The sequence below is a fragment of the Rattus rattus genome, chromosome 7 (genome assembly GCF_011064425.1).
Source record: "Rattus rattus isolate New Zealand chromosome 7, Rrattus_CSIRO_v1, whole genome shotgun sequence".
In the NCBI taxonomy this organism is placed as follows: Eukaryota; Metazoa; Chordata; class Mammalia; order Rodentia; family Muridae; genus Rattus; species Rattus rattus.
Window position 1 is genome coordinate 13002953 of NC_046160.1, and position 72089 is coordinate 13075041.

Consider the following 72089-nt stretch of genomic DNA (forward strand, 5'->3'; position numbering starts at 1 on the left):
GTCTCTATAATGGTTATAAGAAGCTCTATTTAATGCTAGAATCCGTCTAGGTACTCACTAGCTGTTTGTCTCTGACTCGAGTCACTCAAAGGTAAGTTCCCAGTATCCCTGAGCCAGTGACCCCACCTACAAAGTACAGCCGTGACTAATTGTTAAGATATCACTAACTGATTTTTTTCTTCTGTAATTTGCTTATGCAGATACCCACGAATTGTTTTGGGTCACCAAACCAAATCAGGCAGAATAAACCAGTTCTTGCTTGCTTATTAGAGACGGGGAGTCTTCTTGCCGTTTTCCTTCTTTAAAAGTCTTTCCCACACCTGTCCACAACAATCTCAAATTTGTTTCAGAGATTGTTCATCCTGCTAACAGCTAGTCAATAAAAATGTAATTATATTTGGACTGAGCCTGTGGTCTTTTACCAGGGGTCACAAACTCCGTAATAAAAGAATATCTTAAATTTCTGATCCTTTTTTTCTCGAGCTCCTGTCTGCTGGGATTACATGGTCTGTGCAATACTCCAGGATTTAATCTGGGGCTTCCTGCACACTAGACTAACTCTCTACCAACTTCCCTACATCCCCAGCCCACATATTCTCCTTTTTCCTGACCCAAATAAAGAGCTCAATTTAGAACAGTAAGCACCTCGTCATGGTTACACTACGAGTCAGGCGACAGGCGTCATTAAGTGAACATCAGTCATTAACTGTGCTCATGTTCCTGTTCTGTGCAATGTAGTAGCCACTTGTATCTGTGCTCTCGGTCACTTGATGTGTGGCTAGCATGATCCGGTCATTGACTATCAAGTTTTGTTCTCATCAATTTAAATAGCAAACGTGACTGTTAGCTGTGATATTGGACCACACAGGTTAAGGCCAATAGCTCACTGGTGTTACTAAAACATATCTGTTTTCAAGAGAGTGGCCGATTGCATTGTGGTTTGTGGATGAGGAAAGTATTCAGGCAGCAGGGAGGAGAAAATTGCAATAAAAGAAACAATTACATAATCCTGATTAAAATCTGTCCTGTTGGGGCTGCAAAGGTGGCTCAGTGGTTAAGAACTGGCTGCTTTGCAGAGGACCCCAGTTCAATTCTCAGCACCCACATGACAGCTCACACTTCTCTGTAACGCCAGTTCTAGGCATTCTGACACCCTCATATAGACATACATTCAGGCAAAGCACCAACGAACAAAACACCCAAAATAAATTATATATATATATATATATTTGAAATATATATATATGAAATCATTCCTGTTTGATTCACATGTTTCTTTACTTATTCAGAATATAGAGACATTGCCCAGTCAGGAGAAACAAAGACAGCAAGAATCAAAATGGGAAGCTATGAAAACCTTAGGTTATCCCCCATTCCTTTTTTCTTTTAAAGGCAGGGTTTTGCTATGAAGCTTAGGATGGCCTTGAGCCCTTGATCTCCCTGTGCTTGGGTTCAAGGCATCTGCTATCATTCCTGGCTATAAAATTATCTTTTTAACATGTAAAATACTCCCAAATGACATGTCAAAGAGAAAAGTAGAAGTGACTCAAATGCTAGTTCTAAGTTAAGGGAAGTATCTACACCTAGGGCCTGAATTTTATCATCTGGCATATGACTGAGCAGCTCTAAGGTCAACTTCATTTTATCATTTATTCATTTATTACAAAGTTTCCCCTCTCGTGAGACAGTCTCATATGTAGTAGAGACTGATCCTACTCTGGATCCTTTTGGGTCAGATTTCCGTGTGCTGGCATTATAGAAACTCACCACCATGGACCAGATTATTATATTTTATTTTTGGTATTTGAGTTAGTCCTGACTTTCTTGTCATTTCTGGCTACCATGCACTGTGTAATTTTTTTTAAACCTCATGTAGTTCAAATCATGTATCACATAACTCATGGTTTAGTATCATGGTTTAGTATTATTTAGTATCCTCTCAAATCTTTTTCAGAAGATAGGGATGATGTTAGTTAGTTAGTTAGTTTTTTGAGACAGTTTCTCCTTCTAGCCCAGTTTGTCCTGAAATTCACTCTGTATTTCATTCAGACTGACCTCAAACTCAGAGACCCACCTGCCTCTCCCTCCTGAGTGCTGAGATTAGAGGCTTACTGTTCCTCTCTGGATGTCTTATCTACAACAAGCTGGAACAATGCTCATAGGTTAAACAACTGTCTGATACCACATAACATTTTCTTGAAAAATATCACCATTTTCTGATCCCTATATCATTTGAAGTAGGGCTACAAATTGTGGGGTTTTCATACTTAATTTTCAACATTGTTATTTCACTACTACACAAAACTCTCATTTTATGCCTGAACTCCTGTAAAACTTAAATAAGCCTTCATGCACACTTTACTATGGTTTCCAGAAGATTGGAGCTGTAGAGATATTTTAGGTCAAGGCTCCATATTTTACATAAAATCCAGCTCTTCAGAAACAATCCGCCTATTTCTGCAAAATACTGTTAAATCCTTTACAGAGTTCTATTTCTGGGACCCTTCTGCTAGTTTGACAAAAAATCACCTAGAACAAGAATTGTAAGCTTGTTTCTTCTACTCTACCAGACATTGGTTAGTTAGGATGGAAAGTCACTGTTCAGGAAGAATGCACCATACAGGAAGTGCCTGAGGCAATATTAACTCCAAGTGTAGTCAAGTGTAACCACAATGGTATATGCTTTCGAGAGTTCTGCACATCTGTTTGGGGGCTCCAGCTGTCTCTAAAGTATTTGGACTCTCTACTTTTTTTGTTTGTTTGTTTGATTTAAAGGAGTCAAATGGGGATAGCGGTGCACACATTTAATGCCAGGACTCAGGAAGCAGAGATAAATGGACCTCTGAGATCAAGGATTGCCTTGTTGGTCTACAGCACTGGCTCTCAACCTTCCTAATGCTGAGACCCTTCCTCATGTTGTGATGACCCTCCCCCACCATAACATTATTTTCATCCATAGCTGTAATTTTGCTACTGTTATGAATCATAAGTATCTGATATACAGGATGTCTGATATCCCACCCCTGTGAAAGAGGGTCATTTGACCTTCAAAGTGGTTGAGACACATAAGTTGAGAACTGTTGGTCTATATTGTGAGTTCAAGCCATGCAGGCCTATAATATGAAACCCTCTCTCAAAGAAAATACATATGATCAGGCAGGAGCTATAACTCCTAGATTCAAGAGAGGATATTTAATAATAACAAACCATGAGTTATATGATCCATGATTTGAACTATATGAGATTAAAAAATTATACAGTGCTTGGTAGCCAGAAATGACAAGGAAGTCAGGACTAACTCCTTCCTCAAGGCCATGAATGTCTGGAATCACTTATGTGTTAGGCTTTTGGCCACTTTTCCAGGCCTCTAATTAGACTAGCTATTGTTGAGGAGGGTAGGCAGTAACTAAGAGTTTCCACTGCTACAACTCCATGGGGATACAGCAGCAATGCTAGACTTCTCCGGGTAGGGCAGGTCTGGGGAAACAAATAGTCCTTCCTAGCACATCCCCAAATGTTGCTTACACTTTTAAATCTCATTGCTACCTATGTAAACAATAAGACATTCTAGGTGGTAAGGATACCAGAAAGCTAGGAGCTTGTTCTTGCGTTCTCATTTGTTTTGTATACATTTTGTGACAGGGACTTGCTGCATGTATAGTAGCAAAGTCTCCCAAATGAGGGGATTACAGGAGGGCACTGCAGAGCACAGCCAACTTTGGACAATTTGACCTTGCTCTTTAAACCTTACAATCAGTTGATGCAGTACACCCCTGAGCAATATAAGCACGCATGTGTGTATTTATATAATAATTCTCACGAAATAATAATGACCACCACCTATGTGCCATTCCATGTGCTAACCACTGAAAGGGTCATGCTGATAAATTCTGTCACAAACTATCAGAGGTATTATTTCTCACTCCATTCTGTAACTAAGCATTTTCGGAAAAGCTTAAGACAAAAGTGCTGCTCTAGAGGTTCAGTTAAGAACATGGCTCTTAGCTGGGCAGTAGTGGTGGTGCATGCCTTTATTCCCAACACTTAGGAGGCAGAGGCAGGCGGACCTTTCTGAGTTGGAGGCCAGCCTGGTTTACATAGTGAGTTCCAGGATAGCCAAGGCTACACAGAAAAACTTTGTCTCAAAAAAAGAAAATCAAGAACAAAACAACAACAACAAATGAACCTGGTTCTTGCTCTAGGAATGGAACCCAAGGAGTCAGATTCCAGAGCCAGGCTATTCCTGAATGAAAACGATTTAATGACTGTTACTACAATGGACGTGTAGACCTAATTTATAGTTGCTTATCTTGATAGCAATTCATTCTCCAATTTCTACCAACAGTATAATTCTGGGAAGTGTGAGTAGATTATAGATTAACCATTTTAATTTGTATAAGGAAATTTAATTCACCCCAACAGTGAATCGGAATTGGAATACTCTGGTTTACTATAATTTTTAAAGGTAACTTATATTTAGTATGAGAGTTGCATTTAAATTTGGTCTATGATCCATAATTTGAAATTCAGGGCTTGGGAAATTGAAAATGTTTTAACAAGTATTTGGAAACTTTGCATAAGTCCCAATAAACTTGTAGTTGGATGTGAATATAGTTTGTTAAAGTCGCCTTTTGTATGAAAATGGCAGGTTAACAGGCAGAGCAAGGAAGATTGTGAGTTTGAGGTCAGCACCGTGTATTTAAACAGCCAAACTCTCTAAAACAAACACATTCTATCTTGTTTTGTTTGAAACAGGGTCTTTCTTCAAAGCCCTGGCTGTCCTGGAATGTAGACCAGGTTGGCCTTGAACTCAAAATCTACCTGCCACTGACTTCTGAGTGCTAGGATTAAGGCATGCACAACTATCTTAAAGAAAAACAATATGAAAAATTAATTCCCTAATTCTACATTTCTATCTTTAATTAAAAAAATATTTTGGTGCTGGGCATTCAACCCGAGGGCCTGACACACTTCCAATGAACTATATTTGTAGCTCTCCCATAAAAATATGTTGGGAACTATCCACTTCAACAGAAGACGTTTTTCCTGGCAAACAAGCTATAATTAATCCTTCTTTCTTGGACTTCGATGCTAAAACTACTGTAAAAAGGACAGAGAACCAGGACTAGTAGTGATTGCTTTAATCCCAGGATCAGAGAGAGGCAGAGACTGCCAGAGGACCCCTGAACTACATACAAAGTTACAGGCCTGTTAGGGTTCCACAGTGATACCTGGTCTCCAAAATAAATACGTACATATTTACATACATACATACATACATAAGGACAGGAAAACTAAAGATAACTGGGCTGTTACTTTTTTTTAGATGTATTCATTTATGTTATGTGTGTTATGGATGTGTGGTGTGTTGGCCTTCTTGCTCGGATAGAACGGTAACCTGCGACTTGGAAGATCAAGAACCACACAGCTCTGAGAGGAAGCCTCCTCAGCAGTGACATTGCAGCTCTCAGGGGAGGGTAGCCACAGCTGAGCTGAGGCGCTCAGGAGTCCCAGCCCCACTCCACTTTTTTGCTTCTTCCCTTCTTCTCTCCACTGTTTCTTGGCCTCTTTTGATGAAAGCTTCATAGCCGGAAGCACATCTCATAAAAGAGATTTATTGGAGGGATGAATCCAGCGGGGAGGAGGGAGGAGTCCAGATGTGGCTGCCCTCTGCTCCTGGGAGAAGACAGTAAGCGATTGGACAAGAGACAGGCATAGAGAAGATGTCTGAGGAGGTGGAGATTTCCAGAGTAAGGATTGGTAGGATTTCAAGTCTGGAGCTTGAGGAGACCAGGGATTGGTGGGTTTTCCTGCTCAGGGATTGGTGGCTTTTTTCATTTCCTTTGTTTTAACTGCTGCCATCATTTTGATAGGTGCCGCCATTTTGACAGTTCTCGCAGAATACTGCTCAGGAACTACATGGTGCCTATGAAGGTGCCAGAAGAGAGCATCAGATTTTCTAGGAAAAGCACACAGAGCTCCTAACTGCTGAGCCATCTCTCCAGCCCTAAACCCTAGGCTTTTTAGATCTTAGCTTTTGAAACTCCAGTACCTGAACTTTCTAGCAGAATAATTTTTGCATTGTGAATTTCTATGGGACATCTGACTCTAAAGAAACACTTTTGGACAAAACGGGGGCAATGTTTCTCTTACTGTCGGTACGCTTGCTCTCGCTTAAGTCGTTTCCTTATCTGTTCCCCAGCTCTGCAATTCCTTCTTTATACTTCTTCAGTACACTTTGGTCTTAATTTTAAAATCAAATTTCTAATTTTCAGTTCTGCCAGCGGCCACACACACACACACACACACACACACACACACACACACACACACACACACACAGTTTGTACAGTGTGCAGAAACACTTGGATTCTTTGGGATTCTAAAATGACAAGTGGTGCGAAGTATAAAGGAGAAAACAACATATGTTAAAAGCACGATCAGTGGAGAATACACACATCTTTCTGGGGGAAGAAATGCCTTTGGGGGGAAAAACAGGCTAGAGGAGGAAACCACCCACAGCTGGGAAAGGAAGAGGCACATTTAAAACAGGTGCACAGAACTAATCTTAGTTTTCCAAGGATTAAAGTAACGGCAAGAAACATTATACCGTTATCAAGGGAGGACCACTCAGTAAGTTGGTCACTGAAATCCATTTGGGGGTGAGTTGGGTTAAGGTGTACTGTACTGGAACTGGATTACAAAAATGAACAGAGTCCCTGCCTTAAGCATGCCCAGGTTTTTGTTTTTTGTTTTTGTTTTTAACAACACCTTCAGATATTAAAAGGCCTTTCGCAATAGAAGTAACTAAAACCTTAAAACAGTCCTTAGGTTTCACAGAGGAAGTGAGTTGTAGGCTGGAAACCAACAGAATTGTGATAGTTTCCTATTTTGGAAAAATGAATGAAATGGATCACTCAGAACAGAGAAAAAAGGGGGTTTTAGATGAAGATTGAGAACGTGTAACTGCAGCAGGGACTTGGCTATGTATGTCTGCAGCAAAAGGTCCGGTTTGCAAATAACCTATACTGTGCGCGTGCCTGTGTGAATCATCTCGTTGACTCGCCGCGTTCAGTAATAGCTAACGGTTCTTCAATATTTAGTGGCGCAGAGTCCACGCATTTTGATGAAATTTTTGTTACACGCACTCTTGGGGCTGTGTTGGGTAGGTAGGTGTGCGGAGCTTCTCGAGGTTTCCTTCATCTTTTTAAAAGAAGAAAAGCATTCAAATTAGCGGGAAGGCGGTTAACACCCACAGTCCCGATTCTGCCGAACGCACCGCCGCTCGCCAGATTCACCAGGTCTCTCGGCTGCGGTCAGGGCCTAACAGCGTTAACTGCCGCGGGGCTGCAACCGCTGCGGAGTCGCGCGCAGCGGGCGTTGCACGGTCCGGACTGGAGCCAGGCGAGGGTCCAGGCTGGATTTTGACCAGCAGTTCCTTCAGCCAATTGGAAGCCAGATCGACTTTCCACCTACCAATAGGAGGAGAAAGTTCAGCTAGGGGGCGGGAACTCTTGGGCTTGAGGATTCGATCCCGCCCCGCAGCAGTCAAGGCGGGTGGAGGCTCCGCCTGAGCGGCGGGGAGCGGATTAGGGAGGAGGGAAGACCGGAAGCCACGGCCACGGCCCCGGCCCCATCCTTAGTTTCGCGTTCCCCCCGGAGCTAGGAGCCGCGAAGCTGGCGGAGGGAGAGGCTGGAGGCTGGCTGGGAGATAAAGGGAAGCGTCCCCTCAGCCCGCGCTCCCTTCTCAGTCACGGGCTCCTGGAGCGCGCCGCGGAGGACGCCGACGCCTCTCAGACCCGCGCTGAGGAGGCGCAGCCCGCGGCGGGGACTGCTCGGCGACATCTGAGGCCCATATCCCGCGCCGTCTCCACCGCCGCCATGTCCTCCACCTCCTCCTCCCCCAAGGAGGAGACGTACGAGGAGGACCGGGAGTTCGAAAGCCAGGCCAAGCGCCTCAAGACGGAGGAGGGAGAGATCGTCTACTCGGCTGAGGAGAGCGAGAATCGCCAGGAAGCGACGCCTCAGGCGGGGAGCGATAGCGACAGCGGCGGCGGCGACGGAGGCAGCGGCGGCGGCGGCGGCGACGGCGAGGAAGGCGACGGTGGAGAAGAAGGCGACGGCGAAGAAGGCGACGAAGGCGACGGCGATGAGAGAGGGAGCGGCGGCGACGAAGGCGGCAGCGGCGGCGGCCCTCGGAGCATGCCCCCGTCCACGGTAACAAAGCGCGGCGCCGCGTCCCTCCGGCAGGGCCCGGTGGCGGGGTTCGGCCTGGCTGCCCGTCTGCCCGCCCGCTCGCTCGCCCGCCGCCGGCTCGCCCGCCTCTCCTATTCTGCTGCGTGCACACCGAGCGTGCGGTTGGGGACTCGGGCTTATCACTTATTTATTGCACACATTTCCCGAATCCTGACGGCGAGTGCGGGCTTGGGCTTCGGGTGCCGGGCCTCAGGGAGTCCGCAGCCGGGCCCTGAACTTGGGGAGGGCTTTGGGGTGGGGGCGGCGGCGGCGGGTGTCGCTTCCGCTCCGGGAGGCTGTGCCGCGCGCCCTCGGCGGGATCAGCTCTTTGTTAGTTGAACAACTCTGGCTCGGAGGCGGTGCTGGGACCCGGCCTCCTCGTCCCGCAGCATCCTCACGCGGCGCACCATAACGGGAAGGCTTTCATGGCCTCATCTCTTTGAAAGCAGCGATTGAATGACGAATTACACCCCCGTGCCCTCCCTAGACTCCAGTTCCCTTGCTATTTTAACTCTTTCTTTCCATCGAAAAGTCTTTGTGGGCATGGAGTTCAGGCTGGGCGATGGCTCAAGATAGTCTTCACTAACAAAATGTCACAGAAATGTGTGGGCAAGTGATAGAGTGTGTCCCTGCTGTCGGATAGAAGGTTTTCAGATGACGAGTTCTTCATTGATTGTGTACGTCCAAGTTTGTCCCCACAGAAGGAAATGAATTCAGAACTGTAAGTCACACATTCCTTGAATCCTTTTATCAGAAATGTTAACTGGAGACTCTAGGAATGTGGACAGCGCAACCCACAGCTTCAGCTCCTGGAGGCTTTAAGGAAACAAAGAGATCCAAGAGATCCGAACGGTTTTGACCCTTTTAATCAGAGGCAGCTTATCTTTCAAAAGTTTGAATTTTTATTGGTCTAGCTTAAATTAAAAAAAAAAATTAGTTATTCGTGTTGGGTACATAACAAGTGCCCGTGGCAGCTTCCTAAGTTTCTTAGGATTCCTTAGAGGTAGAGTTACAGGTAGTTAAGTTGTGAGTCACCTGACCCGGTGCTGGGAGCCAAACTCTGGCCTTTTATGCAAGAGCACTGTGAGCTCTTCAGCCCTTTGAAGAAAAAAAAATGACATTCATTTGTGTTATGTGTGTTGGAGCATGCAGGCGAGTATGGAGGTCAAAGGACGGCTTCCATCATGTGAGTCCTGGGACCTCAGTCATTCACCACAGATATTCACCACTGAGCCATCTCAACTGGCCCAGTGGATTTTTGTGTAAAAATTCTGATAATTAGAAAAATAAAATGTGATGGGGAAATTTGACCACATTTTAAAGAAGGAATCTTTTTTTCTTTCTATAACTTTACGGACAACTTGTTGGCCTTTTGGTCGAGATCAAGCCAAGGTTCCATGCAGTTATTTGGATTTTTCTGTCAGGCTTTTGAGATCAGGAGGAGATGATGACTTTCTTATGGAGTCTTAAGATCATAATCAAGTATTGTAAGACTTAGAAATAGGAATGTTGTAAGACATGTTTTGCCAAAAGCCTTGGTTGTTTGTACAATACTATGAAATGTCTTTTAAGTGTCTCGGAAAGATACTTTAAAAAGTTGTCAGAAGAGACAGATGGCTCCGTGGGGAAGAGTGCTCGCTAATATGCCTGGAAACCTACAGTTTCAGTTGCCAGCACCCACAGGGTAGATGTTATCCTCTCACTTGTATATGAATAAGTAGTTGTGCACACACACATGTGTTCACACACACACACACACGCAAGATAAAAATTTTGTTCCAAAAACATCGTTTTGAATGCTAGTAAGTAATGAGTAACACAAGTCAAGCAGTGGAAGTGGCATTGGACAGGGGGTTGAGGTTGATCAGGAGTCTCATCTTAGCATACAGTTTTTGTGACCTCTAGAAAGTCAGACAACCGATACCCTTGAGTTTTCTTAGTCTGTAAAATATCAAAGTTGAACTGCACAGGCTTCCCTTGCTTGAAGCTGAAGTTAACTAATTAATGCAGCTTTTAAGGGACAAGATAGGAACTAATGTATGTAGTTATAAATTCAAATTGTTCATTTCTCTGTGGTTAAGGCGAGCTGTTTCATTTAACTGTGTAACTGGAGCTAGGGCTGTAGCTTGATGTTGGTGATGGTGCACTTGACTAGCGTGCGAAACTGTTTCTGACCCTATCAACACTTCTCCAATAAATTAATTTGTAAATTTAACACTAGAATTGATAGACTAATGTGAAGTTTAATGAAGACTTTATTTTCCATTTTCAAAACTTTTAAAAGGACTTATATATATTTTATGTGCATTGGTACTTTTGCCTGCTTGTATGCCTGTGTGAGGATGTCAGATCTCTTGAAGCTCCATTACAGACAGTTGTGAGCTGCTGTGTGGGTGATGGGAGTTGAACCTGGGTCCTCTGGAAGAGTAGCTAGTGCTCTTAACTGCTGAGCCCTCCTTTTCAAAAACTCTTCCTTGTAATTTTTCAGTACTGTTTTGAAATCATTGCAGCTATGAAACATGTTTGTAATTAAGGTAGAGAGTGTAGTACTTCATCATGTTGAAATACGGTTTTCATTTAACTGAAGAGTTTAGCCCAGCTTAACTGGTCCTTAGCCTATAGAAGAAACAATGTGGTCAAACTGTTAAGAGTAAATGCAGATTAGGTACAGTTATGAACTATCTTTTTAACTAATTGGAAATTAGTGAGGTAAAAAGATTTACAGGATTCATACTGTTTTGATTTCTGATGATTTAATAACTAAGTTTAAAGAGGAACCTGAATAAGAGGAACAGTTAAAGTGGTCTCAATGTTTGAAGAAATATGAAGGCCGGGTTGGGGGTGTACCTGTAATTCCAGTGCATAGAAGCACTACTGTGGAGCTCACTCACCAAGACTTGGGAAAAGGAAGGAGGGGAGGGGAGAAAGGGAGGTGGTAGAATTGAGATTGGTTGATTTGAAGATTATTTACTTTACACTGTACACTGTAGCTGTCAGACACACCAGAAGAAGGCATCAGATCCCATTACAACAGATGGTTGTGAGCCACCATGTGGTTGCTGGGAATTGGAACTCAGGACCTCTGGAAGAGCAGTAAGTGCTCTTAACCACTGAGCCATCTCTCCAGCCCCTAAAATTTACTTTTGAGACAGGACCTCACTGTACAGCTTTGACTGACCTGGGCCTTACTAGAGATCCACCTTCCTCTGCCTATTGTGTGCTGGGATTAAAGACGTGTGCCTGCACTGTGTATGTGCCTAGTTCCTGTGGAGATCAGAAGAAGGCCACTGAGCCCCTGGAACTGGAGTTACAGATGGTCGTGAGCCACCATATGGTACTGGAAACTAAACCTGGGTCCTCTTCAGAAGCAGCAATGCTTCAAAGCCATCTTTCTGGTCCCCTTGAGTAGCATTCTTAGATTTAGCAGACATAATCTTCATTAGTCTCTATAACTTTCTAATTTTAAGAAAGAAACTAGACCTTCACATGTTATGGCTTCACTTACCAAAACAATTTATTTACCAAAAGTAAATTAAGATGGGGTGTCATTTTGAAGATCAAGTTTTTCAAGTATTCCACTAGTGAGTAAATAGGCAAATCAAAAATTGAGTGATAGCCAGGCAGTGATAGATAGGCCAGCTCCTCAGGAGGTTAAAAATCTGGAGAACAGCTGGAGCCTAGGAGATCAAGACAAGACTGGGCAATATGGTGGGCAAAACGGTGTCTGAAAACAAAGCCAGTGGCACATGTCTGTAATCCCAGCAGTTCTGATACTTCTAAATGGACGGAAGCTGGAGCTTAGCCTGGGCTACAGACCCATCTCAGAAAACCAAGAAAGGTCAGGGGTGCCATAGCAGTTGGGAAGAGGCAAGATAATCAGTAAAAGGCTAGCCTTAGCTGCATTATGAGTTTGAAGTTAGCCTTGGCTCCATGTTACTGCCAAAATAACAGTGAGCACATTGCCCAAATAGAAGCCCCCAAAGGAAAGAAAGTGCCCAAACAGCCAAAAACCATAAAGGTTAGGTAATTTGTTAATAAGATAAATATTTAGAGTTTTCAAATTTTAATGAGTAGACTTGCAAGGTAGTGAAACAGTAAAATGGACCAAGATTTTCAAGACTAGCCATATCGAACAGTTTGATTGACTTGTGAGAATTTGTCTTTGAGACTGCCCTTGAGTGGCTATTGATTAGCATGGGTATGACCAGAGCAGCCTTGAACTGTTAGTAGGGACCCACTGAGCTTCCCTTATAGTTTGACCCAATTTGTCCAAAGAAGGGATTGAAAATTGTTTTTTAAAAAATGTGTATGTTGCATTTACTCAGTATATACACTTGGAATATTATTTTGAGGTCGAGAAATAATAGAAAACAACAGCCTAGCTATAGAAATGAAAAGACTGCTGTAAGAGAAAAGATTTAAAAATGATTCCTTAAGCTGGAGAACACATGCTAAACGTATTAATAGGTACATAGCCTGGCCTCGAACCATGGATGCTGGTGATGTGAGTGATGGGATTGGGGGTGTTTGCTACCACATCAGTTTAGTTGGGATATAGGTAGGGATTATCAATACTCACTTACCTACTAGTTTAAAAATCAGGAAGTAGGATAATGATGTAAGACTCAGCAGTAGACTGCTTGCCTAGCATGAAAGATGCCTGCCTGCCTGCCTGCCTGCCTGCCTGCCTGCCTGCCTGCCTGCCTGCCTGCCTGCCTGCCTGCCTACCTGCCTGCCTACCTGATTTTAGGTAGGTAAAAGAGGCTCTGTGCTGCAGAAAAGTTCAGATTTCTTGTCACAGCTATATGACAAATAGAGAAAATGGTGATTTAAGAAGAGTGTTAATGGTTGGGATCTAGCTAAATTTGTGCTTGCCTTGTGTGTGTGAAATGGTGGGTTTGATTTCCTATGCTGCATAAACGATATTTTGATGCATACCTATAATCTTAGCTTGAAGATCAGAAGTTTTAAGGTCATCTTTTGCTACATAGCAAGTTTGAAGCTAGCCTTAGATGCATGAGAGCTTTTCTTTAAAAAGTTACTATTTGGGGGTAGAATGGAGGATAGAAAACCTAAGCCTTGGAATGATAGAAATACAGTTTGAAAAGATGAATTGTCAGCTTTTCAGTTGGAAATAACTGGAATTTTAATTGTTTTAAAGTGAATGGTAGGAAGTTTTCATGTTAAAGATGGGTGTGGCAGAGTAGTATACTCCCCAGAAATAAAGTTAATGAGTTTTAGGCTAGCCAGGGCTATGTAGTAAGACCCTGTCCCAAACAGAAGTATGTATGGGTATGTAATTAAAGTTAGAAATACCAAGGTAGATAATCATAGATTGAGTGGGAATAAAGAAGTACAAGGAGTATGAGGGGTTTTTTGCCTTGAGGTTGAGAAAAATCACCTTTCCCCCAAACACTATATTTAGTATTTTCTAGCTTCTCTTTTATCAATTCTTTTAAAAATTTTTCCTTGACACAATAAGAGTACATTCGTGTGTTGCAGAGTTGTGATTTGTATATAATACATAGACCAAGTCAGCATTAACATTTTCATGTCCCTCAGCTTTCAGGGAATGACTTCACTGTACATAGTCAGTGATCTCTTACGAGAGATTTTCAAATGTTGCTCTGTAATTCATTTTTGTGAGAAAAATCAATTTGAAAACTAGCCATTTTTTTGCACTGTATTCATCATAGTTATTATTCATGATGGACAATTCTTAGAAAGAAACTGGCAAAGTTAAAGGCCTCTTCAAAAGTTATGCCAAGGGGTTGGGGATTTAGCTCAGTGGTAGAGCGCTTGCCTAGCAAGCGCGAGGCCCTGGATTCGGTCCTCAGCTCTGGGGGAAAAAAAAAAAAAGTTATGCCAAGATAAAGTAAGAGGGAGGAGACTCTAGAGACAAAACTGAATTCAGAAGGTGAATTTTATAATAGACTAAAAAGTGCAGTTGGAAGGGATATGATAGGTAGTTGGAGAAATATGAAAACAGACACTTAGGTTTACCTCAGCCACTTATTTTTGTCTTATGAAGATGATAAAGGTTATGTAAAAAATCATTATTAGGAATGTTGAGCTAATTAGGGAGGAACTATTGTGATGCCCACAACCCTATTTCTTGTAGTTTAAGGGGAAAAATGTCTATTTATCTAGATATAAAATGCAGGGATAGAAACCCCCCAAGGGGGTACAAACAATATTGAGTGTGAGATAGCTGTAAATTTATTCATTATATATTATGTAAGACAAAAATCACTCATGAGCCTACCACTTACTTCAGTAAGTAAAATATTGCCTGTTACTGTATCTCCCTTCCTGGCTTGAACATTTTTTAAAGAAATGTATTTTGTGCATACGATTCCCTCCTTCCGCTATTATATGGGTCTTAGGGATTGAACTTTGGTGTCAGGTGTGGTGGCAAGTGCCTGTGCCTTTTACCCACGGAGCTGACCTGCTGGTCTCGAGCATTCTTTTTTAGAAATGAAAATTTCAGAGACAGGCATATCCCAGAGTTTGAGACCAACCTGGTCTATACAGAGAAACCGTGCCTTGAAAAACCAAGGTTTGGAGAGAGAGAGAGAGAGAGAGAAGAGAGAGAGAGAGAGAGAGAGAGAGAGAGAGAGAGAGAGCGTGTGTGTGTGTGTGTGTGTGTGTGTGTGTGTGTGTGTGTGTGTGTGTGTGTGTGTGTTTAGGAGCTTACTAGAAATAAAAATTTCTAATCAAATATTCAATTTGTCTTCAGGTCCTTCTGCTAACTTGTCACTTTTTCTTTTTTAAATGTGTGTATTTGCTTTATAATGTAGAGTTGAATTTACTGCAAGATGTAGTTTAGACTTTTAAAATTAACAGGAAATTGTTTTCTCTTCCCTAGGAGGGAGGTGGAAGTCATCATAAAGTTTCTGTTTCTCCTGTTGTTCATGTTCGAGGGCTCTGTGAATCCGTTGTGGAAGCTGACCTTGTGGAGGCACTGGAGAAATTTGGGACAATATGGTAAGGAGAATGGAGACTTCATAGACATTGAAAATAATATGGGAGGGCACGCCGAGCCTTGCTTGATTGCTCGCTTTGAGGCTTTGAGTTGATCGTTTGTATTGTTTGCCTGTGCGTATGCTTTGCTATGAAAAAGAACCTCTTACCTCTTTTCTTTTTTTTTTTTTGGAAAGGGAGCACTTCCTCTCAAAGGAGGGCCAGCTTGGAACTTGTATTCATCCTATCTCAGCCTGTTGAGTGCTAGAATTACGGGTGTCTGCCGTCTTTGGAACCTTTTTTTTTTTTTTAAGTTTTTACATTTTACTTATAGTGTGTGGAGGTAAGAGGACAATTTGAGGGAGTCAAGTCTCTGCACTGCGTGATTTACTCAGTGAGAGGTCTTGCCAGCCCCCCTTTGGAAACTTCTAAGCTTGTTATTACCCTTTGTGTTCTGGTGCTAGAGGTTGAATTCACTCTGCTGCTGAGCCTTAAGCTTGTTTTAACCTTCCTGGGGTGATTTGTGATTTGTAGGTGCCAGCCATTCAACAAGTTAGTAGGTAAAAATTTTCATGGTATTGAGATATTGACTCCTCATGCCCTTTTGGTTTTTTGTTTGGTCTTTCTCATTAATTCTTTTTAAAGATTAAAAAAAAATTTTTCACCAGGCTGTATAAGTATATATTGAAATGTCTGTGCCGTTTAAATTCTCCTCTTCCTGTCTTCATACAAAGTCACTGTCTAGTAACTCTTGAGTTTGCTTCTAGTTAGTGTCTTATTTTGGGTAGAGAGAACTCTTTGTTTTTAAGAGATGGGGTTTGTATATATCCCTGGTTGCCCTGGAACTTGCTATGTAGACCAGGATGGCTGAAACTCACAGAACTCCATCTGCCTCTGCCTTCTGAATGGGAGCAAAAGTATGTGCCACTGCGCCTAGCTAGAAAGCAGATTTATTATGACCAAATCTATAATAGGCCATGCTCTTAATTGCAGGGCCATTTCACCACCCCTTTTATAAAATAACAAACCTGATTCTAGGGTTTATATATTTTTTTTTTTAATTTTTTTTTTTAAAGATTTTTATTTATTGTATATGAGTACACTGTAGCTGTCTTCAGACACACCAGAAGAGGGCATCAGATCCATTACAGATGGTTGTGAGCCACCATGTGGTTGCTGGGATTTGAACTCAGGACCTCAGGAAGAGCAGTCGGTGCTCTTAACCGCTGAGCCATCTCTCCAGCTCCTATATTTTTTTCATATAAAAAAAACTTAAAAACTTGATTGAGGAATTTACTTCTATAAGAAATATTTAGAGTTGTACTTATAGTTGCTATAGTTTTAAATTCAAGACCTGTTTCACTGTTTAATTTTTAGTGATATAGGTGGGGATAGCCAACCAACCTCCTAGGTCAACATATACTCTTAATAGCCTGCTCTGTGCCAGGTTCCGTTTCTATCCTCTTAGGATATAAAATTGGGCGTGGCAGGTTCTGAAGAAAATAGAGTAATCTTCCGGAGTGAGTGAGATCCTATAGTATGCCAGGCTGCTTGCCAGGCAGTTTGCGTGTGGTAACCCTATTACTCTGAAGTTTTATAAATGAAGAAGGTAGCAGTTTACCGAATTATGAATTGATGTGTAGGTTATTGTTTTGTTACTGTTTGTTGTATTATTTGTTACTGTTTGTCAGTTTCTAACAAGCTGTAGGTCCTGGATATCTATCTGTTATCTATCTGTTGAGCAGAGTGGTATGACTGCCTGGCTTGATGTGTTTGCTTTTTGATATGATTAAACCATGTTGATTGTATTTTAAGACAGTTGAAAGTTCTTATTCCTGTCAGTTGGGAATATGTTGTTTCTCCTGTTACAGTTGTAAAACATGCACTGTGTGTGATTTTTCTTTTTCTTTTTCTTTTGGACAGAGTTGTATAATATAGCCCTGGTTGGCTAGGAACTCACTGTGTAGACCAGGCCAACCTCAGATCCACAGAGATATTCCTGGCTTTGCCTCTTGAGTGCTGGGACCTCTCCATTTATCATTCATTTTGTCAATTAAAATGTATTCCTCTTAAATATATTTTCAAAAGTAAATTAACATCCTCCTGTTCATAGTTAAACCATGATTATTGTATTCTTCCATTGTGTTTTCATGGACTTTTAAAAGTATTTGGGGGTAAATTACTTATATGAACTTTGGTCAATCTATGGTTGCTCCTAGTTATCTGTTTTTAATAAAATAATATAGAAATAATTTTTAGTTACTGTTTGTGGGTGTTTCTGCTATTTTCTTTTTTGAGACTGGCTTTGAACTTGAAGTCCCCTTCTGCCTCACTTCAGAGAGCTGAGATTACAGCTGTTCCTCCATACCCAGCTGTTCCTGCTGTTTAAGTATGGGTTTTTCTTGCTGGCTTTGGAGTTTTTGTTTCTGTGTCTTGATGTTTTCTATTGTTTTGCTGGAGAGGTATCAGTGATTGATAATGGGATTGGGTTTGAGTAGGACATGAGATGAATACGCTTTCATTTGAGGGGATTAACGTCTGCTTTTATGTGACTGAGAATAAATGATGTTGTATTTTGATATTTCTTCCTTTTCAGCTATGTGATGATGATGCCATTTAAACGACAGGCTCTAGTGGAGTTTGAAAATATAGATAGTGCCAAAGAGTGTGTGACATTTGCTGCAGATGTGCCTGTGTACATTGCTGGCCAGCAGGCTTTCTTCAACTACTCTACAAGTAAAAGAATCACTCGGCCAGGAAACACTGACGATCCTTCAGGGGGCAACAAAGTCCTCTTGCTCTCTATTCAGAATCCTCTTTATCCAATTACAGTGGTATGTATGTCAGTAAAACAGACTTCCTCTATAACAACTAACGTGTAGTTTTCTTATCTGCTAGCTAGTTTTTGTTTCTGTTGTTTTCCTTTGTTTTGAGACACATTTTCATTATGTGGCCCTGGCTGGCCTTAAACGTGCTATGTAGACCAGTTTGGTCTGGAACTTACAGATATCTGCCTGCCTTGGCTTCCCAAGTGCTAGAATTTAAGATGTGCAACAACATGCTTAGATTTTCTTTTTCAATATTTTTATTTTTTGTGTATGAGTGTTTTGCCTGCATGTACGTCTGTTCACCACGTGTGTAGTTCCTTAGAGGCCATAAGGGAGCATCATAAATCCCCCTGGAACTGGAGTTACAGATGGTTGGTTGCTAGCTGTTGTGTTGCTGGAACTCTAATCAGGGTCTGAGCTACCTCTAGCCCAGTGGTTCTCAACCTTTCACATGGTCACATATCAGATATTTACATTATGATTCTTAACAGAAGCAAAATTACAGATAGGAGCAGCAATGAAATAATTTTATGGTTGGGAGTCAAGACAGCATGAGGAACTGTGCTAAAGGGTCACATTAGGAAAGTTGAGAACTGCTCCTCTAGCCTCACTCTTTGCCCTTTAAAAAAGTGGTTAACAGCTGGGTATGGTGGGACATGCCTCTGATTCTAGCACCCAGGAGGCAAAACTGAGGCTATCTTGGTCAGCATGACTAGTTAGAACTATATGAGATCCTTTTTAAAACCAGTTTAGTAATTAAGAGAAATGATGTCTTGTAAAGTTTTACTTTTTAGATAAAACAAAATTAAATATAATTTTAATGTTTTTCTAAATGTAAAAAATGAATACTTTTTTTTTTCTTCATAGGATGTTCTATATACTGTATGCAACCCTGTTGGAAAAGTACAGCGTATTGTTATATTCAAGAGAAATGGGATACAAGCAATGGTTGAATATCCTTTATTTGTAAATGTGTTATTGATGTATAGAAGTGTTTGTAATTCATAATGATATTTTTTTCTTCTTGAGCATTTTTTTTTAAAGATTTGTTTATTAAAGTATACTGTCCTGTCTTCAGACAGAACCAGAAGAAGGCATTAGATCTCTTACAGACGGATGTGAGTCACCATGTGGTTGCTGGGAATTGAACTCAGGTCCTCTGGAAGAGCAGTCAGGGCTCTCTTCAGCCCCTTCTTGAACATTTTAGGCACATGTTTTATTTTATCTTAGAGCATCTTAAGTTTTGTTTGTTTTCTTACTTTGAAATAGGGTCTTGTGTAACTTTGACTGGCCATCATCAGTTCAGAGATGGGCCATTTTTGAGTGTTGGAATTAAAGGTGTGCATCACCACACCCTGCTTAAAAGATGGAATTGCAGTACTTAAAGGGAATTTTACTGTTTTGGTAACTTTGTACCATAAAATAGTCCCCCAAGATACTGAGGGTTGAACCCACGGGCTCTACATGCTAGTCCAAGTACTCTGACAACTGTGTTACTTCCTTGGACCTGTTCTTTAAGAGTAAAGTAATTTTGTGCTTCATAGTTATAGATTGACCTTCTCTAGGGAGATAGAACTTATTCCATTCTCTACTGTACAGACCTTCTAGTTATTTGGAAGGATTTATGTGGGTAACATTAATCATGTTAAATTTTCTTTGTTATTCTCACTCTTTAAAATAAATCTTTATTAAATAAAGATTTACTTAGAAATTTTATTTAGAAAAACATTCCCAGAAACATAGTTAGTTTGGTTATCTTTTAGTTTCTTGGGAATGAAGCATAACTAAATTTAGGAATCCTTCAGCCACATTTCCTTAATGAAGCCTTACATTTGAGTCGGTCCTTTGTGCCCAGAAAGCTAAAGCAGCACTCAATGGAGCTGATATATATGCCGGATGTTGCACACTAAAAATTGAATATGCAAGGGTAAGTATTTCTTTTCAACACTCTACCAAAGAAATATTTATACTTGGGTATTCAATTTAAACATACTTATCTTCACTTTCAACAGCCAACTCGTCTAAATGTTATTAGGAATGACAATGACAGTTGGGACTACACTAAACCTTATTTGGGAAGACGAGGTAGGTATTTTACGAATTTTAGAATGTACTGAGATCTGCTGAGAAACTTACAAGCATTTGCATTCTTTTTTTTCTGAGATGAGCTAGTTAATTAAAATGGAAATCTTGTTGCTGAATGCTTTTGTTACAAAATCCCGTGTAATGCTGGAAATTAACCTTGGACATTAGTGCCCCCTACTGGTACCTGCTGAGCTTATTTATATTTAGTTCAACAAGGAGCCCTCACATACAGGCACGCCCGCAGTTCAAGGACTTGCATTTCTCCAAGCAGCTCTCTCTCTTTGGAGGAGAGGAAACTGATTCAGAATATTCCTTACAAACTGCAAACTTGCACACTGCTTCTCTATGGAAGGACTTTTCCCCCAAGCTGGACGAGGCATTAAGAAGGATAGAGGACTCCGGCAGGCTGACTCTACACTTCATCATGCACAACATCGGCATCAGCAAAAGCCCTCTGAAAAACTCAGACTTGCAATTCACCTTGACTGCATACTACATGCATCATCACCCCAAGTTTTTAAAGGACGACATTTAACAGTACTTCAGACTTGCATGGGACGAACACCATGATAGACTGTGCCCATTTATTCAAGTTGTATGTATACTGATCGGATTTCCCTTAAGGTTTCAGCTGTAGACGTTTTTATGAAAACTAGACTTTATGCAATGTTGTTAAAGTTCACTGCCCATTGATGTAACTGTTTTCAGCTTAGATTTTAAATTGTTAATTGGTTTTTAACCAGGGGTCAGTTTATCTGCAGACCTTGGGAGTTGGTAATGCTTAAGCAATGCACACAAACATTAAAGATATGTGGATTAGAAAGGTGTGCATTTGTCTGGGGAGAAACAGGTCAGTGATGTAAAGCATGTGCTTAGCATGCATACACCCCTGTGTTTGATCCTTAGCACAAAAAATACACATTTGTCTCATTTAAGTTTACTTTGTTATTGTTTTTGGTTTTTCCTAATTATGAACATGAACAAAGGTTTTAACAAAATGAAAAGGTGTATTATATGTAAAAGATGTTTTTCTGTGTGGTTTGACTTTTGTAAGTGGTTGTTTATAAGTTGTCACATTTTGTAACAAGGGTTTTTTTACTTATGTTAATTTGTGTAACGAGAAAATTTGACATTTCAAATATAGGTGAAAATGACGTGTCCTTTTCAAGATAGATAATTTCTAAACTTGGTAAATCTGAATATTAAAAGCATTTCGTTTGAAATGCATTTCCACCAATAGCCTATAAATGCTAAATTTCACAAGCATAGATTTCACTGATAATTTGTTAAGTAACTGGTAATTTTGGAATATACAAATTAAAATGTCAATCTTGTAAAAACAAGGGGGCTTCAGTATTGGCTACATTTCAACTACAATATTAACAGTGAACTACATATTAGAAAAACTCAAGATGAATGTGTCTATAAAGTTAGCTAGAAAATACCATCCAAAATATCTTGAGCAGTAGGTACTCTATGGTACATGTACTTAAGCCAAAGGAAAGAGAGTAAAACACAGTGTGATCCTTTGAATGTTCAGATACTAAGATTGACTTGTTTTGCTCTCAGGTCCAGGAAATCATTTCATCCTATGCATGGAATTAATTATAAATAGGTTTGTTTTATGAAATGTAGCTTTGTTAGACACCCCCCTCCCCCCCAGTTTTTGATACTTATGGAAATTTGCTTGGTCTGTGTTTGATACAGTTGAATCCAATACTGGAAACCAAATCCTTAAGAACTCAAACAAGAGGACAAATGGTTGATGAGAAATCTCTTACTTCTGACCACTAACAGTTACTGAAAACAAACACCATAAACTTGCTTGGTCTGACTTAACCTGTCTACCTACCTTTCCATCCTTCCTTCCTTTTCTTTTTTTCTTTCTTAGTGGGGTGGACTTCAAGACAGGATTTCTCTGTGTAGCCCTGACTGTCTTGGAACTCATTCTGTAGACCAGGGTAGCTTGCCTTCAGAATGCAGGATTAAATGCTGGCCATTGCATCCAGCAAAACATTAATACATTTTAACATTGTGTATTCTTTTAAAAGGTCTGAATTTTCACAGAGCCAGCTTTTTTTTTTTGGTATGGAATTCTAGTTAGATAATCTATTTAGAAATGTATAAAGTAGATATTTGATGAATAAAAAATAATTAAGCAAGTAAAGTAATTTATGCTTTTAAAGAAAATACTCTTACTCTAATTTGTTATTGATAGGTAGCTTTCTGGCTAGACTTGCAGCTTATAAACATAAACATAGTTTCGGTAGTGATTTAAGCTTGACTTAAGTTGACAGATCATTAAAATTATTTGTTTGCTTTGTCAAAAGACCTTTATGGAGAGCCAGATATGGTGGTGCCTGCCTATAATCCCAGCACTTGGGAAGTGGAGGCAGAGTCAGGAATTTGAAGTCTACTTGAGCTATGAGACGCTGTCTCAAAAACAAGACAAACAGTAATAAAAGAAAGACAAGATCTTCATATATTTTTACTATAAACTCATTAAAATACAATTTCAGTTTTAAAAACATGATTACATTTTATTTTATTACAGAGAATCCTTAGCCTGAACAGTTAAATTCATGAAAACATTATGGTTCTTATAAGAAATGAGGAATTGAATTTAGTGTTTAGTGGTCTGCCCGAGCAGACAATTTAGCTTAGGAATCAACAGACTGGAGGATTGAGACCAATATTGGAAAATGGTGGAATCTATGTTAAAAAAATTTTTTTTTAGCCTGGAGAAGCAGTGATTGAGGTCAGGTCGTTAAGTGTTCAAGAGCATTTGGAAGACTGTTTAAGTACAAAGTATAAGATTTTAAATACATTAGAATATGGGGGGGGATATGAGTTCCTATTCTGTGTAAAAAATGATTTTCTTGAAATTTAGCTTATCCGTAAATGTAAAGAAGATAGTGAACACCTTATTGCTGGTATTGGTTAAGCAGTGGCTAAAAGGGATGGATAAGAGTTAGTTTAATTGAATAAAAGTTGAACTAGATGTCCCCTTCAGTCCCTTTCAATGGGTAAGTAAAAATAGACTTCTCTAGGCTGACATGAGTTAAAGCATTTCTCATCCTCCATAAACCTTGCTTGTTTAGGTGACTAAGGATATTTTGGATACTATAATTCAATCAGCAAACTTCTAAAAGTATTATATGATGATTTGAAATTTTACAGCCATTCTCCTATTTGGGAAACCTGGAAGTAATTTTTTAAAATGATCTCTCAAATAACATTTGAGGAAATTGGCATGCCGTTTTGAAAATATAGCTAGAATAAAAATTATCTCTAGAGTATTGTAGTATTCCCATCCAATAATGTAGCCCCCTTGCTTAGGTTTATCTTGGCATTTAAACTTGGAGGTTGCTCATACTTTGCTTGATGTTATGGTCAATAGAAAATGACCTATTATGATACAACATAAGCCAGTGATGTGCAAATTTTCAGCTCTCAAGTCAGTAGGTGTTTGTAAATATGTGTATGTACATATAAAATACTCTGTGTTTACTGATTGTGAAACCATGTAATACAGGTTGTTGTTGGCTTATGCTGAAACTTCTTGAAAGAAGCCCACTTTGAAAATGTGTTGCTGTTGAAGCTAATAGTATGATTCAGGTACTGTCTTTCAAAGTACTGCACTTAAAGCTTGTTTTAAAGACATGTATTGGTAAAGCCTTCTGTACAGTGTCAAGCTCTGGCAGTGTGTACATTCACTTCCTGCAAAGCATCTAATCTTTTACATCTGAAAGTGTGATTGTATTTGGCATTTATCAAGAACATAATTTTCAGTGGAATTTGTTAGATAGAATTGTTTTCTTAAACTTTTGGTGTTTGTATTTAAATTGGATATGAATGGATGTTTAAAATTAACCAGGAGTCATATTTCTTTTATGAAGTATATGGATGTTTTGAATGGGTGTTTCCCATGTGAAAATTCTGTTAAGTACTTGGATCAAAATTGTTAAAATCATGTTTCTACTTTTGTGTCAGATAGAGGAAAGGGTCGCCAGAGGCAAGCCATTTTGGGAGATCATCCTTCTTCGTTTAGACATGATGGCTATGGTAAGTGTGTCAAGGCAGAAGGAAGGTAGTATAGATCAACCACCAGAACATTTGCGTTTCTGATGAAAAATGCTCTGTTTCTTGTCTGTCTTTCTCCCTTCGCTCCTAACCGCCTGTTGTAGTTTATTTTCAAGTTGTCTAAAACCTTTGTTTTCTTAGGATATTGGTACATGAAGTAATTTGTGAATAAGTTGAGAACTATTGGTTGGGGGAGTGGACACTTTTTGTTTGTTTGGTGATTGGTTTTGAATTGTCAGGAGCTCTGGCTTAGAGGAGCAGAGAGGGCACTACTGCCTAGCAAGTGCGTCTTCATTTGGCGATGGAGAGAAGCATGGTTCCATGTATAGATGCTTAGCCTTACAGTTGGTGTTTGCCTTTGCTTAAATTTGTTTGTATTTAATTCCACTTTTGAAACCTCTTATTAGGTTGGAATTTTGATATTACAAAATTCAGAAGGATAATTTTCTTTGGGAGAAATCTAGGCTTCAGATTATTCTTGGAAACAGAAGTTGAGAGTTGTTACTAAATATTGTGTTAATTGACTATACATTGTTTAACAATATTTTTTTAATTTTCAGGTGTTAGTTGTTGTAGTTGTTAACTTTTTGTAGTCTGTGCTTCAAAGTGGAAAAGTTGATTTTTTTTTTAAGGTGGAAGAAAGTTGATATGTTTTGTGAAGTGTTTAGATTTATCATAAAGTTGGTTGTTCTCTTTACAAATTATTTTCACATTTTATGACCATTCTTGGAGTTTTAGCTACTGGCTATATTTCCTTTTTTTAATTAAATTATTTTTTATATGTATGAGTATTTAGCCTGCATGTATATATATGCTACATGCATAGTGTATATGCCGGGTACATGAAGAGGCCAGAAGAGTGTGTTGGGTCTCCTGGACCTGGAGTTAGACAATTGTAAGCTGCCTGCATGGAGTGCTGGGAATAAACCCAGTTCTTCTGGAAGAATAGCCAGTGTCTTCTTGAAAAGTTTGAAATTGTATTTCTTATGTCTGATAAAATTTCAGTGTCTTTTAGTAGCACAGAAAGTTGAAACATTAAGTGTTGTACAGTCCTTTTTTTAAAAAAGTTTTTCTTATTACATTTTTATTTTGTGTGGTCATGCCAGTGAATAGGTCAGAGGACTTAGTTCTTCCATCATGTGGTACCCAGGAATTGAACTTGGGTCGTTAGGCTTGGTCGTAGGCACCTCTTGCCCATAGAGCCGTCTTACTGGCCTGGTATGATATTTTGGTTTCTATAGCTTAGGAGTATATGCATAATTGTGTTTCTGCAGTAAAGAAACACTGAGTAGAAGCCTGTTGTGCTGTGTATTACAGAAGGATCCCATTATTAATTATGGTGTTAAATGCATTAATGATAGTCACCTGAAGGCTAAAACCTGGTTAAACATTTGCTAGAGTAGCTAGAAAAATTCAAAAGGATAAGTGAAAACCAAGGAATTCTTCTGTAGTATTGAAACTATTTCCTTTGACTAGGTTTTGAGGAATAGTATTCTGTTATCACATATTTTACTGAAAAGAATTAGATAGACAAATAGATACTGTATTAAAACCTTTTACTTAATAAAAGCCTGTTGTGAAATTCTTTGCTTGACTTTATTATTTGTGAGTAAATGTTTAAATATGGCTTATGTGAAGAGAAGTGTGCAGTTTGGAGTGATAGGCGCTAAAGAGGGTTGTGGAGATGGCGAGCGTGCCTTCAGGAGACCGTTGTCTTGGGTTGTGTGCGTTCATCCATTCTTAGATGCATCATTAAGGTATCGAACTTGGAGATGAATTTGTTCTGCTTCCTAAGAGAAGAAAGCTCATGGGCTTAGGAGGACAGAGACTAAATAAAAAAGAGAAATAAGATGAAGTGCAAAGAGGACAAGTATGTCCTGAGGATCCTGAGATTTTACAGATGTGCAGATCACAGCTGAACACCTTCAGAGCAGCAGTTAAGCAGAACCGCTTTATTTGTATTTTGTGATTACATCATAGATATTTCTAGGTATTGATCTAAAATGAGTTAGGTGCATATTTTAAACTCGATTAAATTTATTCATTGCTCTATCAGAATAAATTTTATACCGTCACAGTGTTTTATTCTTATTTTTTGTGTAAAGACATGGTCTCACTATTGTAGATCTCCAACTGGCCTGGAACTTGCAGTATAAACCAGGCTGGCTTTGAGCTACACTTCCAACAGTGAGCTTCAAGCACTTGCATGCTGATGCTAGCATTTTTGGATATAGCTCCTGGATCAGTATTTTGAAAGATAGGAAATGATTTCAGAATGTTCGTAATGCCATTTATAGCACTTTTCCATATAAGTTGATTATATGAAACATTAGTATTTTTAAAGCATCAAGACTTGCACCTACTCTTTAGGGCTGATAGCTATACACAACAGTCTAAGTAGTGTAGATAATTTAATTCTGGTGACTAATGGTCATAGTTAAAATCTTACTTATTCTCTTGTACTGGTTGTGCTTGTTACTTAACCTGTATTTCATCAACATTTATGAGCTTTGTCCAATTCAAACTCAGTGGAAGTTTATCTGCTTCTCTGCTGCCGGTCTTTTCACTGTCCACAGGCAGGGAAAGGAATAGTGATTTTAGTGAAGTATCATTGTGGCATAAGCAAATGCTCATGACAGGGAGACAATATAATCTGAATAATGTCTATGCAAATATCGATCAAAGTCCTACCAAAAAAGAGACAAAGAAGAAAAGAGCTAATGATAAGTTTTCCTTTTAAAATGAGGAAACAGCTTGAGATTTGGTGTTTATTGCACCTCTGTGTACATTCTAGACTATGCTTCTGTAACCACTAGCTTAGGAGAACCCTAGATGTTTAGGGTTTATTTTTATTTATTCATCTATATACAAGAGGATTCTTTTGTCTTTTTTTTTTAAAATGTGTGTGCTTGCATGGGTTTATGTGTATCACATGTGCGAAGAGGCCAGAATGTATGAGATCCCCTGGAACTGAAGCTATAGCCACTAGTGCAGTGCTTGACTGGGAACCGACTAAACCCAGGCCGGCACTCAGGGAGAGCAGTGAGCTCTCCTGACCACTGTTGGCCTCTCTTCAGTCCCTGGGTTTGTGCACTGTAGGTTTCCAGCCTAGCTGCTGCTTCTGGATTTTTTTTTTTCTTTTGCGTTTTTTTTCGGGGCTGGGGACTGAACCCAGGGCCTTGCGCTTGCTAGGCAAGCGCTCTACCCCTGAGCTAAATCCCCAACCCCTGGATTTTTCTTAATTAAACTGTTATTCTCTGCCCACTTATAGTACCTCAGTTTCTATACAATTGTTCCATTCTGTTACACACTTAAGAAAAAGCTTGAGGGGGTTGGGGAGATGGCTCAGCGGTTAAGAGCACCCAACTGCTCTTCCAGAGGTCCTGAGTTCAATTCCCAGCAACCACATGGTGGCTCACAACCATCTGTAAACAGATCCGATTCCCTCTTCTGGTGTATCTGAAGACAGCACAGTGTACTTATATATAATAAATGAATAAATAAATCTTTAAAAAAAAAAAAAAGAAAGAAAAAGCTTGAAAATGAAATTGTAGACGCAAAACCCATAAATTGCAACTCTTAAATTTAGCAAATTGATTTTGAAATGAAGATTACTCAGGTTAAGAGATGTAGTGTGGGGCGGGATATTCCATTAGAATTTTAGATATTTTCTGCTGGGTTCTTGGTTGTTGTTGTTATTGTTTTTGGTTTTTTTTTTTTAATGTGTTTTACCTGTATGTATGCCTGTAAGGTGTCGGGTTCCCTGGATTTGGAATTACAGACAATTTTGAGCTGCCATGTGGGTCCTCTGGAAGAGCAGTTTGTACTCCCAACCACTGAGCCATTTCTCCAGCTCCCCTTTTAAAAAAAGAAAAAAAGATTTCAGACCTGGGAGATGGGTCAGTGGGTAAGGAAGGCACTTGCTGCCAAGACTAAAAACCTGAATTTGATTCTTGGAACCCACATGGTAGAATGAGAGAACAGATTCCTGCAAGTTGTCCTTTTTTCTATCTTTATCATACGACAAACATCATAGACAGACACACACATACACACACTAAATGAAGTATTAGTGGAGAATGATAGAAGACCTGTGTATAGATGAAGAACTAAGTAATGAATTCTAGTCTTTATTTTAATGAAAATACAATGTATTTAAGGAGACAACTTTTTGCAGAGCAGAAAAATTTTTTTTTTTTTCCTTTTTTGTGGGGGCTTGTTTGAAACAGGGTCTCACTTATTAACTTTGGCTGGCTTCAAACTCAGAGATCTACTTGACTGAGCCTCCTCAGTGCTGGGAGTAAAAGTGTACACCATCACACTGGCTTGAAAATGTTTTTTCTTATATTTTATAAGGTGTATAAAGGTAGTCTTATATTTGATTGTATCTTATTCTAAAAGGTAGGCAGTTTTTTCTGTAATTTATATACAGTGGATTTAATAGTCTCTACATGGTGGGTTTTCTATCGTGTTGGTGGGTCTCATAACCTAGGCTATCCTTCATGTAACTGAGGATAACCTTCAGTTGTGGATCCTCTTGCCTTCCTAAGTACTGGATCATAGGTGTATGTCGCCATGTCTGGCTGAATTAAAACATCATATGTACATATATATACACATACTTATATACACTGGCTCTCTCTATCCTATAGCCTAGTCTTAAACCTTTTGAAAAGATAAATTCAGACCACTGTATATAGGTATAGCTAAGTCTGTTGGGTGTGGTACATGCAAGTGCTGATTTGATTTGTTTCCTGTATATATTTAAGTATTTGTATACTTGAGGATATTTTGTTTGTTTTTGATGTCCATGAAACTAATTTTGAGGATTTAATTTGGGTTGGAATCCTTGCTTAGCATACACAAGGTCCTGGATTTTTATTTAGTAAAGTGTATCTACTAATTTTTATAAATGGAAATGTGTGTTTTACTTATTTATTTTTTGGTCCTCTTTACAGGATCGCACGGTCCGCTATTGCCTTTACCAAGTCGTTACAGAATGGGCTCTAGAGATACACCTGAACTTGTTGCTTATCCATTACCTCAAGCCTCTTCCTCTTACATGCATGGAGGAAGCCCATCTGGTTCCGTCGTAATGGTTAGTGGGTTACATCAGCTCAAAATGAATTGTTCAAGAGTCTTCAACCTATTCTGCTTGTATGGAAATATTGAAAAGGTACATTTTATTTTCTCAGTTTATTTGGGTGGAATATCTAGTGGTAATCCAGAAAATGCTACACATACTTTAATCAGGAACATCTAAATTTTTTCACTAATAACTCATATAAGCCTAACATGCATAGACTACAGCAATGGTTAGTGATCAATAACACTTGGATATTGCTAGTCATCTGGTTAGTGATAAAAATGTGTTTTAAATTACCAGTGTAAAGCGTACAGTCCAGAGCAGCAATTTAATCCCTACTTGTGCACTAAAGGTGGGAAGCATGGCTAGACTAGTGTTAGGTGAGCAGTAGTTTGACTCCTGGTTTTTCTACTTTCTGTTATGAACGTGATACATCTAATAAAAATCATACTCTAGATTTAAATTTACTGTACTAGCGATGTGTGTAATATTCTTAATGTAATCCTAAGAAGCAGTGACAGCCCAGACTCTTAAGTTATTCTCACATAAGCAAAAAACGGATACTGATTCTTTACAGTATGCTGCGTCAGCCAAGCTATGGCACTGGGCAGACTGGGTATTTAAAATAAGTTCATTTTCAACTTAGCATGTTTTTACTTTAATAGGCAAAGAAAGCCTTTGATCACTTCATCAGGTTTTACCATTTAACATGTTAAACTATAGAATTTGGAAGATATTTTGGAGATATCTTGGAGCTAGATATTTGTAAATGTGTCTCAGAGCTTGATTTGAGGGTAGGAGTAGTGTTATACACTTGCTTTCTAAATGGTATGATATGAGTTTTATTTTATATTTTTGTTATATGTATATGAGTGTTTTGCTTGCATGTATGCCTGTGTATCACATGTGTGGCTAGTATCCATGGAAATCAGAAGAGCATTGGAACCCTGAAACTGGAGTTAGGAATGGTATGGATCACATGCCGTATGTGTTAGTACTTAATCCAGGTTCTTTGTAAGAACAAGGATTGACTGTTGAGCCAGCCTCAGTAATCTTATGAGGAACACTGTGTTTTTATTTGAGCTCAGTTAATATCTGAAGCTGACCCACTTTGACAGAATGTTTCAGTATTGTATGTTACTTTCCTCTATTGTAAGTGATTTTAATGTTCTTTCCCTAGTGGTAAGAAAGTATAAATCTGTGAGTCACTGGTATGGGAGTGGGAGCATGGCTTAAAAACTTGGTGTTCCTAGTTCTTAGTTCATTAATTCTAAAGCCTTAATAAGCAGCTCTTGAGAGTCCTAGACAAGAGTTATCTCCATCATTTCATTAGACTAAAAAGAGGAAGAAAAAAAGACGTAGGTGTAAGGGTGAGCAGACAACTAAGTTCCGGGAGTTTAACAACTGTCTTTGGTGTGAAGAATTGTCTCATGATTTAGTTTTTGGCATGTTGTCTGGCTAATTCTACTGTTTCATTTCATATTGCCTCAGTATTTTAATACATGTGTGTCTATGCACCACTTGCATGCCTGGTACCCAAGGAGGCCAGAAGAGGCTTCTGGGACTGGAGCTAGAGAAAGTTGTGTGCTACCATGTGGGTGCTGGGGATTAACCTTGGTCCTCTGGGAGGGCGGCAGTGAATGAGTGCTCTTAACTGCTGAGCCACCTCTTCAGCCCCCAAGTTTCTAATAGAGTTTAGTGATGGATTGCGATATAAATTCAAACCATCATAATCCTTTATTCATATTTAAACTTTTGCAGTGACTTAATTTTTTAAAAATGTGTGTGAATGTTTTGCCTACATGTGTGTATGTTGTAGCGTTCAGAAGAGCTGAATGAACTCCCTAGAACTGCAGTTCTGGATGGTTTGTGAGCTACTATATAGGTGCTAGGAAGAACCACATTAGCTTACGCTTAAATAGATATATATATAATTATGACAAGTTAGATTTTTAGGGTATTACTGGATTGAATCAAGGGATAAAGTGTTGTCTACAGCAAAACCACTGATTTCCAGTAAAGCTGAAAGTTTCTGGTACACCGGTTTGTTCAGTACAGGTATGGTGTAGAGTGCTAGAGTGTCTTTTAAAAACTGGAAGCACTGGACATAGAGAAATGGTGACGCAGGTGCAAGCGTTCATTTTTACTGCTTGCTTTAATTGCCCAGCATTGCACTTCCCACTACCATGCTGTCTCTAGGTATTTTATTGCCTTGACATTTCTGAATTGTTTACTTCAATATAAAGGTGAAAATGGTTATGTTTACTATTACCTAGCACCGTGCTTATCAAAATAGACACTCAAATATTTGTTGAATGAATATAGACGAAATAGGCTAAGTTACCTAGGGCTTCATCGTCGTCTTCATCTTATTGCAGCAGTCTGGAGTAGAGGGATTGCTATCTCATGATTTACGGATTAAGGCTAAGACTCTAAGAAATGATCTTTGGGGGCATTTTTGTGTTTGCAGGTAAAGTTTATGAAGACCATTCCTGGCACAGCACTCGTAGAAATGGGTGACGAGTATGCTGTGGAAAGAGCTGTCACACACCTTAACAATGTCAAACTGTTTGGGAAAAGACTTAATGTTTGGTAATTACTTGTCTTAAGTTATAAATGTTAAAGAATATTTTGAAATTCTTGTTGACTTTAGAGTATTTTGTGGTAAACTGAGTATATATGTATTAATATCATTATTGGCAACAAGTTTTAAGGTTATATAACTTCTAACTTTAAATGTTTTTTTTTTTTTCTTTTTTTTCTTTTTTTCGGAGCTGGGGACCGAACCCAGGGCCTTGCGCTTTCTAGGCAAGCGCTCTACCACTGAGCTAAATCCTCAACCCCTTAAATGTATTTTTTTATTTAAAAATTAAATGTTTGGGGCTGGAGAGATGACTCAGTGGTTAAGAGCACTGACTGCTCTTCCAGAGGTCCTGAGTTCAAATCCCAGCAACCACATGGCGGCTCACGACCATCTGTGATGAGACCTGATGCCCCTCTTCTGGTGTGTCTGAAGACAGCGACAGTGTACTTAAATATAATAAATAAATAAACCTTTAAAAAAAATTAAATGTTTGTATACATGAGTGCAAGTGCCCAAAAAGTCCAGAAGAGGGCATCATTTCCTGTGAGGGCATCATTTCCTATAGCTGGAAACATAGGTGGATGTGAGCCAGTCAGCCTTGTGCTGGGAACTGAACTCAGGTCCTCTGCAATAGCTTAAAATTAACTACTGAGCCACCTTTCAAGTTAAGATCTCTTAGTGTGTACTTTCATTATCATCAAATAATGTTAAGACAGATAAGTTCTTAATGCGAGGATATATTTGATATATTTTCTTTCCAATTGATAACTAAAATATAGAAATGGTTGGTTATAACCCAAAATGCATATTGTTTATGTATTCTGTACCTATTATTTCTTTCATCCATAATTGAAGAATGTCTGTGAGGGAAAAACTGTATCTGTACAGAACATAAACATAGTATTTCTTAAATAATATATACATCTATATATACATTTAGTATACTGTGTATATTAAACGTTTATAGGGGTGATTTGCATTATAAAGAAGGCAATAAAATTAGGTATCGCAGCATACACCTGTAATCCCAGCACTTGGGAGATGGAGACGGAAGGGTCAGAGAGCTAAAGTCACCCTCAGTCAAATAGTGAGTTCCAGGCCCAGTTCTCTCAGAAACAAAAACAAAAACCCCCAAAACTAAAAGAGTAAACAGTACAGAAGGACGTGCATAGGTTAAGCATGCATGCTGTAGCACCTGAGCGTCTTGTTGTTGTTTGTTTTCCATGACAGGGGGGTTGGGGTTCCTGGACCAATCCCCTTGGATAAATGGGTACCTGCACTAAATTTACATAACACCTTCTTTTGTTGATTCATAGAAATATTTGTGACTACCTGCTGCTTTTTGTCTAACAAGACATACTGTGTGTTTCTTTTCTAATCTTCAGTGTGTCTAAACAACATTCAGTTGTTCCCAGTCAAATATTTGAGCTAGAGGATGGCACAAGCAGCTACAAAGATTTTGCAATGAGCAAAAATAATCGCTTTACAAGTGCTGGCCAAGCTTCTAAGAATATAATCCAGCCACCCTCATGTGTGCTGCATTATTACAATGTTCCACTGTGCGTCACAGAGGAGACCTTCACAAAGGTAGGCACTGAAGAAAAGTGTATAGAAGGCTGCTCTCTGTGTTTTAAGTTTATGTAATATTTCATAGTTCAGCCTCATTTTAAAATTTTTCAAAAACCCTGCTTTTTGTTGTTTGTTTGGTTTGGGTTTGTGTGTATGAGGCTAAAGGTTGGTAGTGTTGGATGTTTTCCTCTATTGATCTCCACCTTGTGTATATTAATTAAATTTGCTTTTAAAGTGTGAACATTTTGCCAGTGGCGGTGGTGCATGCCTTTAATATCAGCGCTTGGAAGGCAGAGGCGGGCAGATCTCTGCGTTTGAGCGTAGTCTTGTTTACAAAGCAAATTACAGGACAGCCAGGGCTATACAGAAAAACCTTATCTCAAACAAACAAACAAACAAACCCCATTAAATAAACAAGGTGAACATTTCATGTATTTGTGTGCCATCCTTGGGCAAGGGCCGTGCTAATTCTTTGTGTCCAATTTTAACGTATGCATTGCTAAAGTGAGCATTACACACTGAACCTAGAACTTGCCAGTTGTCTAGACTGGTTAACCAGAAGTTTCTAGGATCTTCTTGTCTGTTTCCCAGCAGCCTACATGTTTATTGCTCTTCTATTGCCTTATAGCTCAATCATTTGGGAACTTGGAATTAAGTTGATATTTCTTTACCTCACAAAGTTACTTTAATACACGTACCTAAAGGTAGTGTATTAAAGGTAGGTGGAAGAAGCTAATTTAGCTGAGTGTGGTGGATGGTGCTAGTGCTAGCCCTTAGGAGGCTGAGAGGCAGGAGGTTTGGCTTGCATTTAAGGCTGTTTTGGGTTACATAGCAGGAGCCTGACTCAAACAAAAACAAAGCCAGAAGCAAGGGGAAGCTTATTTTAAATCTCACCAATAAATGAAATTGTGTGCTCCCTCACACCGTAACTGTAGTCACACTTCAGGAACAATGGACTTTCTGGCGTTTCTTTAGTATTCAAATGGCGCTTCATAAAGTCTGAAGAAATGTATTATAACTTTAAAAATCTGTTTTATTATATATGAAATTATTTACATAGTTTCAAATTTCACTGTTTTTTTTCTCATAGAAGTTGATGTTAACCTGAACATACATGAATTCATGTAATACTAAAGACTTAAATGCTACTATAAAGCTAGCTTTTTTAAAAAGTTTGATTTAACTATGCTTCTGATACAGTTTTACCTTTCCTTGGCAGTTGTGTAATGACCATGAAGTTCTTCCATTCATCAAATATAAAGTGTTTGATGCAAAAGGTAAGGGAGCATCTCTTGGGAAATTTTCAAGTTTTTTGGGAAGATTGCTGACATGTTAATCACTGGGTTTGTGTCTGTTTTGTTTTAGCTTCTGCGAAAACTCTGTCTGGGCTCTTAGAGTGGAAATGCAAAACTGATGCTGTGGAAGCTCTGACTGCACTCAATCACTACCAGATCCGAGTCCCAAGTAAGGGAGCCAGTAGGCATTGCCTTGAGGAATACCTGCGGCCATGCCTGTGTGAAGCAGAGTACTACTGCTCTCAGTACTACTCCTGAGAGGAGAGTGAGGAGTGCTCAGGGAGGTGATGTGCTTCTTCAGAGAAGCAGCTCTGTGCTGACTTGACACAGGACAGGATTCGTAGCAGATTTTGGTGGGGTTGAAGCTGTTTATCTCCAAAGGGGTGTTCAGAGAACTAAATGAAACCATAGGGAGGTTAGTCAGGATTACAGTGAAAGGTCCCGGATGTGAGGAAGGTAAGGTGTTTTCACTGGAAACAGTTACTAGTCTTGTTTGAGATTGCCAGGAAGTGGTTGGGGAAAGAAATAGGACTCTACCCAAAGTTACATAAATTTTGGCCTTAAGCCTGACTCGTTGCTGTCATAACATGGTTATGTGAGGGAATTCTCTCTTCAATAACCTTCTCAGCGATACTGATTGTACTGGAAATCTTGTTTCTCAGCTGGTGTAGGCTTCAACCAAACTCTGGTCTGAGGGGTGCAGATAGGTTTTTAACTGTTCGCCTTGATTAGTCTGGAACTCAGGGTGTAGGCCAACCAGTCTGGCTTGGAGCTTGTCTGCACCCAGCTGTGAGGAGCTTGTGTAACTACTGCCTGGCTAAGACCTGGCATTTTTAAAGTGTACAGGTCAGTTTCTTTAGGACAGGACATTAAGGATTTTTTGTTTTGTTTTGTTTTGTTTTGTTCTTTTTTTCCCGGAGCTGGGGACCGAACCCAGGGCCTTGCGCTTCCTAGGCAAGTGCTCTACCACTGAGCTAAATCCCCAACCCTAGGACAGGACATTAATGTGTGTTTTTTGACCAAATGTTGCTGGATTGTCCTTTAAACCTTCTTAAAGGTTGTGTTTACAGAGCCACCTGTGGTGGTTACAGTGCGCTGCCCAGTGTTACAGCATTGACTCCTGCATCTTTAGTGCGATAGCTGAGAAAACACTATCACACCGCCCTACTGTGCTATAAACAGATGAAACTCTGTGGCGTAATTTACTTTGATCCTGGAGCTAAATGATGTTTAAATTCTGTCTTATGAAAGTAACTAACTATATGTAGTATGTTTGTAGTTTTTTTTTTTTTAAGATTTATTCATTTATTATATATAAGTACACCGTAGCTGTCTTCAGACACCAGAAGAGGGCATCGGTTCTTTTTTTTTTTTTTTTTTTTTTTTTTTTTTCGGGCGAGGACCAAACCCAGGACCTTGCACTTGCTAGGCAAGCGCACTACCGCTGAGCTAAATCCCCAACCCCCGGATTTCTTTACAGATGGTTGTGAGCCACCATGTGGTTGCTGGGATTTGAACTCAGGACCTCTGGAAGAGCAGTCAGGGCTCATCTCTCCAGCCCCATTTTGTAGTTTTAATATGTTCAGGAGATGGCGACCAGAGAATCAAGAGTTTGAGGCCAGCCTAGGCTGTATGAGACCCTATTTCAAAATAATAATAATAGTAATATAATATAATAACAATAATAATAATAGCAGCAGCAGCTATGAGTGAGTGTGGTGACAGAAAACGGAAACCAACACCACAGGATTGGGCGTACTTGCCTCTAGTTCTAGATACTCAAGAAACTGGGCAGGAATGTTAGGAGCTGACGAGTTCTAAGACCAGCCTGGGCAACATAAACGCCAGACTTTATTGAATAAAAAGGGAGGGACAAAGGTTTTTAAAAATTACTTGAATGTTTTATATGTGGAAACATGCTTTAAATATAGCACCCAAATGTTTGTGGAGAGCCAGCAGAAAAATAATACTGCCCAGTATTGAAAATTACAGAAGCTTAGTAGTATTTTGTATATGTTGAAATTTACCTTAAAATTTAAGAGAAATACCTCCTTGAAATATAGAGAAGTAAATGTCAAATGGTTTAATTTATAGAAAGTTTTCAACTTTTAAGTTACTACCAAGATACTGTACCATTGGCAGTATACGCTATTAAAGTGATGTGACAGCTGTTTTATCCTGATGTTATTGATCTTTAATGATGAACTAGTTCACTTGAAAAATCGAGTATGGTCTTAGTGCTTAGAACAGTAGGAATGTAGTAGCAGACAGATCATTTTACAGAGCTTACTGTCTGTTAAGTAGGGACAGTTAAAATTTACCTTACATACAGAATTTCCTTGCTGGGACTTGAGAGGTGGCTTAGAGAGTAAGAGCACCCACATAGGAGCTCACTGAACCCCCAGTGCAGGGGACCTGGCACCCTCTTCTGGCCTCTGAGGGGCACCAGGCATGCACAGTGATGGTATAACTACAGACAAAACTGTCATACACATAAATGTTTAAAAGTTTTTCTTCTTTGTATTCTTATTACCAATAGTAAAATGGTAGAATAATTTACTAATTCAAAGTGGTATTGAAATTTTGATGGATTATTAACTTTGATTTTTTTCAATTTTCACAGATGGTTCCAACCCCTATACACTGAAGCTTTGCTTTTCTACGTCATCCCATTTATAAGAAGAGAAGAGCATGTTAGAGTTTATGTTCATCTTTATTACAGTTTTAAAGCTATACTTCATCCATGATAATCTAAAATGGTTGATCTAATGTTGCCTTGCCTACTATAAGATCCTGTTCTGTAATAAACATATTTTGCCTCAAGTAAATTTGTTGTTAACGTAAATATTGTTTTCACCTTAAGATAGAGTACCATAATGTAGACCGTCTGCAGCTTCATTGTGGTTATACAAATGTATGATTTCTAACATTATTACGAATCTTGTTCCATGGTAAAATATATTTGCATTCTTAATGGTAATTATCTGCAAATGTTTTTCCATTGTGTATGAGATGAATGCAGGTGAAAGTTTTGCCTTTTACTACCGAATTCCTACAATAGATGATTGAGTCTGTCACAGTTACTCATATTAAATATAATTTGTATTTATTGTTTTAATCAAATTTGAGAATGACATTGCATATGCTGATTTTCAAGAACTACAGGTTTAGCTGATGTTGATTTCTAAAAGGATTAATAGACATGAACATCCTTGTATGCACTCAAACTCAAATTGGTGTGTTTCTTTTAAAGAGTCATCATCCATTTGTATCGACATGCCTCTGTTCCTAGTTGCAGTTTGGAGGTTTTATAAAGTTATAATAATAAGTTAATGTGTTCATCTTCATTATTTTGCATGTGACCTAATCTTAAAAGTACATATAGTATTTGACATTGATATTTTAATACTATAGAAGTTAAAATTAACAGTTCTTCTATATAATAACCTGGGTTCCATAAATGAGTTTCAGAGAACTTGTGGGCCCTTCCAAAATTGTGTGTAGAGTTTGGAATATTTGCATTTTTATTTCTTAATCTTTGATCCATCATAATATATGTATTTTTCTATATGGTGTAAGATTTAAGAATTAATTTTATTTTTGATCAAAACAGCTATTTGTCTCAACACCATTTATTAAACATTCTCCCTCTGGATTGGCTTCTTTCTCTTTTTAAGCAATCACACTAAGGCTGTTATGTCGCTCACACCTTTTTAATAAGACCAGAGAATGGGTGTAGTCACTTCATTTTCCACTTACAAGAAGAGAGAATATGTTTTATCTGTGTAGACTCTGGGTAGTCCATAGTTAGCAGAAGCAGTTTTATGAGTTTTAGATTATTAAATAGGTTTTCCAATTTTCAAGTTCTATTTAGGTCTTTTAAAAAAAAGGCGTTGTTGTTGTTGCTGCTGTTGTTGTTGTTGTTGTTGTTGCTGCTGTTGTTGTTGACAAGGTCTCTATGTAGGTCTGGCTATTCTGAAATTTGTCCTGGAACTTGCTGTATAGACCAGGCTGGCATCTCACAGCCATCCACCTGATTGAGCACACTGCCATAAAAAATGTTTTAATCTTTGCTACACACTCCAATTTTAAAAGGTAATTTGTAGACCTATGTATAATGGTCTTTTTATCCTTCCTTTGAAAACCTGAGTGTTTTCAGTGTTGGTTTTGTGTGCGTGTGTGTGTGTGTGTGTGTATGTGCATGTGCGTGTGCAAGCACACGTGCACGTGTGTAAAGGAAAACACAACGTTTAATTTAGATATGCATCAAGTAGTATCGACTGATCACTTGTCTTTAATGATTCCTTGGGGATATCTGTAACAAGTGCTCAGCTGTATAAAGCCATGAGCTGCTCTTGTCACTAATGTCACTTGAGCATCCTTGCCCTGCATATGAACAGAGTTTGTGAATGTTGCCTTTCTTACCTTTCCCACCTCAACCTCCTTAAATAGGAACAGAAGAGAAGAGCACTTTAGATTTGGTGAAATACAAGGTAGGTAGAAGGGTGGATAGATGGACAGATACTGATCTATTTTTAAATAATTTTAAATATTCAAATTATGTTTTTATATTCAATCTCGTTACGTATTTATAATCTGCCAAATTGGGACACTGCTGCCTTTTGAAGTCCTTTAGCTCCTACTTTATAAAACTATTGTGTCCATATGGATCCTGCTCCAAATACTAGACTCAGGATGAATAAAACTTGTTTATTTAAGTGTGTCTGAGGAAAGTAGAACTGGCTTGAAAATTCTGTGCCTTTGTGCGTGAATGAATGCTATATAACCTGAAAAGTGAGGGAGAAACATGGTTTTGTAAGACCTCAAGGCCAGCTCAGTTACTAGGTCTGATTTCCCATTGATAAGATGTAGCATTTAGTTTAGCTGGCATGGTTCAAAAATTCAGTCCTGTTTTGCTTTTATAAAAAATGTTAACGATATTTGAAGTATGTGTGTCAGACACAACTTGTGAGAGTCCATTTTCTCTTCATCCTGTGGGTCCTAAGGAAGTGCACATGGTTAGGCTTGGCAGGGACCTGCTACAGTGTCTTCCTGGCTCCTATTTAAGAGACAGGTTTTTCTGCTTCCCAGGTATGTGCTCAACGATTTGTGGCTCAGCAGTTAATACATATGGAAAGGTCTATTGAAATTATGTGGGTAAATTGGTAAGGATTTAATATGTTTTAGTTCCTGAATTAATCAGATTAGTTTTTAAAATCTGGTCAGTGTAATTGTTGTCAGCACTAATTTACTTTAGTAACAGCTTGCTAGTACCCTACCTATAGCAAGAAATGCTCCTGTGATGATCATTAAGGCTAGTGTCATTCAGAGGGGCAGCTTGGACTGGGAAAGTTTCATCCCACTGTAAAGGGAGTTAGCTGAGGAGACGGCTGTGGAGCAGCAGCGGCTGTCCTGAGGGAGTCCTCAGGGGTACCGGTCACTTCCACCTATTCGGTTTATGGATAGGACGTGGACTGCAACACAGGGAAGGAGAGCGATACTGTCGGTGCACATTGCCTTTGGATGTCTCAGAAGCCGAGCATGGTCAAGTTGGAAGCTAACTTGCCTTTCTGAGCTTGAAGAAATATCAGAGGTAGCCACAGCCGGTGGCACAGACCTGTATTCTAGCTCAGGACCCAAGCTCAAAGCTTATCTGAACTAGAGCCAGGTCAAGGCCGGCCTGATAACTTAGTAACACCCTGTCTCAGGATTCTAAACAATATAAGGGTACTTGGAGCAGGGCTGCGGGTGTTTGGCAGAACATAGGCTTAATGTGGATGAGACCTTAGATTCAGTTCCTAGCACCCCCGCTTAATAGCTAGATCTACCAGGGCAGGAGTGGGGGCAGGAATCACAGTAATTTACATCTTTAACAATCTCTATTTTCCCATCCCCCAAGTCATGTGCTTTGAGAAAAATCTTAACCTGAAGATTGGTAGTAAAAAATAAAATCTCAGACATTGGTAATATAATGGCAAGTGGGACTGGCCCAGGGTAAGAGGGAGCATTAAAACATTAAACACAATACAAAAAGAACATTGACTCTACTAAGAGATGTGCTGAAAAATCTTGAAGTATAATCTAACTATGGAATAGAATGATATGGTAATATAAGGTTCTTAGAAGAACCTTTGTGTTGGCAGAGATGACAGGATATACCACAGGAGAAAGGTGTTTTTCCTTTTTGGGGTGTGTGTATGTGTGGGGGTGTGTAACCCTGGCTGTCCCGGAATCACTAGACCAGACAGGCTGTCCTTGAACTCACAGAGCTGGGACTAAAGGTGTGCGCCACCACTGCTGGCCATATCATTTTAATAAAACATCAAGTAACTGGAGGTTGAACAAGTGGGTAGACTTGAACCTGGCCGTCTGCTTTCCAGAGTTGTGCTTTCAGTTACCTCTCTGACCTGCTTTTAAGTGAATAATGTGGAAATGGGCTTTCCTGATTATAGAAGTAAGCTGTTTACTGCAAATGGTACAGTTGTCAAGTGAATGTGGCCGAATGTCAGAGCATTCACCTAACATACACAAGAGGTCCTGGGTTCACTCCTCAGCATTACAGTAAATAGATATGGACATAAAGCAGAAACAAAAGGATAGACAGCAGTCAGAAAGCTATAAACTTCTGGGCCAGGTACTCCCAGCTATTTGAAAGACGGAGACAGGAGATCTGAGCAATTATAATTTGGCCCCAGCAAGATCCTAAGTGTTTAGTGAGTAAGCCGGCTGTCTGGACAAACACATCAGTTGCAGATGCTCCACAGATCAAAGCCCCTCTGCTTGATGACCTTTAGGTACTATATTTATGGCAAAGTTCTAGCACCAGGGAAAAGTCATTTATTGTGCAGCTAAAGAAGACAGGTCACCCTTCACAGTCACTTCATTGCTGTTTTCTTTGTTCTACAACCATATAAAAGCATATGGCCCTCGCTGCTTGGTTCACATCCTTTATTGAAAGCCTCACCCTTTGAGTTTCTTTTTTTTTTTTTTTTTTCTAATAAATGTACTGGTTGAGTCCTCCGCCTCTGGAGTCTGAGGGCTTCATTCCTTGTCATGAGCAGAACAAAACCTATTATAGTTATTACAGATAAGTTAAAAGAGACTGAGGCTAGGGATGGCCCAGTGGTAGAATATGTATTTAGCATGTGCAAGGCCCCAGGTTTGATCCCCAAAATGGCAGAAAAGGCATAAAGCTTATAGTTCTTATGATTGCCCATTCCTATAGAGCAGCAACTCTGTAAGATGGGCTGATAGCTGCTTCAATCTCCTCCCGCTGGGGTTTTGCATATAGTATTTGAAATGTAAATTTAGGCTCCTGCTAATCCTTGAACAGGAATTTCTGTCAAAAATATTCACATTCTGGGGCTGGAGAGATGTCTTAGAGATTAAGAGCACTGGCTGCTCTTCCAGAGGACCAGGGGTCAATTCCCTGCACCCACAGATCACAGCTGTCTGTAACTTCAGCTCTAAGGGATCCTACACCTTCATACATGCAGGCAAAGCACCAATGCATGTGGGATAAAAATAAAGAAAATACTCACGTTTCCAAATCTGAAGAATCGCTGGCTAGTTTCCTTCCAGTGTTAAGTCTTAGATGGTGAGAATTGCTTGGCAGCATAATTATTGCTACCTGATAAGGGAAAATATTTTCCTTCTAAAGATCCCTTCTGCTCTTCTCAGCAGGTGGGAGCATCGGTGCTCTTCAGCTGCTATATGCCTTTACTCTTCTCATTCTGAGAGAGAACAGGACTGGTAGTCGCATCCCTAGTAGTTTTGGTTGTTTTGTTTATGTTTGAGACGGCCTCACTACCGTAGCTCTGGTTGTCCTGGAACTCACTCTGTAGACCAGGCTGACCTCCAACTCAGAGGTCCGCCTGCTTCTGCCTCCTGAGTACTGGGATTAAAGGTGTGCACCACCACTGCCCACAGTTGTTTTCAAACTGCGAGGGCGTGAGCACATGCGGGCGCCCCTGCCCACAGCATTTCTCAAAGAGGCTGGAAGAGGGTGTTGTAGGAGCTGGAGCTGGAGCAGTCATAGGCAGTCATGAGCTGCCTGATGTGGGTACTGAGAATCGAATTGGGGTCCTCTGTAAGAGCAACAAGTGCCATCTCTCTAGCCCCAGGTTGGTTTATTTCCCTCACTCCCTTCTTTCCTTTTTACTTTGTCTTCTGACATATTTTGAAAAGTCAAGATGTATCATTTCATACATGAGCCAAAGTGGGACTGTCCTGAAAGCTTGGGCACTTCACAGAGGGGACCAAGCAGTTCTGTTTAGCAAGCCTGGCTTCTTGCAATTTTACTTGGAAGTGGGAGGAAATTAAACTCCAGCAGCCCTCGCTTATCAGAGCCAAGTTCTTAAGACCTAGGGAAAGGGCAGGACAATGTGTTTGGATTATTTCATACCAATGACAAAAGCAGGGTTTCTGTTACTTGTCTCAGGGTTTTTATGGTCTTCTTGTCCTGTGATCCCGGACCCACTTCTGCTGAGGCCGCACGTGATAGATTTCACCTTATTTAACTGTTAGTCAGCAGCCTGATATCATGCCAGGGTGCACTGGCGTGCCAACATCTATGTAGGAACACAAGGAAAGAAGAGCTCTACAAATCGGCAGCTGGATAAAGAACTATAAGCTGTGACCGAAACAGAGGTCAAAGGAAAATGAGTCACAATCCAGCCCAGCACAGAGTTCTGGAAGAACGCTGAGTAGCCAGCTAGTGGCAGACTCAATCTTCTCAAAGAAAAATACCATTGCTCACACACTGCGCCCCAAAGCCTAGCCAATGCCCAAGAGCGGTGTCATGTAGAGGAGAGTGCCCTGGTTCAGTCCGAGCTCCAGTTACTCTGCTGCAGAGCCATGCACTTTGGGCACATTATTAATTCTTCCAAACCTCATTTTGATCATCTTTAAAATAAAATAGTTGAAGGTGGTGGGATGGCTCAGCAGGTTAAAATGCTAGTTGCCAAGCCTGACCACCTGAGTTTGATCCCAGGACCACATAGTGGGGGAAGAGTATCGACTTCCATATATTGTCCTCTTCCTTCCACAAGCACCTGGTGGCAGGTGTATGTGCCCGCCCCAGACAAAATACATGGAATTTAAACATTTAAGCAAGGACATGATCCCTGTTAGCCTTACTTTGAAAACTAAAGGTAGAGTTAAATGACTTCAGTAGTGGTACAAGGATATTGATGTGAGGAAACATTATTCATGTGTTGGAAGAGAGATTGACATATGAAGAAAAACTGGACCATATGGGATTAGGAAATTCTCTCCTGCTGCTCAGTGCATGTGTTGACTATGATCATCTCATTCTAAGAACTATCTTCCTTTCAGCAAATAAGGAAATGGTCTAAACCTTTCCAAAGTCACATGCATGTCTTGTCAAATGTGTGCTATGAGTAGGTGGCAACGTGCTGGATTCTAGGAAGAAAATTTGTATTAGAGGCAAAACATGGTCCTTGCTGAGTCCTGCATGGCCATGTGGAAGGCACAGCGTGACACAGTGGTTGCTAACAAGTTTCCCTGTGTGTTTCTAAGATTTTTTTTTTTTTAAAGAAAAAAGGACTTATTGTATGGGTCTGAATGTTTTACCTAAACGTGTGTCTATGATGTGTGTCTGGTGCCTGCAGGCAACAGAAAGGGGCATCCTCTAAGACAGGAAACATCTGTAGATAGTTGTAAGCCACCAAATACGTGCTGGGGATTAACCCGGGTTCTCTGCAAGAGCAGCAAGTGCTATTAACCTCCGAGCCACCTCTCCAGTTCCCCCTTTTTAATTTTTAAATTGATCTGGGAGTGTCGACTATTTTTTTCCTTTCCCCTTTTCTTTCTTCCATCAAACAATTGTCTTCCTCATTTTCCTTTGCCTGGTTGGTGAGCCTCCTGCTGTGCTGTGAGAGCTGCGGTCAGAATCAGTAGACCCTTGTCTTGGTGCTCTGCTTGGTGGCCGTGTGGCGCCACCTGTTGGCTGCGAGCACTGGAGCCCGAGCGTGCCCAGTCACGCAGCGGCTGTTTAGGATGGTTGACGGGACAGCGCCCTTAGCATCGTTCATGCTGCAGGATCCTGGGTGCTCCAGCAGCCTCCTGCAACGGCCTTTCAGTTACAAGCCCAAGTTCAGGGCCCTGGGAAGTGGTTTCCATAGCCGTCTTCAGGGTGCCGGGCAGGGCTGGGCAGGGCTGGGCAGGGCTGCAGGGTCCAGTGCAGTGCAGGTCGTAGCTGGAGGCAGCGCCTGAGCTAAGCCATCTACGTGTCCAGGGCAAACTCAGTTGAGAAGGGCGAGCGTGCTTTTTACCTATGGGGCTCCTTAACATCTCCAAGTACTTGAAATCAATGTGTTAATGCATATAGACCCCTATGTACTTTTTCCTTTGCATTTTTGCCTTCTTGTCACAAAGAGTTTTAAAATTGGAAGGACTACAAACACCCCTTCCCTTTACAGTAGCATTCGATCAATCGGTGTGAGGACCTCGGATCTTAGTCTTCAAATTAACAATGTGATTAGAGTGGGGGTGGGCTTTGTTTTCAGGGTCTTGGGTACCTTATCACTAACCAGAGGCACCCTGAAGCTGGCAGATAATCCCTGCTCCAGGACACTGGAGGGGAATGACACAAGGTTGTGCAGGGTGATGTACTCATAGGTACTCCAGGAGAGGCAGCTCCACCAGAGGCTAGGCAGTCACCCCTTTCCTACAACATATCCAGGAGAGTAGAAAGGCTGAAAGACACTTCTGCTATGCAGGGTGAGCCCACAGAACTTCAGCGAATGGCTACCTGAAGTGAAGACCTCTCTGGGCAGCATACACTGCACACGGACGATTCTGTATTGCTTTAGGGTTAAGCAAATTCTGAAGGAAGTGCTTTGCTGAGGACTCTTGAGCATGCAGGCCACAGGTCACATGCTATACAGTAGCTCCTGTCACACGAGGCAGGTTCTGGATGTCCTAGAAGAAGGACAGTCCCACCAAGGGCAAGATAAGGTCTTTCACTGAGATCTGTCTGGGGTCAGCTCAGGACCAAGCCCTTGGAGGCTTTTCTGATCCACGTCTAGATGGGTTTACTTTGTGACTAAATAGCGTGTCACATGTCACGCCTCACTGTGAGAATCATGTTGAGGAAAAACTATTGGCAAATTTGTATCTGAGCAGGAACACTTGTGCAGCCATGGAGTGAGCTGTAAGCTGCCCCACCTATGGTACTTTTGTCGTCTAAGCCTGGACAACTATACTACAGAACAATTGCTATAGTCTCTTGGGTTTGGTGACGTAACTGCACTGACAGGACTCAAAGGTTAGGGGTCACACTGGAGCCCTAATAAATCCCGTTCCTTCTGACTTCAGAAAAGTATTAGTGATTCCTCATTCACGCAATAAAAGACCCAGCAGGAGCCACCTATGGAAGGAAAGGTTTATTTGGAACTGTGTGGCAGCAGGTCAAGGCGGCTGGTCATGTGGCATTCATAGTCCAGAAACCGAGAGGCAAACACTGGTGCTCTACTCTGGCTGCCCCCACCTCAGTCAAACCTCTCTGGAAACATACAGGGATGCCTAGGAGTACAAACACCAGGCCATCTCATGATGGTAAACCTTGCCCCAGGATCTAGGTTTAGTTTTATGTAGGAAATAGCTTTCCATTTTAATCCAGTTTCAATGTGAATCGAAAGAAAACCTGGTTCAGAAAGAGAACGTGGTTCTGTGCATGTGTAGCACCAGGTGAAGGGATAGAGAAAGTATTTTCATTTGATTGCACTCTGCTGGCTGTTGATTTTTAGCTTGCCGGAAGGAGACGGAGATGTTTAAAGATGTTGTCTTGATGGACTCTAGGAGTCTTTCTCCCTCAAATCTATGCCAAAGGCATATAAAACTCATTTTGGCTTCCTTTGTCTGACCTTGTGGAACATCGTGGGCTGAAAAAACGCTAGGTCAACCATGCAATGTCTTTTCTGATTGGTTCCACCTTAGTTTGGCTAATCTTTCCTACTCTACTCTTTTGACAAGACCAGCGGCAGGCGCTTCTAGTAGAGGGACAGGGAGAATGGAAATCACTTTGGCTCAACTCTGGTGCTCTTGACTATCCTAGCTGCGTATCTAGAGTAGATTACGGGTACCTCGAGCGTCCCCTAGTGGCCAAGTGTGCTATGATTCTGGTCGAGTCCGCTAGAAAGAAGTGCCACTGAAATCAGCACAGTTTGGAAAAGGGGCATCCTGAATCACGAGACCGTTAACAAAGACGGAAAGAAAGACAGAGGAAATAGGGAGTTTACTTTAGAAGAAATAAATTGCCCAAGGACAACCTTCTTTTAAAACACATACAATGTATACGGGGATACTTTGTTTGGAATTCAGAACCAAAGCTGAGCTGAGGGAAGGAATTCCTGAAAAGCAGGTGTTTGGAGATTAAAACTGGCTCCCTGGCCGCGCGGTGATGATATATATCTTTAATCCCAGCGCTTGGGAGGCAGAGGCGGAGGCAGAGGCAGGAGGATCTCTGAGTTCGAGGACAGCTTGTACTTGTACAAAGCAAGTACCAGTACAGCCAGAGCCACACAGTAAAACCCTGTCTGGAAGAACAAACCAAAACAACACCAATAAAACCAAACCAAACCAAACCAAACCAAACCAAACCAAACCAAACCAAACCAAACCAAACCAAAAACAACAGCAGCAGCAGCAGCAGCAGCAGCAGCAGCAGCAGCAGCAGCAGCAGCAGCAGCAGCAACAACAACAACAACACCTTGATCCAAAACCTCACTCCCTGGAAATAAAGGTGCTGCCGACCATGTGGAAATGTCGCGGAAGGAGAATTCTAGGCAGACACCTTCTGCTCTGCAATCCCTGGCCCAGGCTTTCGGGAGAGTTCCGGTTTCAATGCCCTGCCAGCGATGGGGTCTCCAATGAGATACATTCTGCATGGACTCCAGTGGGCTCACTGCTGCACCGCCTTCGAAAAGTCTCTTGCTTCTAGAAATAGCATCAAAATATTTTGTCAAATCATCTTCTGATTCGTGGCTTAAAAGACAGCTGTAGATCCATATTTATCAGACAAACAAGATTTTAAAAAATTAAAAAAAAAAAAGACTTATGGCTAGACGTTGGGGCACACACCTTTAATCCTAGCACTTGAGAGGCAGAGGCAGGTGGATCTCTGTGAGTTCAAGGCCAGTTTGGTCTACAGAGTGAGTTCTAGGACAACCAGAGCTACGTAGAGAGACCCTGTCTCAAAGAAAGACCTCCCCACTCCTCCCGTGTGTGTGTGTGTGTGTGTGTGTGTGTGTGTGTGTGTGTGTGTGTGAGAGAGAGAGAGAGAGAGAGAGAGAGAGAGAGAGAGAGAGAGAGAAAGAGAGAACTCATGTCCGTGGAAGCTAGAAGAGGGTGTTGATTTTCCTTGTCTCACCCACTGTAGTTGCTGAGATCCAAATCCTGGTCCTGTGTAAGAGCAGTAAGGTCTTTCAACTGCTGTGCCATCTCTCCAGCCCCAAGATTAAGTCATTTTTTTAGTGTACTTGTGGAGGTGGTAGAAAAACAAGAGCTGGAACCAAGGATCTGGTCTCTTAGGCTGTCATCTGAATATAGAGTTTGTGAATCTTGACTCCAGCTGCCTCAGTTTCTCATTGCTCTGAGATTCTTGGTTTAGTTCTGGGTACCCGCCCCATAAATCTGTCCCCTAAATGCATCTCTGGGTCGCCTTCTTCCCTAAGTGGCTTGCCCACAGTACAGTATGAGAGTTCATCCTGGGCTGAGCTGCTGGGTTTTGGAGATGAGCACGCCCCACCCCCCCTCAAGGACTAACTTTGGAATAATGAACTGCCCTCGTGTTAGGGATGCAGTGCCGGGAGAGCCCGCGGTTGCCTTAGAGGCTCGAAGTCCTTGAGGGCAAGAAGCAGGGACTCATTCTTCCAAATTTCCAGGCAGCTAATAAGATTTTTTCACCCTGAGGACATTTGATAAATATTCGATGCTGGCTCCCCTTCTCCGCGTCTGCCAGGGTGTCTGCCAGGTTCCATCATCCTGGGAGTTTGTTTTGTTTTGTGGCTCCTCCTCCAAGCTCAGCTTCAGGGATCCAATTTCAGAAGAGGAAGTGTCTTCCCATTGATGGCTTCCTTTTGAACTTAAAGAGCAGATCAGAATCTTTGGGTACCATGGTGATAAGTGCCGCAGAAATGAAGAGCAGGAAGGTAGGGAGAGAAAGGGCGGGTCCAAAATGTCTGCGGGCTGGAACCAGCGCTCTGGCACCACTGATGTTTACTTTAAGCCCACCCTCCCTGCTGTCTCCTCCTCTGACAATGTAAACGCTTTCTACTCCTTGTACAAACCCTCTTAGGGTCTGAAGAGGATTGCGGGTGCTGCCTACAGTTCTACCACTCACCTGAGTGTGCTAGGGACACACACCCTCTCCCTGTCATTATCTGTGTGAGGACAGAAAACATTCGCCCTGGTTTTTCTGAGGAACCTATGCCTGTCCTAAGTCACTTAAGAACAGATGATTCCTGTTCTGTCCCTGTGCCATCAAGGCTGTGCAATCAAGGGAATTCCAGGGCAGGCGGCTCGACGGACACCCAGTGCGTCTGAGGCATTGTGCCTCAGGTAGGAATGGGCTTCGTAGAGAGATCCGAGTGCCAGGAGAAAGGGCTAGCACATCTGCATACTGCCCATGGGAAAAACAAGGTCAGGATTTTTGCTAATTTTGTAACAAGGGCCTCAGGTGAACCCCTCTTTCTGGACTAATGCTATCCCAAACAGCTCCTCACAGGTACCCGTGAGCTGCAAGCCTCTAGTCCCGTCTGCTTGTACCAACCCAAACACCATCCCTGAGAACGGCTGCTCAACTGTCTTCACCCTACCCAGAGCACATGGGGTTGACTGAGTTCAGCTTGAGTCAGACACAACAGGAAGCAGAATCCTGGGTGTTAATGCGCATGTTCCGTCTGATACGGGCGGTGCTCCATCATGAGTGTCTGATGTAGCTAAAATGGCCTCCCTACAGCTCCAGAAACTTCTTGTCTTGGGACCTCGGCCTCTGCTTCCCTCTCCCACCTGAGCATTAATCTTTATTTTACCAAATCTGTCCTTGGAAGGTCAGATCAAATGTTGCCTCCTCCTCCTCCAAGATCTAGAACCCCTAGAAGTTGGAGCCAGCCAAGCCCCATTTCCCTTATGGAGGAAGCCGGAATACAAAGCCAATATACAAAGACTGACAAATGGCTGGTTTTGGGGAGAAAGTATCAAAGGCATTCGCAAGAAAGGGGTACTCTGCTCCCTAGTGGCTGTTTGCTGGGTTCTGGGACCTGTTGATCTGCTCTGGGATGAAAAGCAGGGTTAAGAGAATGAGAGAAGTTGGAGAGAAGCTCAGTGGTGAAGAGCACTGGCTGTTCTTCTGAAGACCCGGGTTCAATTCCCAGCTCTCACATGACCGCTCACAACTGTCTGTCACTGGAGTCTAATGGGCTCCAACGTTCCTTTCTAGTGCACAGACATACACATAAACAAAACACATGAACATAAAATAAATTTTTAAAAAAACTATGGGAGAGAGTGGTAGGGAAGGAGTTTGGGGCTGGGGGAGGGGCCACTGCCACTGCCTGGAGACCTCAGCTCCTGAGGGGTGGGGAAGATGGATTGAGAGTGAAATTCTTCATTTTCTGATTCTATAATATGACTCTGGCATAGTGGAATCAGTACTTGTCCTTTTGGGACATCTAGTACAATGTCCTTGTCTTAGTTGGGGTTTTACTGCAGACACCATTACCAGGCACCTCTTAAAGGAACAACATCTAATTGGGGCTGACTTACAGGTTCAGAGATTCAGTCCATTATCAGGGTGGGAGCATGGCAGTCCAGGCAGGCACAGTGCTGGAGGAAATGAGAGTTCTACTTCTTCATCTGAAGGCTGCTAGGAGAAGCCTGGCTTCCAGGCAGCTAGGATGAGGGTCTTAAGGCCCATGCTCACATGGACACACTTCCTCCAACAAGGCCACACGGATTCCAAAGGCCACACTTCTGAATAGTGCCAATCCCTGGGCCAAGCATATTCAAACCATGATAGTCCCCAAGTTTCCTATGTGTCACACACTCATCAGGATTTTTTTCCCCCAGAGAGAACAATATTCTCTTGTGGGAATACAACACGTTTTTAAATCCATTTACCTGTTGCTGGACTACAGGTGGTTTGTTTCTGTCTCTCGGATAGCATAACCCTGCTGTCAATATATGTGGGAATATCTCTTCAGATCCTGCTTTCAGTTCTTTTGGAATTGATTATCATACGGTAATTTTTGCCTTGCTGAAGAATTCCTAGCTGTACCATTTTGCATTCCTGTCAAATTGTTCTCATTTCTTCACATCTTTACCCGTGCTAATCATTTCAGGGTTTTGTTTGGTTGTAGCTATCTCGAAGGGGAGGAGGTGATATGTCACTGGGATTTTCATTTATGTTTTCCTAATTATTAATCAGTGGTGGTGAGCTTGTTTGCATGCACCTATAGGCCATGTATGTACTCATTAGAGAACTATTGGTTATATTTTGGAGTTTTTTTTCCTTTGTTGTTGAATTGCTGAAACTCTTTATATGTTATGGGTGTTAACCCTTTAACAGGCATATAACCTGCAAATGTTTTCCCTCATCCCACAGGTTGCCTTTACAGTTTTATTGTGACTGTGTCTAGGAAGAGATTTATTTCTTCAAGTGACATCAAGGTTCTTGGAGGGGAGGATTCTATCTGAGGAAGAGTCTCAGTAAAGGCTTGTGAAAGGAAACAGGACTTATACTGAAGGTGATCATGCAAACATATTTCATTTTAAAATTTTATGGGTAGGTGCTTTGTCTACATGTTGGCCTGTGTATTTTTGCATGCCTGGTGTCTGTAGAGACCAGAAGAGGGCGCCAGATCTCCTGGAATTAGAGTTAAAGATGGTTGTGGGCTGCCACAGGTTCTGGAAATGGAACCTGGGTCCTCTGGAAGAGCAACCAGTGTTTTTCTTAACTGTGGAGCCTCCTCTCTGGCCCTCTATAAGCATATTCTTAATGAGGTGAGCTTTGAGTTTGATGGGCAAGGCAGACAACTAGAAATTTACTGTGCTAGCCCAGCATGGTGGTGATGGTACTTGGGGTACTAAGGACAGTGAGTTAGAACCCAGACTAGTTTATACAGCATGTTCAGGTCTCAATGAAACAAAAACAATAAAAATACTCGAGGCAAGGTCTGGACAGATGGCTCATTGGACAACAGTGCTTGCTGTTCTTGCAAGGACCTGAGTTCAGTTCCTAGTACTCACATCAGGAGGCTCACAACTGTGTGTAACTCCGGCTGCAGGGTGTCTGGCATTGTCTTCAGGCCTCTGCAAGTACCCAAATGCATGTCACACACACACACACACACACACACACACACACACACACACACACACACACACACCCTTGCCTTCGCCGCATGCACAAAAGCAGACAAACGCCAAGATGTGCCTTACATTACGCCACGTTACACACACGCACAAGCACGCATACTTTGCACGCCAGCATCAAGCCTTATTGCACACGCACGCCTTTGCACCTGCCATACACCTGCACATGCATGCACACGCATGCATGCGTGCACGCACACACACACCCTTTCGCACACACGCACACACACACGCGCACAAGACGCATAATAGCGCCATGTATACAGGCATACACACACACACACACACACACACACACACACACACACGCATATACTTTTTTAAAATTAAACCAGTGATAGTGGCTCATAGCTTTAATCCTAGCACTCAGCACTTAGGAGGAAGAGGCAGGTGGATCTCTACAGAATGGGTTCTAGGACTGCCAGCGCTACATACTGAGACACTGTCTCAAAAGACAAAAAAAAAAAAAAAAGGAGATAAATCATTCAGTAAAAGTGGGTTTCTCGTGGGAGAAACCCACCTCTAAGCAAGAAAACACGCAAACAAATAAAAACTATAACAGAATAAATTCAATAGAAGAGAAATTGCAACAAACCATATAATTCGATAAAACCATACTGAAAAGCAAAAGTACTTTTTTAGCATTATTGGGCATATTTTGTCAGCCATAGGTCCTCTGGTCTTTGCTTTGTTTATTTGTTTTTGTCTTTTTTTTGAGACAGGATTTCTCTGTGTGGCCTTGAGTGTCCTGGAACTCACTCTATAGACCAGGCTGGCCTCGAATTCAGAGATCCGCCTGCCTCTGCCTCCCAAGCACTGGGGTTAGGGGCGTGCACCACCGTGCCTATCGTATATTTTTTTCTTAAGCCAGAAAACAAGGTCTTCCTTTTCCTTTCTGTATTTCTTATTTGTCAGAGAAACTGGGTCAATTGTCCTGTGGGACAACTAGGAAGACCGATAACAATGGCTTCAGAGCTCCCTGCCATTCTGTCCCTAGGCTCCACCCCTCCCAGGATGCTCAGCGGAAATGCTGTCTCCGGGAGTCATGTGACACGATTCTTCTCATTGTGGTTATGAAATCGACTTGCTGTCTTGTTCGCTCCATTTGTCTCTGTTGGATTTGGATGGAGGGGCTGGGGCTGTCTTTCTCAAACACAAGTGTGCCTCTCTATGACGCGAGCGGGTTAGCTTCTCTCTCCGGTCCGGCTGGCCCCTCTTCTCATCTCAGTGATAATGGTTTTCAGCCCATCATCTTCTATCCTCTCTCCACTGTTCATGTAGGAAGACCCCTCCCTTCCTGACAGACGCAGGCTGCAGCTATAGTTCCTTCTCTCATCTACCACTCAGTTACCAGTGTACTCTGGAAGCTATGGTGTGTGTTACCATTACTACTATTATTTTCAATGCGTATGGATGCTCTGCCGCCATGCATGTCTGTGCACCCCACACGCCTGTGCCCAGGAAGGCCAGAAGAGGGAGCCAGTCCCTCTGGAGCTGGAGTTACAGTTGTGAGCTGCCATGTGAGTGCTGAGAATGGAACCCGAGTTCTCTGGAAGAACAGCCAGTGCTCTTAGCTGCTGAGCCACCTGTCGGGGCCATCCTAACGGTCTCTCGGCAATCCACTGTGTGTAATCTCCAGTATTTATTCAACCAGGCCTCCACGGAAGTTCATTTGAGTCGCTTCTGGTCTTTGCAGTTATAAATGGTGCTACCGTGGATAACGTAGACATTGCATGATTTCACAATTCTGGTAGCTCTATCTGGAATAAATTCTTAGAGCTGTGGCTGCTAGGTCCAAGGGAAAATGACATATGATTTTTTTTTATAACATATGATTTTGCTGGGCATCACAGCAGTCCCCCTTCTGCTGAGACTAGGACATTGCGAATTCTCATTACATTTTAAGAGCAGGCCCAGCCTCAGCGCTAGGGTTGATTATTAAATATTTGGCTTTCTGTCTTTCAGAAAGACAGAGGGTTCCTCAGCAGACTTTAAACCTGCAGTTCTCTCATGAGCAGTGGTGACTGTATTTTCTTTGCGTTTCTTTTTACGTAAATCTCCCTCCCCCTTTATGAGGTTATTGGAATTTTTTTAAAAGATTTATTTATTTGTTTTATGTAAGTACACTGTTATTGTCTTAAGACACTCACCAGAAGAGGGCGTCAGATCCCATTACAGATGGTTGTGAGCCACCAGGTGGTGGAACTCAGGACCTCTGGAAGAGCAGTCAGTGCTCTTAACCGCTGAGCCATCTCTCCAGCCCCTGGAATTTTTTTTCCCTAGAAATTCTTTCACACGGCCTCTTTGCATTTGATCCAGTTTGGGGGGACCTTACCCAGCTTTTCCCTTAGGTTTTTATATGGTTATAGAGTTGTATTTGTTAATATTTTATTACTTTTATTAGTTATGCATTTGATGAGGTATAATTAAGAGTTTGCCTCTCTTGCATTCCGAACCATTTTATGCATCTTTCCTTCATTAAAAAAATAGTTTTATTTTATGTAGATGGATGTTTTGCCTGCACATATGTTGGGGCGTCATATGCATGCCTGGTGCCTGAGGAGCCCAGAGGAGGCTGTTGGATCCCCTGAGACTGGAGGGGCAGATGGTTGTAAGCCTGTGTGGGTGGTGGTAATCAAAGGTCCAACCTGGGTCCTCTGGAAGAGCAGCCAGGACTCTTAACTGTGGGGCAGTGGGCCGTGAGAGGAAGCCTGGTAAGGTTGAGCTGGGCTTGAAGCCCCGGGTACCCAGAAGAGACAGTAGGAGTTTATAATAAATATAAAATTTATTTGGGTGGTGTTGGTGCACATCTTTAATCCCAGCACTCAGGAGGCAGAGGCAGGTGATCTCTGTAAGTTCGAGGCCAGCCTGGTCTTCAGAGAGTTCCAGGACAGCCAGGGCTATACAGAGAAACCCTGTCTCGAAAAACAAACAAACAGAAATTATATGAATATGTGTGCGTCTCTGTGTTTCTCCCTCTCTCTCTCTCTCTCTCTCTCTCTCTCTCTCTCTCTCTCTCTCTCTCTCGTATTTGTGTGTGTGTGTGTGTGTGTGTGTGTGTGTGTGTGTGTGAGTGTGTGTGTGATGCATGTTGGTGCCTGTGGAGTCCAGAAGACTGTGTTGGATCCTCTGAAGCTGGAGTTGTAGGCAGTAGTTGTGAACCACCTGACGTGGATGGTGATGGCTGATTTTAGGCCCTCTGTAAGAGCAGCAAATGCTCCCATCTACTGGGTGCTTAAATCGTAATTGACTTAGGCCATGAAGCCTGGCCCGTTAGTTTCTGAGATTTATGTAAATGCAGATACAATGTGTCAGGGAAAGCTTGCTTGAGCAGAAAGAGGAAAGGGGAAAGTTATTCCTTCAGAAAAGCAGGGGGTACCCTGTATCATCAAGGGGATGATTAGTCCTCCCATCTCCTCAGCAGGACTTCACATGAATCAGCTTTCTTGTGGGGCGGTGTCTTGACCAAATGATTGACAGCCCTGGCTGCATTGACTAAGGGAGGGGACAATGGTCTGTAGTGTTCCTGTCTTTGGAGCAGATTAGAGTGCCGCTGTCTCTACCCAGGCTGAACTCAAATTCCATTTGTTTGAGCAGGAGAAAGTAGGTTTCCCTTATCAGAGCCCTGATACCTCCAACTTTTCATGCGGTACTTTAAACCCCGAGGAGGAACAGTTGTGACATTTCCCCTCTCAGGGTTACCAGGGAAATGGGAGGTGGGGTCTAAAGGGAACCATGAAGGGAGGTGTGTCTAGAAACCTAATCCCTCCCCTACAAGAGCTGGGATCTTAAAATCATTCAGGAGATGGGCCAGGGTTGGGGTTACAATTTCCATTTTTTCCCCATTAATTCATTTATTCACTTTACACCCAGATTGCAGCCCCCTTCTGGATCTCCCCTCTCACATCTGCTCTCTCATCCCCCCTCATCCCCTTCTATTCTGAGAAGAGGGAGCCCCCCCGGGTATTATCCCACCCTGGCACATCAAGTCACTGCAGGACTAGGCACATCCCCTCCACTGAGGCCAGACAAGGTATCCTGGTTAGGGGAACGGGATCTATAGGTAGGCAACAGCTTCAGGGACAGACCCCGCTCTGGTTGTTGAGGGACCCCCATGATTTTCAGGTCTTGGAACATAAGGGACCTGGCTATCAGGCCTTCCACTATAGATGACTGAATGCAGATCAACTGTCAATGAGGGGTGTCAATCGTATTCCTACTAAGGTTGTAATAGATATAACCCATTTGCACCACAAAAGCCCTGGGATCCTTTCTTTTCCTTTTCTTTCTTTCTTTTTTTTTTGGAGCTGGGGACCGAACCCAGGGCCTTGCGCTTGCTAGGCAAGTGCTCTACCACTGAGCTAAATCCCCAACCCCCTGGGATCCTTTCTAAAGCTGTTGATTACATGGACAGTGGGCTGGAGTTTGGTCTCATCTTCATGAAGAGCTTCCAGGTGGCTGTGTAAAAGAAGAGAGATAACAAGAAACCAGACCAGAAACTATAGCCCCACCCACGCTTTGCAGCAGGAACCAGAGTCTCCTTTTGGCATCTCTGTGGCCAAGGGTAAGAGCTGGACTGTTGCTGGGACGCCTGCCCTAGACTCCCTGGCTGACTTCTGCCTCCTGTTCTCATCACTGCGCCACGCTGCTGACTAGGAGAGGTGGGGGCATAGGTAACAGAGGTAAAGGGGTGTCCTAGGGAGGGGATAGCAACTCTACCCGTCCAGAGCAGCTCCTGCACCCTGCTGCGTGCCAGAGCCTGCTGGGACAGTTGTACACTGAGCGCAAAGTGAAAAAACAAACCGAAAAGAAGCCTTCAACTTACCATTATTTTTAAATTCTTATTTTGTGTGGTATTGCAGAGTGCCTGGCAGGCAAAAAAGCATGAGGTTCAAACTTTAGTAACACTCATACACACAAACACACACACACACACACCATGTATGCACATAAGCACAATACACACATTCACATCCACATACACCAAAAACAGAGACACACACACACACACCATACACACACACACACACACACCATGTATGCACATAAGCACAATACACACATTCACATCCACATACACCAAAAACAGACACACACACACACACACACATACACACACACACTCATACACAATATACATGCATACACACATATACACAGTACATTATATACACATAACTCCCTCCCCCCACACACACCATACATACACTCACAGACACTTAAACACACACAAACATACACACATTCTCTCACACACAAGTGTGCTAGGCAAACCATTCTACCACTGCACTCCTGGCCCTCAGTTGATTGTGTGTGTGGTATGAGTGTGTGTGTGGTATGTATGTGTGCATATGTGATGTGGGAGAGTGTGTGTATTTTGTGGGGGATAAGAGGCCTTGTAAGTCTCCTACATCTGTGACTCTCTAGAGCCACTCTGGACCTTTGATCCACACTTGTCCTTTCAAACTGCCCTTGGATTACACGAAATCCCCTTCTCTTTGAAGTTTCCATCTCGGGACTAGAGGATTCCGTGGATTGCCCCCCAATTCTTCAACTTTCTAGCCCAATCCACGTGTGTGTGTGTTTTTAACAGTTCCTGGGGGTGCCTAACCCAAACCTCCAAGCTGCAGGAGAGAACACCTTTCTCCTCGTATTACAGACCTCCCTGCTGCCTTTCTGTCATGGCTCCTATACAAAGGTTTGATTTCAGGGCCTGAAAAGAGAGCTTCCAAATGCTGCCACATAGGGGCCGGGATGGATGGGACGGCGTTTATGATCTTGTCCTCGGTTACCTGACGCCAGTCTCCAGGGGAATTAGCAGAAGGCAGCTCGAATTTCAGAGGACATAGTTCTGTCTGAGGTCGAGCTATCTTCCCTCTCCAAGGACCTGTACCACATCCTCCCACAGATAAGCCCTGTTATATAACAACCTGCACGGGAGGTACAGCTTCCCCGGGGATGCACGGAGAGTGGCGCAACACCTAAGGGGACAGTGAGGCTTCTATCGATTGAACAGGGATCTTGGCTCATCAGGAGCCGAGTTTCTGCTGTTTCTGCTGAGTGTCCTTAGAGCCGTTCGCTCCCTTAGCCTTCCCTTGTGCGTCTTGCAGCTTCTTTGATATTCAAGATGGCAGCGCACAAAACCTTGGGATCTCTCTCTGCCTCCTTTTGTCCTGGGCAGTTAACCGCAAACTCAGTGCCACAGGTCACCTCTTCATCCCGTTCTCCTGGGACTGATTCTAGCTAGGGTTCTACCTCCAGCACTTGTGTGCACCGCACTATCTAACGTGGAAATGGACTCATTTAGCTATTTCCAAACTCGAGGAGAGAAGGCCAGAAGGTACTCCATGTTCCTTGCCGAGTCCTCGGTATAGCCCCACATACATTCTCCCTAACTATGGGTTTTGATATTGGGAACTTCCCATAAAAAGGGGGACGGTTGGGGGATAAAGAGTCATTAAGTACCTCATATTATATTGGACCAAAGTTCTCCAAAAATTAAAAACAGAATTAGATGCTATCATGCTCACAGGCGTAAGCACAATACTGTACAACAGTAGCTGAGATCACTGCTATAACCCACGAATTAGTAATATTTCATGTTTTCTTTTAGCCCTCGTTACATTAGCCATTGAAGAACGATACGTTTCAAGTGTTTTATTTAGTTAAGACAGTCTCTCCATGCAATTCACAATGGTCCTGGAATTTTCTCTGTAGTACGGGCTAGCCTCCTGCCTCAGCTTTAGCTGATACGGATATGTGCCACACTACCCCCCGTCCTCAGCTGAGCTGATCGAGTAGTTTGAGAACTATTATACCAGCTCTTTCTGTGGTCTCAAAGGCTGGCTTTTAGCCATTGAAACTCCAATGTGTGTAACACTAACACCTGGCAAAGCACCAACTTCCCTAATGACTGCTGACATTTTGCAAAGTATAGTAAGTGTTCTGTTTACTGTTAGAACGAGGTGCTGGGAAACTTAGGGCTGATATTTTCAGCTCAGATACCGATTGTATAAACAACCACAGGGAAGACCTTCTGGCGAGGTCTGGAGATCAGGAACGAGGAAACAAATGGAAACGCATTCTAAAGAGGCTTCAGATCTCTCTGGAGAGCAGGGCTGTGATTTCTGGGTTTAGGGTTGTCACTAAGGGGAGAGGTGATAGGGAGCCTATGTTCAGGCCTCCATTTCTTTTATCTGAAACACAGAGGTTGACCCGGATGGTCTCAAATGTCCTTGGCAACTAGAGGATCGGGGATTTCAACCCTGACCTCTCTCCCAGGGTCTTAGCTTTGTTCTCCTTCTTCAAAGGTCTGATTCTGTTCTGCAAATGGCAACCTAGGTTTGGGCAGCGGTTCTCTTTGCAGCTGAGAGGGTTGGGGAGAAAGCAAGGGTCACAGAACACAAAACAAGACCGAATGCAAACAAACACACAAGCAAAATCCCAGGACTGCTGTGGCAGAACCTTGTTAAAGAGTTACCGGTGGGAACCTTCCAGAGAGGTGAGCATTTCGAAATCACATCTGTTACCGGGGAAATTTCACAATGTTTCAACTAGGTTCCCTGTTGCTTTTTACCTGGAAAAAGAAAAACAAAACCCCAAACTATTCTTTTGAAGAAGACGGTAGCTGTCCTTCCATAGACATAGCATAAAGAAGAGGCTGCCCCGAGCTCCTGTCACTGTTACTATTATTGTTTAAAGATTGATCTTTATTCTTTTTAAATTTGATCTTTATTATTTTTGAATTAAAAAAAAAAGAAATAAAAGGGGGAGGTGACTGCTCCTAGGTATGTATGGTGGAGGAGAAAGTTTATTGTAGATAAAAAGGGAATGTACAGCTGGAGACTTTTGGCAGAGTTCAGAGGGAACGGGCCTTGTGGGGGGTGGGGGTGGGGGTGGGACAAAAGAAGAGTTACTGACCAAGAGGGGTGGCCTGAGCTAAGAGCCTGGCCAAGAGGCTGGTGTAGCCAAAATGGCTGAGTTATGTATGTGCCAAAGGAGCTATGGAGAGGGAAGCCGGAGTTCAGGGGAGGGGGACAGGTATGCTAGCCAGGAGGATACTGTAACAGGTTGGGCCTGAGGGGTGCTGGGAGAACCTGGCGGCCAGCATCAGCTTTGGTATGTTAATAAGCACGTTAGTTATTTGTCTGGGATCTGAGCCCTAACAATGTTTATTTACGGGTCTGTGTGTCTGTGTGAGTGAATGGCACGTGTGTGCTGCTTTGCCTCTCAGAACAGGCATGAATTGAAGTGGTCTGACAGCTGGATGGCAGTGTCTTAGGCCTTTTCTTTAATCCTAGCGGTAGGCAGATCCCTGAGTTGGAGGCCAGCTTGGTCTATAGAGTGAGCTCCAGGTCAACCAGGGATACATAGAGAAACCCTGTCACAAAAAAACCCAAAAAACCAAACCAAACCAAGCAATAAATAATTTGTCAGAGCGAGCGTGTACACACTTTACATGCCTAGAGATGCTGATTTTTCTTCCTTTGTACAAGAAAGACCATATTTCATGTTCCAGGAGTCTATTTCTTTCTAGGTCCCTCACAGGACTGATCACAACCCGAGTGTTTGGTTTCGGACCCCTGGACAAGGGACTGGGGCGAATATTTTACACATCACAGCGGACCTGGCCTCTAGGTTCTCCCAGAATTCCTCAGTCCCCACCTGGCACACCAGGGGCTAGGCTGCCCTTCCCCCAGATGTTCTTCTCTATTTAATCCAGAGATTTGGTCTCCCCCATCCTGCCCCCCTCTCTTCTCTCTTTGCCTGCTCCCTCTTGTTGGTATTCTGTCTAAGCTCCACCCCCACAGCTACCTGGAAGAGCCAGGTATGCTCCGCCCCACAGTTGCCTGGCAACAGCCCGCCGTGCCTGACTATAAAAGGGGCTGCTTGCCCTCTCCTCTCTCTCTTGCTCTTTGTTCTTCCTTCTCTGCTCTTGCTCTCTTCTCTGTACCTTCTCTCCCTACTCCCCTCCCCCATGCTCATGGCGGGCCTTCTTTTCCTCTCCTCTCCTCTTCTCTTATTAAACCTCTCCACGTGGAACCATGTTGGCCTGGTGTGCTTTATCTGGGCGTGGGCCGAGATTTAAACCCTAACACCTCTTCCTTCCTTCCTTCCTTCCTTCCTTCCTTCCTTCCTTCCTTCCTTCCTTCCTTCCTTCTTTCCTTCCTTCCTTCCTTCCTCTCTCTCCCACCTCCCCTCCCATAGCAACTTCTCTGGAGTTGGGGCCGGTGAACTCACCGTCTGAAAGCAGCCTCTCAATAAACCTGCCTTTAATATAATCCAGTCTGGCTTGAGAGGGCTCATTTCACCAGCAGAGAAACATTTTATCACCACGCATCAGCTTTTCCCTTAATTTTCTTCTTCGAAGGCTTTCACTGTGTATACTGTATTTCTCCAGGGACAGACGGTCATACCCGGCTAACCTCATTGAAAGAGACAGCTTAGTGGGGTGGAGGTGGACAAGCTAGACATTACTGAAGGCAAGAGGAGGAAGCATTTCTGAGAAGATGGGCCAGTGGTTTATACGCCAGATGCCAGGCCAGATGCTTAGGGGATGAAATACACGTGGGCGTGGTCTCAAAGACCAACGGGGTACACAAGCAAGGTCACCATCTCGACCACAGCCGAGAAGAGCAGGCGCTTTACAATTAAATAACGATCTGCTGATTCCTCTAAAATGCTTCTCCTGCCCTCTTTTCTATCTATTAACCTTTGGTTCCTCTCCACCATTATCTGATTGCACTTTCCAGCTCAGGACAGTGCATGGAACTGCAGTCCCCGTGAAACACAGAACAATAACAACAATAGCTCTCCAGTCAATTCTTGTTAGCAGGAAAACCCTAGAGACTGTACGGGTCACGTGGGTCAGGCAACTGTTGCTGATGGGAATGAAATGATCAATTTATCCTCTAAAGAAAGAGGTTCGGTCTTTCCAGGAGCCAGGTTAAACGCCGGGCAATAACCGGAGCCTGTGTCTAGTTGTTAGGACAGGAGAAAGAAACGACCCAGGGCCCCAGTCAGCCAGGATCCTGGAACTGACGCATGTGGCTTCCTGTCAGCACTCTTGTATCCAACACGAGTCTTTAGGAAGTCATGTGCTTCTTGGAACTTCAATTTCTTTATCTGATGCATTGATTGGCTTTGTGCCCCTTCTGTCCAGCTCACAGGGCTGTCCTAATCATAAAGTGTGTTAATGTTTGTAAATAAATTCTGTCCTGAACGCATATAGTACTCAGAGGTGTCTTTCCTTTCAGGGGAACTCATTTCTTGGTTCACCGTGGGGGGGGGGCATGATTGGCAAGTGTTCAACACCCCATTAAACAGGAGAAGTGACTCATTGATTTCCTTGTGTGACCTTTCAAGGACTCCACGGATCCCTCTGAGGACCCTAAGCACGGTTCCAGGCGGCCTCTCTGGTGTGATATACTTTATTTAAATTTAACCCAACAGTTTCAAGTCTTACAAGGAAGCTATTTCTTCTCCTTTCGACCGAGGAAGACAGCAAACCTTGGATGAATTGACTATGTCATGCCTGAATTCAACTTGACATTTGAAGCTCGAATCTGCCTGACTCCCAGGGCACAATCCGTTTTCAGGTGATGCTATTGTTTAGCTTTGATGGTAGCAATAAAGCCATCCCTATATGCCCTGGAGTGACGAGAGAAGTAATGGGGGTTTCCAGGAAGTAATGGGGGTTTCCAGGAAGTAATGGGGGTTTCCAGGAAGTAATGGGGGTTTCCAGGAAGTAATGCGGGTTTCCAGGAAGTAATGCGGGTTTCCAGGAAGTAATGCGGGTTTCCAGGAAGTAATGGGGGTTGCAGAAAAATCACTTAACCACCATTTTGTGGAGACACCTGGGATCCAAGAGTGGCCAGTGCCCATTATTTGGGCATCCACTCTTTCCCTCTGCTTCTATCTCTCCTCCATGTCTCCTCCGTGTCCCCTCCATCTCTCCAGAATCACTTAGGTTGACTGGAGCAAGATCCAACAATTTACAGAATACGTTTTTGGCAGGCTCTCATGGAACCTTGAAGCTACCTGAGTTCTTCAAAGTCACCAGTCCAGGTGGCTACCCTAGATGGAAACCTAGTTGGAGCTCAGCTTGAGCACAGGGCAGGGGTGTGGGGTAGGTATGGGGTGTGGGCGGGTGAGGGACCAGCTTCATTTTAACCCTCTTTCTCAGTGTGGGTCTCTCTCTTCCCTGTGGCCAATTAGGAAAGGCCATCCTCTAATCAGGTCCCATGTTCTAATCTGAGTCTTCTGCGCGGGTGTCATTCTGTTTTGCATCAGCAAAGGTGAACCTCAAGCTGGGCTGGGAAGTCTGACTCTTTGATCTAAACAAACACATCGGTGTCCAGGAGAGTTCTGTCCTGCTGGCAGGCCTCCAGAAGGGGGCGTTGCTGTCCTATCTGACAGAGGATAGGAGAGCTGGAGGTTTCAAAACAAGCTTGTCCACAACCCGGCAAATTCCATAATCTTATTTAACCAAGAGTAAGCCTTCGGTGACGGATTTTATTTTTTTAATTTGGAAAGGGGTATAAAAATTTTTCTAGAGGGTTGGGGATTTAGCTCAGTGGTAGAGCGCTTGCCTAGGAAGCGCAAGGCCCTGGGTTCGGTCCCCAGCTCCGAAAAAAAGAACCAAAAAAAAAAAAATTTTTTTTTCTAGAGTTATTGAAAAGAGCTTCATAAATGAATAGGTGAGGCAATTAGATCATTATGCAAAAAATCATTTGCTCTTTTGTTTACCAGCCATAGTTAGAATGCAGAAAAGGTATACAGCTAACATTCAAAAAAGAAACAAAACCTTTGATGTGCCAAAAAGTGAATGAAGCATATTAAGAGAAATTAAAGACTGAGAAGAAAAAAGGTAACAAACAAAATTAGGCAGAGGATACAGACAGAGAGGATACAGACACAGAGAGGATACAGACACAGAGAGGATACAGACACAGAGAGGATACAGACAGACAGACAGAGAGGATACAGACACAGAGAGGATACAGACACAGAGAGGATACAGACACAGAGAGGATACAGACACAGAGAGGATACAGACACAGAGAGGATACAGACACAGAGAGGATACAGACAGAGGATACAGACACAGGAGGATACAGACACAGAGGATACAGACACAGAGGATGCAGACAGAGAGGATACGGGACAGAGGGATGCAGACACAGAGGATACAGACACAGAGGAGATACAGACACAGAGGATACAGACAGGGGATACAGACACAGAGGATACAGACACAGAGAGGATACAGACACAGAGAGGATGCAGACACAGAGAGGATACAGACAGACAGAGAGGATACAGACAGTTATAACATAGATCTAAAGAGCTTTCAAGCACACAGGTGCGCAATTTTACTGATATTCAGGGAAATTAAAGAAAAGCAAGCTACCACCACAAACCCCTGAGATTGTTGAGAACCAAAATATTTGCCAAAGAATCGGGAAGATACAGAGAGGTAGAAACGCAGGGTGCTTGTGGGTAGTGAGTTAGAAACTGCCCTCTAAGCACAGCTGTGGAAATACCTTCTGCTTGAGAGACTCTCTTACTTGTCACAAGGCCAGAGAGAAGAGTTTGTACCATACAAGTGTTCAAAAGAAGAAGCGGAAACAACTTAGACGGCCATCAAGGAAAACAAAATCAGGTGCGCAGCGGGATATCTGAAAACTGACGAAAAAGCAAACCAAAACAAACTTTTCATGTACATGGGAAATGAAACCATAAAACAAAACAAAGACTATAAGAGGTCCATTAATAGTAACTTTATAAGGTTCTATTTTTGTTTTATGTGCATGAGTTTTCAAATGCATGGGCATGCAGTGTCCGAGGAGGCCAGAAGAGGGCGTCAGACCTTGTGGAACTAAACAAGACTATTGTGAGCTGCTGTGTGGGTGCTGGGAATTGAACCTGGATCCTCTGAAAGAGCAGCCAAGTGATCTTGACTGCTGAGCCATCTCCAGTCCTCATTCTAAATTTTAAAGAGTAAGAAGAGAGAAAGAGGCACTTACTTAAGTTTTAGGCTAGAGGAACTGCGTTGGTAAGAATTTTTGGTACGACTTGGTTTGGTCACACCAGCTCCTGGAGATAGATTATTATTTTGTAGCTCCAGAATTAAAGCTAGATATTCCCCAGTGTCTGTGACTGAATCTAAGACCTCAGACATCTAGGTACGTGCTCTGTTGCCAAGCAACATCCTCAGCCGCAGCATTTCACTAAGTTGCCCAGGCTCGTATTGGACATTGTTTTACATTTTTTATTTATAATTTGTCTCTGTGTGTATGTGTGTACACGCACGTGTGTGTGTGTGTGTGTGTGTGTGTGTGTGTGTGTGTATGCGGTACAGTTCACATGTGACAATCAGAGGACAATCTGTAAGTGACTCTTTTTTTTCCTTCCACCTTGTGGGCTCTGGGGATTGAACTCAAATATTTAGGTTTGATAACAAAATCATTTACCCACTGAGCCACCTTTCTGGCCCAACTAGCCTTCAACCTTTTTTTTTTTTTTTTTTAAATACAACCCAAGGGGGTATTTATTTAGAACTTCTGATCCTCTTTCTTTAGCCAAGACCTCAGACCTGCCCCACCAGGCGTGACTGAAGTCATTTGTTCACGATTTCCGCTCATCAATTGTGACACTTGTTGATGGGGCTGGACATTTGGTGGCACTGCCCGCCTTGAGTGTATCTGGCATTTGGAAGTACAAAGAGGAGAGGAGGGAAATGAGACTGGGGTGTGTGGGAAGGAGTGAGCCCGCTAGTTACACACGGCAGCGTGAACCCGTCACACTGGCCCTGTCTCCTCACACACCATTAGGATGACTGATGACCTACCAATGCATGTGCGTGTCCTGGAATTCTTATTACACGTCTGGAGTCCGGCTTTGGCCGGCGAGGACACTGTAGACAGCAGGTGCAGCCTTGCCCATGGGACCCACGCAGGGAAACCTCTCTCTAGATCTCCACTTTGGACAACCTCCCAGCTCTTTCTCCCTGCCAGGGCTTTGTCCTCAGTTGCCTTCCAGAGCTGAGGCCAGGGGACAAACAGAGTCCAGGGAACTGTGGACTGTGTTTGTCCCCTCCTGCCCCTAGTACAGTGGCTACTGATGCCGTCACCAATCCCTTCATCACTGACCCCTCCCTCCAATCAAGCCAGTCATAAAGTCATAAGCAGACCTGGGAAAGTAGAGCCCTGGGCCAAGGTTGCAGGAAGGCCACACCAGGCTTGACGATGAAGCTTTCAATAAAAGCAGGTGTTGTCAGGCGTGGTGCGTTTACGCCTGCGAGCCTAGCACTAGTGTGAGGTAGGTTGATGGTTGAGGCATTACCTACTGACACTGTGAACTTAGAGAACGGGGAGATGACCAGTTCTTCCTGTCAAGGTCCGTGCAGCTCAGAGCCGGAAACAGTGAACAGGCATTTGTGTAAAGGGCTCTAAGAGCCCATGTGATGGAAGGGTACCGGGACACCAACGACCTAATAGAAACCCTAACCTGGAGGCCTGGGAGGACTTCCTGAAGGAGGTGGCATCTTAACTGAGATGCAAAGTTCATAGAGGAGTGGAGGTAACTGGCTAGGTGTAGTGGTGTACCTATAATCTTAGCACATGGGAGACTGAGTCAGGAGGACCACCAGAAGTTCAAGGCAGGCTTGGACTACATAGTGAACTCTGGGTCATCTTAGTCTTTAGAATGAGACCAACTTAATGCCACCCTCCCTCCCAAAACAGTAGATGATATTCCAGATAGGAATCAGCAAGAACAAGGGCTATACGGCCAAGAATAAGAGTGGAAAGAAATAGAAAGACTAAAGAATGTGGTGGTTTGAAGATGCTTGGCCCAGGGAGTGACACTATTTGGAGGTGTGGCCTTGTTGGAGTAGATGCATCACTGTGGGGGTGGGTCTTAAGACCTTCATCCTGTCTCCCGGAAGTGAGTATTCTGCTAGCAGCCTTTGGACCAAGAGGTGGAACCCTCAGCTCCTCCAGCCCTGCGTCTGCCTGGATGCTGCCATGCTCCCACCTTGAGGATAATGGACTGAACCTCTGAACCTGTAAGCCAGCCCCAATTAAATGTTGTCCTTATAAAAGTTTCCTTGGTCATGGTCACAGCAGTAAAACCCAAACAAAGACAAAGACTGCTTTGGAGAGGGGACAGAGTGGGTGACAGACTGAAAGAATGGCATCCTGTCCCCCAGGAAGTCCTACCGGAAGAACATCTGCCTCTCTCCCTCTTTATTTCCTCCTCTTTCTTTTCTAATCCTTATCAAATACCTCCTGTGCACCTGGGAATGTGCTGGTGACTCTGAGTGGGACACAGGGTGGCAGTGATGGGTGAGGCATTTGGTAGGCAAGACAATGGTCCCCTAAAGGGGGGTCTATTATCTAAACTGTAGAAGCCATGAATCAGTTCCTTAGCAAGGCAGAAGAGTCTTTGCAAATGTGATTAAGGGCCTAGAGATGTATGTCACCTTTCATTACGTAGGTGAGCCCAGGAGGAATGTCGGAGTCAGAGAGATCTGAAGCTGCCACCCTGATGGCTTCAAAGATAGAGGAATTAATTGGCCAGCGGCCAAGTGCAAGTGGCTTGCAGAAGCTCAAGATGGCCGGAAACAGATCCTCCTTCCAGAAGCCCCCTAAGAGAATGAAGCCTTGTGGATACCTTGAATTTTAGGACTGACTTTTAGATCTATAAGGCCATAAGTCTGTGTGGTGCGTTACACTTCTAAGTTTGTAGCAACTCGTTAAGTTAGTGACTACTAACTGTAGTTTACAGAGTGAAATTAATAGATGATTTCTTAGAGCAGTGGTTCTCAACCCATGGGTCATGACCCCCTGGGGGGGGTTGAATGACCCTATCATAGGGGTCACCTAAGAATATCAGAAAACACTGGTATTTATATCACAACTAGCAAAATTACAGTTATGAAGTGGCAACAAAGATAATTTTATGGTTGGGGGGGTCACCACAACATGAGACACTGTATTCAAGGGTCGCAGCTTTCGGAGGGTTGAGAACCAGAGCTTTAGAGGAAGGAGGTGGGAGACAAAATCTCTCACTGGATTTCCAGGTCAAGTACTAATGTCAGCTGAGGACTCACTCCTGTGCTCTGGAGAGAGCCTGGAAGAGGGACAGTGATGACACTCAGTTTTGGATATGCTGGGCACGTGGTACTCATGAGGGTTTAAGGAGAAGATCAAAGAGTGGGTGATGGGGGCAGGGGGACTGTCACTGTGTAGAGTCCCATATCTGAGGGAGCATCACGTTGCTCTTCAGATGCAGGAAACTCAGTTTTGCTCTGTAACCTTTGCTACCCTTGCAACCTTTCTGTGTTCTTCAGGGCACTTTCAAAACTCCCTCTTGTGTACAGGTGAGTTTATTTCCCAACTCCGGATTCCCCATCTTCTCTGTTAGAGAGCCCTTGTTTCTCTGAAAGGCCGTCTATGGTTTTCCAGTGTCCCTGGGCACTAGTTCACCTCCAACCCCTTGATGATAGGGTCTTATGTAGCCCTGGTCTGTGGAACTCACTATGTAGAGTAGGTTAGTCTGGAACTCACAGAGATTCCCCTGCCTCTGCTCTCAAGTGTTGGGACTGAAGTTGTGCACCAGCCCTGGATCTCACTGTTTCTTCAAGCAACGTAGAACAGTATTTGCTGCAGGCAGCCACACATCAGGTGCTTGCCATCCGAACTAGGTCAGCGCCCCCACACATCACCTTTAAGGACTCCCAGTGGCAAGCCTCCACTCTAGCAGACACTCTGGGCCATCTCCCAGGCCTCCCTTCTCCCCCCCGCTGGCCCTGTCCACTGGTCCTGATCTCTTTATCCCCACTCTCATTTCAAGCTTCGTTGTTGGTCCCGTGGGCAGGAAGGCTTTGCTTTTACCACTGGAATCTGAGCTTCAGTACTGTGTCAGGATCGGAGAGCTCTGGCCCCACTCCCTAACTTTTGTACACACTGTTCTATCTGTCTGGGAAGAATGCCCTTCTGGAAGGAACCACTGGGTCTGTCTGACTCCATGCTCAAAGCACTTCTGCAGTGTCTTTGTACACTGGAGTTAATTCTATTCCGTGAACAGCATGGGTTGAATAGAGCTGCTGACCTACAACACACGTGCAATTCTGTCATGGCTGAACGGGAACCCTGGTCTTTTCACTTTGGCCCAGGAGGTGTTATTGTTGGACTGGTAACTAATATGTCTTCACTCCTGCAGTGAGGTGAGCTTGCTTAAGTAGGAAGCCGATTTCCTTGTTGGGTTGTGACAGGCAGCTTATTAATTAGCAACAGGTGAGCAGCAGTGAGCAAACCCACGAGCTTGGCTTATGTAACCCAACCTTCTCCTGCAGGGTGAGTTGTCTCACCACCGGCCTCTCTCAAGCGAATCCGAAGGGGTCACATGTCTCCTGGCTTCCCTAACAGACATCTGTCCTTGGCCCTCATCTATCTTGTTTGACTGGAGCAGGAAGGAATTGCATCTGTCCTGGAGGCGGGGGGGGGGGGAAGAGAGAGAGAGAGAGAGTGTTAGCTGTGGGGAAGGGAAGCAAAGTAGCCTAACTGGTGAAGGGCCGCAAAAATCCCATTTCTGTCAGCCCTACAGGTGGAGAGAAGAGTCAGTGTGAGAAATCTTGCAGTGATGGAATCTGAAGGTGCAAAGGAACCGGGAATCAGGTGAGCGGCCTTAGTTACTGCTCACCTGTCACATGCCTCCCTCCCAACTCCCAACTCTTCCCAAGGGGAGACCCAGCTGGTGCAGGTCTACTGAACGCTTCTCAGTTGCCTGGGTGATGTAGCTACTCAGAGGGAGCCCAGTGAAACTACAACTTCACCTCATCATGGGTTTGTTTTTTAAAGTTGGTGGGTTTTTTTCTCTGTTCTTTCCTCCCCCTTCCTTCCTTCCTTCCTTCCTTCCTTCCTTCCTTCCTTCCTTCCTTCCTCCCTTTTTCTCTTTGTTTCTTTCTTCCTCTCTTTTTCTTTTTGCATTTAAACAAAGACATCAGATTGAGTCGATCAAATTACACTCTGGCCTGGCTGTGCCTCCTCCTCCCCTCCAAGGTTAAAGGAGTTGACCTGATGGTGTGCACAACCCCGGAAGCACTGAACTAGATGACGTGAACTATGTCTATTTCTGCGAAGGATGTTCCGTCTGAAAGCCACAAAGAGACCATTAAGCAGCAAAAGGGTGTGAGATATTTAAACCCTTAGGTCACCTTCTTCCAGAACCCTCCGGGGTTAGGAGAAATGGTGTTTCCGAAGGAAATACCCAGGGACTCACAACCAGTCGCCACTGATCTCTAAGATGTCTCTCACCACTGAATTGAACCAGTTGGCACAGCCGAATGAACAGCAGTCTAAGCCCCAAGACTTGGGACCCAGCCTTGAGAAGTCTCAGCTTGTATTAACCCTAATGTCGCTCAATTCTTTCCAGATGGTTCCAGCTTCCTGATCCCCTCTATGGCCTTGAACGTCCTCTCTTCTGAAGTAGATGTTCAAAGCCGTTGTGCTGTTTCTATATGCAAATGGTCGTTTCCTTCTCTTGCGACGCTGACCCGTTTCTCTGTAGAAACCAAGTTACTGTTTTCACACTGTATTTTCTGGGTCTCTCTCTCTCTCTCTCACACACACACCACACAGAGGCACCTCTCTTCTCCTTGGTTCTGCCTTTCTCTCCCACTCTGATATTATAGTATTAGGGTCACACCTCCGGAGGACTGTCACCTCCCTGCCCCAGCTGGTGGCTGTGGCCTACTTTAGACGGTGTTGCAGGATACGGATGTTTCTAGCCCCTGAACTTGAACTCCCGCTGTCTAGCCAGTGATGTTACCTGTCATTCAAGTCCACCCTCCCTCCTACTCTGTCCTGGTGGAAGGAGGGTTGAGGGATGAGAAGAGTGGGATAGCCTTGGCTCATAAAGTATTCCGCATAGGAATACTCATTCTTTATAAAAATACCCATTAGTGATTTTGTTAAAAATCTGTGGTGAGGATCTATAGCTGATCCTGTATTTCTTAGATAGTCCCCCCACCCCCTTGAGTAGCTCTGGCTGTTCTGGAACTCACTTAAATCAGGCTAGCCTTGAATTCACAGTGATCCACCTGCCTCTGCTAGATTTAAAGGCATGCGCCACTATACCTGTCTTTTGTTTTAGTCTGACTTTTGTTATTGTTTGTTGTTTGTTTATTTGGAGACAGAGTCTGGAGCTGATGCCCCCACTGACTTTGAACTCACAGTGGTTCTCCCGCTTCTGGCCCCAGAGTGCTGGGATTACAGATGTGAGCCCCTACTGCAGGTTTGAACTTTGAAGGTTTGGACTCTAGTCACCACAGCCAAGGATCAGGAAAGAAAGGTAACCTTGAGTGTTCCTGAGACAGAACCTTGTGCATTGTTTGTGCAAACATTGGCAGTGTTTGTTAGGTTAGACTCAGGCCAGATGATGTTAGCTCTTACCTAAGCCTTACTCACAGCGTGACTCTGGAGGCTGGGGCTACAGAGCCCAAGGCTTGACTTCGGAACTGATTCAAGGACAAAGGCCTCTGTGCCATAAGAACAAATGCTGGGAACCAGTCACGGTTGCATGGCATTCGCAGTTCACATCGGATGTTAGGAAATCTACACTTGGAGCCAAGGATGGCGTGCTGGCTGGACACGAGGGTGTAATTGACAAGATGCTGTGTGAAAGTGTGGCAATCCAGCCAGCCAGCTGACAACACACAGAAGAAACACTAGGGGACACCTGATACCACTCTCTTGTCCTAGAGGGGACCCCCCAAGGAGCCAACCATAGGGCCATCTGAGGTCAGTAATTAAAATCATGCAGAAGCAACTGGGCAGATAGATGGCAGAAGGCAGGCTCTTGGCCCAGCATTTTGCCAAGCAGGCTGGTCAGACCGGGCCAGGCCCTCTGGGGCTGGGGCTCACTTGTTCACCTGGCTCTTCTCCAATGGCGGAGAG

At 42.7% G+C, this 72089-nt stretch overlaps 1 protein-coding gene and 1 pseudogene across 1 annotated transcript; one reads left to right on the plus strand and one right to left on the minus strand.

Moving 5' to 3' along the window:
* The first annotated feature begins 7568 nt into the window (after positions 1 to 7568).
* On the plus strand, positions 7569 to 38383 carry Hnrnpll (heterogeneous nuclear ribonucleoprotein L like). Its single transcript, XM_032908841.1, has 13 exons — positions 7569 to 8217; positions 15104 to 15222; positions 17795 to 18032; positions 18894 to 18979; positions 19857 to 19953; positions 20039 to 20111; positions 24105 to 24176; positions 29153 to 29370; positions 31751 to 31872; positions 33250 to 33451; positions 34653 to 34710; positions 34799 to 34897; positions 37352 to 38383. The coding sequence occupies exons 1-13, from the start codon at positions 7882 to 7884 to the stop codon at positions 37405 to 37407; spliced, it is 1776 nt and encodes a 591-aa protein (XP_032764732.1). The 5' UTR covers positions 7569 to 7881; the 3' UTR covers positions 37408 to 38383.
* Positions 33845 to 33941, minus strand: LOC116906335 (annotated as a pseudogene).
* Positions 38384 to 72089: the final 33706 nt, after the last annotated feature.

Coding starts and splice junctions, on each gene's coding strand:
- Hnrnpll (XM_032908841.1), top strand. CDS start 7,882: ATGTCCTCCACCTCCTCCTCCCCCAAGGAGGAGACGTACGAGGAGGAC. Junction 15,223..17,794: donor GAGAAATTTGGGACAATATG/GTAAGGAGAATG, acceptor CTTCCTTTTCAG/CTATGTGATGATGATGCCAT. Junction 18,980..19,856: donor GGGATACAAGCAATGGTTGA/ATATCCTTTATT, acceptor ATGAAGCCTTAC/ATTTGAGTCGGTCCTTTGTG.